Here is a 72,089-nt window from a genome sequence, read left to right as displayed (position 1 = left end):
AAGCTGAGAGCATAATCAATAGGATAATAATTTTCTAACTTAGGATCCATCCATTTTCTGAGCCTCTCCTCTCTATTCTCTTCTTGATCAAAGATCTTCCAGATTTCCTTCCACAGCATAACCACCTCACCATTATCTTTGGTTGTCATGGCTTTCTTGCCAGTAAGTAATTCTATCAGAACCACCCCAAAAGCAAATACATCTATTTTTGACATCATGGGGTTGGTAAAAGTTCTGGCCATGGAAAAATTTGCTATCTTGGCCTTGAAGTTAGAGTCAAGAAGGATATTACTGCTGGTGATGTCCCTGTGGACTATTCTTGGATAAGCATGTTCATGCATGTACTGCAGACCCATGGCAACATCCACTGCTATGCTTATCCTCTGGCACCATGTAAGCGTGGTCCTTGAGTTTGATGTCTCTGAACAAGACTTGGCGAAAAGCCAGTCATCAAGAGACCTATTTTCAGCATATTCATAAACCACAAAACAATTTCCATCATTGTCTGATGAGACACCCATTAGTTTCACCAGATTTCCATGGCTCACCTTCTGCAGAATTTTCAGCTCCTCCGTGACATCTTCCTTGAATCTTTTTATTGCTAAAACCTTCCCGTCTATGTTAGCCTTGTACACTGATTCCCCAATCTTGCACTGCTCACTGAGGTTCATGGTAGCTTCCAAGATTGCACCAGTTTCATACATGGTAGGCTTACTTACGTAGCCTGAAACTCCAGAAAGTAGTTTATCTACAGTTTCAGCTGATGAGGCACTGCTATTCAAACTCTTCATTTTCAGAAAACATACATACACCAGTAATATTGCTGAAACCACAACCAGTAGTGTGCATCCCAGACTGATACCAATTATGACTGGAAGACCAATTCTGTGTTTTCTTCCATCTGAAGGAGATTGAATAAGATCTGGCAAGCGTGTAACTGGGATCAAAACTGGAAGGTTGTTTGCGGCAGTGAAGTTTTGACCATAATTGTTTTCACTTAATATGTCCTCTGGTGAAGCACCAAACTTGTTGCTTACGAGGGAAACATTGTCACTGGGTTGCCACACGTGAGTGATCAGGTACTTTATCCCTCTGTCAAGCTGGTTCTTTGAAGGACACTTGCAGAATAAAGGAATTACAACTTGGATGCCTACTGGCAAAGTATATGGACTTAGACTGGGGTTTAAATCCATCACTACATGCCAATTTGTGAGATTCTGGTATGAAGTGGTTGAAATAAAGTAGAAGCTATCACCTGGGTTGATTTCATAGGAGATATTGGCGAAATAGCGGTTTCCAGTGCAGCCACAGGTTACTGGTATCAGTAAGACTTGGCCTGGAATCAACTTGTCTTCCTCACTCTCTATGTTGCTGGCTCTTGCAATTTTCAAAGGACTCGTGTCAAATATATTAGATACGCTGGTCACACTCAAAAAATTTGGAGACTGAGTTATGTATGTCACATAGGTTTCACACGAAGGAGGTGAATCGGAAGGGCATGAAAAGTTTGTTCCATTGGTCTGTTCTGATTGAGCTGCAATACAAGTGAAAAACAGGAGTACAACATAAATAATCTGGGCACGGAGAGAAAGAGAAACAAACAAGGCAGCCATTGATGTGAGGTTGTGATCAAATGTAAGTTGAGGTAGTCTACTGTCAGTGGCAATCGTCTCTGTTGATATGTAGAGTTCTTTGTCAATAAAAGTATCATTTGGTATAATATAAAAATATGGTCCTGTTTGTTTCATTAGCTTTAACTATATTTCCTTTTGGCTGTCCGAATCCTAGACACAGTGGACACGTCAATATTTATATTAGACAAATTGTATGAACTTCATGCGCATGATATATAAAAAATTGGCAATAGGGTACTGTAATGTCAAATCAAAGCTTTGGACGGCCAGTTAATGTTCCTACCAGTTCTATCTATGCACGATGTTAGCCAGCAAGCCGACACCAAATCACCAACTAAACTTGCTGATATCTTGGGATATGGGTAGGTTTGCTCAGACTTACCAAGACCATTATTAGCGACTGTAATTTACACATGATTCAACATAGTAATAAAAGGAATAGACTTCGAACTAACTAAAACGCTTATCAAATGTTGTTATCAGATGAAATATCAAATGATACTATCAGATGTGACTTATTAAACGAAATTATAGAGTAAGTTTAAGGAAAGAAAAGTTCGGAAGAAGTTATAAGAACTGAAAACAACATCGGATAAGGCGAAAGGATAGGAACCAACAATTTCACACCAAAGGAACAAAACTGATTCTGTGTAAGTTTAATAATGCAAAATTTACGATGAGTCATAAAGAGCTTGGAGGATCTCTAATGCAAAATTTCACACCCTTTTATAATAATTTACCATTTAATATCTACTAAATTTTGCTCAAATAATAATCTCTTATAACATCCATATTTTTATAATTTTATTTATGTTTCATCTTTTTAAAATTTAAAAATTGATTTAATTAATATAATGAAATACCACATTTTATTCTTAATCAATAAAAAAAAGATAATCATGACTAAGCAAAAGGAAAAATGTCATTAGCTGCAGTTTACACTCTTTCTTTTGGAGTAAGCATCCTCTAACAGAACAGTGATTCAAAATCATGTCAGACATTTAATTTTAAAGATAAAATCGGAGATAAACAATATAAAATAATGGGATTGTAGTTGCAGTAACGAACCTGTATATCATTGACATTCTTTATATGTTCCCCATTTATGGAACATAGCCAAGTCTTATGCAATATAGTTTATCTTGGCAACACAAGCTCTTTAAAAAAATCATCCATTTACTCTTGAAAGTAAATCACCCATTTTGTCCTCAAATTGTTACCTTCCCTTCTAAATAGTCTTAGAAGTAACAAATAGTTTAATTAAGTTTTGAATACTTATTAATTTACTCTTTAAATTGATGTATTAGAGTAAAGTCCAAGAACCCATTTGAAGGTTAGTTTTTCAACATTTAATGCATTACTTACATAATTTCTAATGCTTTTAAGTAATTTTCCTTACTCTAAGAACCATTGACGAGAGAACAATATTTCATGGACCAAAGTGATGATTCACCCAAATGCCGTCCGTATCTGTTTCTCTTAACGTTGTTCCGCCACCCTTTCTTTCACCACCCGAGTGCATCCCTTGTTTATTCATAACTGAAATTTGTAACCAAATACTTTCGTAAGAAAAATAAAAGGAATTGAAAATTGCCACAAGATAACCAATAACAATTAAAAAATGATAATTATTAGATGCCCTGCAAATTGTATAAGTCAGCAGGCGACTGAATGCAGGTTTCCACACGTTAAACAAAGAGCTTGATTGAGTGTATACAACGAACGATTTCGTAGCCATAAGAATAAAGGCCCACTTCTGAGTATCAACCCACGTCCTAGCCTACATAAGATATTTAGAAATCTAATTGTTTAATGTCACTTTAGGTCCCTATTTTTGCCCAGAATCTCAAATAGATCCCCTTCTTTTTTTGACGTCTTAATTGGATCCTTATTTTTGTAAAATTGAATTAAATAAAGGTTTTCCGTCAAATTGATCAAACGTGGTTAAAGAGGGTGTTATATGGCATGCTGACAGTGTAGTTTTTATTACGTGACATGTTGACAGTATACATGTGTAAGGGAATTTGGCATGCTGACGTGGCATGCTAACACCCTGGTGGTCGGCCACTTGGCCTGGTGGTCGGCCTGGTGCTATTGAGACTGACCGAACAGAAACCGAACGGTCTTTAACACAAGTCGTCAATGTCATCAATGTCTTGTTCAAGAACAAACCGAATGCTCTTTTGACACAAGTCGAATGGTCATCGATGTCATCAATGTCTTGTTAATGAACAAACCATCGGTCTGATGGTCGGCTACTCGGTCTAGTGGTCAGCCTGGTGGTATTGAGACTGACTGAACATAAATCAAACGATCTTTAACACAAGCCAAACGGTCATCAATGTCTTGATAAGGAACAAACCATTAGGCTGACTATCAGACTGAATGGTCAACCACCAGACCGACTGGCCGACCACCTGGCCAACCATCAGGCCGACCACCAAGGTGTCAGGCTAACCACCAGACCGAGTAGCCGACCACAAGGGTGTCAGCATGCCACGTTAGCATGCCAAATTCCTTTATACATGTATACTGTCAGTATGCCATGTAATACCTTCGTTAACGGCGTTTGATCAATTTGATGGAAAGCCTTTATTTGATTCAATTTTAAAAATAGGGACCTATTTGAGATTTGGGATGAAAATAGGGACCTAAAGTGACATTAAACCAAATCTAATAAATACAGCAACCTAAACTTTTGTAGTCAACCTCACCGTCTAAAACAACCTCCACTGTTGTTTTCAGGATTTTAAATTATAATCCCAATTCCGATTGCTGTCACCACAATCCTTGACATTGCAGAAAAATACATACTAATGCGTGACAGGAGTTGTTGTCATGGAAATAAAACAATTATGAAATTTTTTTAAAACTTGTTGGTCACCTGTAAGAGTGTGTGCTGAGATTTCATGTGCGAAGGAATTCACATCCATCGTATAGGCCGATGGATAGCTCTAGCCCCCATTTTAAGCAAAAGAATTAGAATAAATATTATAAACTCTTGTGAGATCCGCAGAGCTGACAGTCCATTCATGACCCTGCAATACAAGTGGAAGAACCGTATTTATTTCCTCACAACTCTCTTCTACTGCTGCAGCCTCTCTTCGTCTCCCCTCTTTCCAGAGACTCTTTACTAGCAACTCTTTGGTGGCAGAGTCAGGCACTAAACCAGAATTCTTCATGTCTTCAAAGAGCCTCCATGCTAGTGCAGCTCTATTTGACTTGCAATAACCTTGGATTAATACCTTAAATAAATAAGCATCTGGCTCTAGACCACTCTGTCTAATCATTGCAAAGAGCTTTTGTACTGTTTTTATGTCCCCAAGCTGTGAAAAGTAGAGCATTAGGCCTGAAAATGTCTGGATATCTGGGCAAATACCATTTAAAATCATGTCATCAAGCATATCCAAGGCATCGGAGTTTCTTCCACACTTAGTCAATGTTCTTAGAAGAGACGAATACAAAAGCATCAGGTTTACATTTGATATGGGACCGCAAAGTATTCGATCGTCATTGAAAACCTTCATAGCAGCATCAGCATTTTTTGAAATCCCATAAAAGTCAATGATCAGCCTGATGGTGTTGAATGGTAGTCTCATTCCCTCCATTCTGATCTTGGAGATGAGTGTATTAACCAAGTCAGTACGTCCATGGCGTGCAAGTAGGGTCATGATTCTTTGTACCGTGTATATGTCATGAGTAAATCCACTTTGATTAGCAACCCAGCAGAAGAAACTCCATGCAGCTTCTGGTGTTTTGAAATTTCTAAGCATCTTGCAGACCAACCTTGTTGTCCACACAAAGTTTGCACCCTCTAGTGCTGCTACCTCATCAGTATTCCAATTCCGCAAGGCACTGGCCAAAGCCCGTGGGTCCAGCCATGGTTTTAAATGAACTCCATCAACAAGATCACATTGACTAGCATCATTTATATTCTCGTCTTCAACCTCATTCTCATTCTCATCATCATCCCCGTCACCACCATCAACAGAATAACTTACACTACCGACTCTCTCATCTGGCAAAATTCCTCGCAGTAATTGCTCCTTATCTTCAAGAATTCCTTCCTCTTTCATCTTGTGCAGCAACAAACTCACCCCTCTACTAGGAAGTATTCCATCAACCTGCATTTCATCAACTAAAATTTTCACTTCATCAAACCGTTTGCTACCTACAAAACCCTCTAGCAGAACGGAGTACTGCTTCAAAGTGCGTTTGATCCTCATCAAAGGCAACAGATTAAACACCTCCAATGCTTCCGATAACTTCCGGGACTTCACAAGGTGCTCGATTATTATAGTGCAGCTCCTGCAATTCGGCAGAGACCCTTCATCAATCATCCCCTGAAAAACTCGTACAGCCTGCGAGTCCTTACCCATTTGAGCATAGAGAGCCATAACAATATTATATGATTCAGTGCAGAGATGGTTGCTCTCGAGTGTATACTGTTCCCACACTTGAAGGACAGTGTCCAGGTCCCCAGCTGCAGCATGCCACTGCATGAGATTCATGAAGCTGATCCGAACGGTGCCGAATCGGTTGGATTGGATATCATCGATGAGGGATTTGAGCGCGGAGCTTCTACCAGCCTTCGCAAGAACAGTTGCAAGTGCATGGAGCGTGTGGTGGGTGTGGGAAAAATTGGAATTTTTTTCAAGGGCATGAACAAGGGAAAGAGCGGAATCGGCAGAGGGGGAAGAACGAATGGCATGAGTGAGCACGAAAGAGTCAAAAAGACGGTGGTTTGTGAGAGAGGGAAGAGAGGAGTCGGGGTTTTTAGAGCGTAGAGTGAGTCTAATGGAGTCAATGAGTTTGGCACGTTTGAGGTAGTGAGAAACTTTTGTGGGAAACGGTTCGCGACGACGGCCATATGGACGAGCTTGCACTTGCGAGCTTAACCTGTTCAACAGGTTAACCTCGCAAAAGAACGACCTCAAGTGTATCCGCATTCAGCACTGCCAAGGTTGTTTGAGCTTACAATTCATAATCCAGGAACCGTTACTATTCTTCGTCGGGGTGACACAAATAATCAAACACTTGGTGTGCGAGGCCGAGAATGAGCCGATACACGGGGCAAACGAATTACACAAACCAGGTTCAGCGGGCTCAAATATTTCTTTCTCGATTGGTGTGCATGAAAAATCCAAACCTCTTTTACCAGGCCCAACGATAATGGGACATCCGTGCATTCTGTTTTTGCAACTGCTTCCTGCACCCCCATCAAATATGTAAAATACCAAAAGTAACTTTATGGCTTATTTAATTGGATAATGATATTTAGATAACATTTTTTTGACAACATTTGAGCATTGTGGAGTAATTTTTGACCAATCACAGATTGACACATAATCAATGTTTAAATGTTGTCAAAAAAATGTTATCTAAATATCATTATCCTATTTAATTAGATCCTTTTTCTTTTCACCTCCTTCTCCTTCCCTGTGCAGCCTTGTGTTCTCCCTTCTACCCACTACGTGGATAGTTGTATTTTCTCTTCTCCTATAAGTATGTTGTCTTTTGTTGAAATTTTTGGCATACGTTTGGAGTATTGGAGAGGTTTGCGGTCGTGTGGGAAAGCCCCTAAAATGGAAATTCTGAAATGGAATCGAAAATTCAACCTCAATTTAATTATGATCAAAATTTGATTGAGTCACCTTGGTCAAATTTAAGTCAAATTCAATGAAGATAGTTATTGTCAAATTTAATAGAATTGGTTTGATTAAATTTTAGCTTAAATTTTAGTTGAATTTAGCTAATTAGGTCTTGATCTTAAATGTGTCAAATTCAATATAGTTAACATCAATCCTTGTTTCAATCAAAATTTGATTGAATCAACTCCAATTGAAAATCGACCCGAATTAAAATTTAAGATTGATTGAATCGACGTTTATCAAATTAAATGATAATTTTAAAGACTTTCAAATAAGTAAAAAATATAAAATAAAATAGTTTTAAGTTAATTAGTAATTAATTGAACTACAACTTTAAAGATTTTTTTTAAACTAAACTATAAAATTGATGGAATTTAGATTTTAATCTAAACATTTTTAACATTTTTTATATAGTAAAGTATAGTTAATTGATAGTTGGATATAATTCAGTTATTTTTTTTCTCCGTCTTAGTAAAAATGAATGTAAAAAGTTGTACATTTTGACAGTATAGAGACGTAAGAATGTAATATATGGGTGATGCCATTATAATACAACGAAAAATTTTGTTGCTAATAAAAAAATATGAATGGATCCACTTGTATAAATTAATTTGAAATGTGTAAAAAGAACAAGTGAGAAGATGAGAAGAAAGAAAAAGACGAAGATGAGGTGACAAGAATCATAGAGGCAATGACAGAAGTAGAAATGATAGTGAAAGTGACTGAGTGAGGTGGAAAAGGAGAAAGAGTATAGACGCGACCATGAATGATGAAAAGAAAAAAAAAATTAAATGAAAGAAAAAAGAAGAAGAAAAAAATAAATCACAATATTATTTTTATTTTAAAATAATTTTTTAATATAATTTATTTTTCAAGTTATTTTTGGTATTTCCTTGTATATATATTCTAAGGATTTGTGAATTAAAGATTTCTATTAATCTTTAACGATGCGGTAAGTTTAATTTCAAACATTATATAAGAGGGATAGTTCAAGGTTTAAGACTTATACTAACCATTTTTTTCTATCACTCCTTAGGGTATGCTTTGTATTAGTTTTATATCATTGATTATGATGTTCTAATGTATTTTTTATTCAAATATATTATTTAAACGTTTGACTATATAAACTTTCAAAATGGAAACAATGTTGTTTTTAGTTATTTATCTTTTAATTTATTTTTTCTTCTTTTAAAGAAAGCATACCAATCAATTAGATGGTTGTTGGCTATATTGTCTAAACAATAAAACACGCCATTTTAATTTAATAGATTCTAAAAAAATATACTTATCATATTTATTAAAAAAATTAATATTAACACAAATTTTTATTATAACTTACGAATATTCTATGTAACGTAATAATTAATATTTATAATCTGAGATTTAAATTGAAAAAAAAAACTTAATTTCTCTGAAAATTAATATCTTACATACGTTATTGGCACTAAAAATGATTTATTAAAATAAATAAATTTTATAACATTTGGTATATATATATATATATATATATATATATATATATATATATATATATATATATATATATATATATATATATATAATTGATCTCATATACTTGTTTCTGGCTGTGTCCCTCGCACGCTTGTATTACCACGTAGTTCATTTGATTTTAGAAAAAAATTAAAAAGACCTTCATATATTACTTAGATAGAAACATTATTACAAAAGTAATATATTATACATTTCTACTTACATAAAGTTAAATATCTGATATAGAAAAAGATGCTCTGACATTTTTAGAATTAGTTAGTAAATATTTTCATATTTATTCTCCGTAAGATTGTTATTTTAGGATTAAATTTTCATTAGATATAAAAAAAATTATTTATACATTGGTAAATAAATAAATAAATAAATAGACGTTGTGTTTCATTCGTTGCTATCACAAGACAACATTTTCTTTCTTCTAGTATGCAAAAGAAAATTTCTGAAATGAAAGAAAAATATGATACATGATGTCATTTTAAAAGCAATAATAAAGTATTCCAGTATTACTACAGAACAAAATATGTTATATATGGTGCGATATTGTTAAGAAATAACTTTTTTTTTTTAAGTATTTTAGGGATTTGATTTCTTATATTTTCATATATAGAAATTATTCATTCTTCAACTAAAGGTTTAATTGATTTTTTTTTTACTTAGTTTCACTGTAATGTGTTAATTTGGTTTTATTTTTCAAAAAAGTTTCAATTTTGTACATATCTAGTATAATTTGTTTCAATTAAGTTTTTTCTATTAAACACGAGTAAACAGAGTTAATTGTTTTGTGATATGACAAAAAAGTATGATAACTTAACATTATCTTAGTATATTGTTTGTGATGTATAATTAAGGTTTACAATTGGAAAAAAAAAGTTAATCTTAATATAATTAATGTTTTCGAGAAAGAAAAATGAATTTGAACATTTGTCACAAAAGATTATTGGGGTTTCGAAGGGCATTTGGGGATTTTAATTCAAAATAAGTAAAATTCAATTCAAAATTCTACTTTTTAATGGGAGCAAATTGAATTTATTAATATTAGTTTTTACAAACTTCATTAAGATGTTCAAATGTAACAACAATATATCGACGAACGATGTCATATTTATTAACAATAATACAGCTAAAATTTAAGTATAGGTCTGAGGTTACGTTGTAAAAATTGAGAGTTTGATATTCAATTGATATCAGCTGGATATATATATATATATATATAGAGAAAGATAATTATATAAAAAGAAAAATACTAAGTAGGTTTTATTTCTATATATATATATATATATATATATATATATATATATATATATATATATATTAAAAGTAATAATTTAAAAATACCAACTGTGTACCCAATAGATAGATGGTGCAATATGGTATAAAGGGGAGGTTTTATTTTGGACAATAATACTTTAACAATTCTTTTTAATAATTTTTTTATAAAGGATACGTGTCACAATTCTATTGGTTTGTTTGAATTTATTCTAAAAAAATATTTGAAACGGACCAATCACAAACTACTACGTATGTGTTGTCAAAAATTGTCAAAAAAGACTTATTAAAGAGACCTTTTCCATTTTTATTTTCTTAGGAGTTGATAAAGACCAAGTCAGGGATGATAAAGAGAGGGAATTAAACGCAATTGGTTTTCCCTACTAATAACGACTCCGAAGTGTTCAGCCATATCCATATCCTCAGCTTTCATATTATCAGGTAGTTCCCAAGCTGAAGTGATAGAGTAAGAGAGCCAGAGGAAGGATAAGGATAATGATATTTAGACAATATTTTTTTACAATATTTGAACATTGATTACGTGTCAATCTGTGATTGGTCAAAAATTACTCCAAAATAATGTTTATGATTATTATTATTGATCGTGGAATAATTTTTGACTAATCACAGATTGACACGTAATCAATGTTCAAATGTTATAAAAAAATGTTGTCTAAATATCATTTTCAGATAATGCTTGCCAAACCAAATGCAATGCCTGGGCACATTCTCCTTCCTGCCCCAAATGGCACATACTCATAGTTGTTCCCTTTGAAATCCACGCAGTTACCTTCAAACCTCTGTGGGATAAACCTCTCAGCATCACTCCAATATTCAGGATCTCTTCCAATACTCCATGCGTTTATCATAACTCTCGTCTTTTTCGCTATTTCGTATCTACCAAGCTTTCTTACTTCACTGCATTCTCTAGGGAGCAACAAAGGAGCTGGTGGGTGTAACCTCAACGTTTCTTTCATCACCAACTTCAAATAATTAAGCTCCTCTACATCACTTTCATCAATTCTTTTCTTTTCTCTAAATGCTTCTCTTATCTCACTTTGTGCTTTCTCCATCACTCTTGGGTTTTTCACTATTTCTGCCATGATCCAGTCCAATACTGACGCTGAAGTATCAGTTCCCGCCACAAATATATCCTTTGGTCAAAACATTCAAAAATTTTCAAAAACATTCAAAATTGTATAACTTTGTCGTAATTTTGTGCGCAAAGGAAAATAAGGAGATAAACACGTACTGTCACATATATTAGATTTAGGAGACAAGTGTTCAGCGTATTTACTAACCAATATCAAAGCTTTGATTTGTGTCGTCGTCATCTTGAAGTCGGGATTCTCATTTTGTTGAATTCTGAGAAGAACATCGACAAAATCCTCATCCTCCACTTCAACGCCGTCTTCTTTTGCCTTTTTTCGTTTTTCTTCATGTTCTTTGACAACGTTATCCAATACCTCGTCAACCTGCTTCTGCAGATTCTCCAATTTTGCCCTCTTCCCAGTTATGAAATGTATGAATTTCAACGAAGGAAAGAGATCGACAAAACCAAATCCTGCCGCTTCTTCTATCACTCTTCGCATCAGAGGCACGACAAATTCTTGGTCCTTATATTTTCTACCAAAAGCTGCCCTGAAAACAAAATCACTTATCAAGGAGTAAATTTTATCAGTAAGATTGATGGTGAACCTGCTGATTTTCGAATTGAATCTATAAACTTTGCTGTCTCCTCTTCTCTGATGAAAGAGAAGGACTTGACCCTTTTGGCGCTAAGAAGCTCCAACGCATATTTTTTTTAGGACGATCATATTTTGACAACTTTTTTTATAACGGAACACGTGTCATTATTTTATTGATCTATTTGAATTTATGTTTAAAAAATATTTAAAACAGACCAATCATAAACTGCCACGTATGTGGTGTCAAAAAGTTGTTAAAAAAGTGTTGTTAAAAGAAGTTTTTCTTTTTTTATTTGTCTCGAGTAATCACCGTATGGAGCAAAAACAATATTCTTTCCTCCATAGGACAAAATGTCACCGAAAACAAATTGAGGCCTCTGCACAAAAGCAATATCATTCGTTTTCATTATTTCCTTGGCCAAGCCGGGGGAGGATGCAACCACTGTAGAAATTTCACCAAGTTGGAGGTGCATGAGAGGTCCATATTTAAGAGCAAGCTTGTAGAAAGCACGATGTGGAAGTGAACCTGCTCCTGATAGTTGATGCAGGTTGCCTATGAAAGGTAGCTTCTTTGGAACGGGGGGGAGTTTCTGAGAGTCGTTAGGTTTTAGCTTGTAATATTTTGCAAACCAATTCCATAGAAAGAAAAGGGAGATGACAATAACCAAGAAGTTGGCTTCAGCTTCCATGGCTTTATAGGTTACAGTCTGTTAAGTGTTTGTGTTGTTTGCCATGGCCTGCTTCCTATTTTATAGAATTTTCGATCCGCTTCGACAACAATTTCACTTTTTTTTTAATGGAAGAACAATAGTTTGGGCGTTGAAATTCCGTGAGTACCTGTTAGTTTTTCTACATTTTACCTAATATCTACAAAATATAAAAAATAAAAATAATAGGAAAATAATCAATTTATATTTTAACTTCGATATTTTCACATTTTCTTTCAATAGCCTGCCTCTTTTTTATAAGGAAAATAAGGAAAATGATATTTTGATACCAATTTTTTGACACCATTTTGACACTGCATACATGTCAAAATGTGATTGGACGATTTCAAATTTTAAAAAAAAAACTTTGATTTTTTTCTTCTAAATATGCCCTTCTCTCAGTTTTTTTTAATTTGAAATTATCCAACCACGTTTTGACACGTATCCAGTGTCAAAATAGTGTCAAAATATCATTTTCCTTTTTATAACTCTTGTTTAATGAGATGTGTCCACATCCCAGAAAAATCTTATTCCATAGCATTGACATGTATTTACAAGAACAAAAGTCTTTTCTTATGAGCCTTATTTTTCGCATTGCATGCATATGAAAATTTCCATTCAGTTAGGCAGGCTAACATTATTACATATATAAATTGATATATAAATTAATCGGAACTATCAGTTCATATTTCATAACTTAAATTTAAAAAAAAAAACACTAGTTTTTCTTACTTAATTAAGAAACTTTTATAATATATAACACACTACACTTACCTCAAGCTAAGTAACTCTAAAAAAACTTACAAACCACATAACATTGATCAAAGTGAGTCTTTAAAACTATTGATCAACAAAGAACTAATAAAAAAAAACACACATATGAAATAACTCTTGTGTATGGCATGTAACTAAGAATTAAAGGAAAAATGAATAGAAATTTATTTATTCTATAAAAAAAATTGATCGATAAATAATGGAAAATGTATTACTCTGATCTTCTAAATATTTCTTAATTGTCAAACAAATTATTTAAGAGTAAAAACAATCTTTAAGAGAAGGAAATGAAACTCAAAATGAGTTTTAGAGATATGAGCATTGTTTTAGATAATGAGACTAATTTATAAAATTATATTATATCACATTAAAATATTTTAACATAAAAAAGTATTTGGTCTCATTATTTTAAAATATTTATCAACTCTATACTTTATATTCTTATAATCACATTTTATTAAAAAAATAATATTAACACAAAATTTTATTATAATTTATGAATATCCTATGCAACGTAATAATTAATATTTATAATCTGAGATTTAAATTGAAAAACATCTTAATTTCTCTGAAAATTAATATCTTACATACTATTTTAGTTATTGGCTCTAACAATGATTTATTAAAATAAATAAATTTTATGGCATATATATATATATATATATATATATATATATATATATATATAATTGATCACATATACTTGTTTCTGGTTCGGTCCCTCGCATGCTTGTATTACCACGTAGTTCATTTGATTTTAGAAAAAAAAAATGAATAAAGGCCTTCATATATTACTTGGATAGAAACATTATTACAAAAGTAATATCTTATATTTTTCTATTTACATATATTTAAATATCTGATAGCAGTGACATTTTTATAATCAGTTAGTAAATATTTTCATATTTATTCTATGTAAGATTATTATTAATTTACGTTGATTAAATTTTCATTAGATTTTAAAAAATTATTTATACATTGGTAAAATGCGAAATCAACGTTGAGAAATTTGGGTTCACTTTTCGTCTGGTTCGAAAAGTCATCTTACCTACTGAGAGAAAGTCTTTTATAGAGTGGACTTGGAAAAAACATGTGGTTGTAAAATGCTGTATATCTATATACTATTTGGCGGTAATTATATATCCATTATTTTCTAACATAGTTAAATTGATGTAGATTTTGTCACTGTACAGGAATATTTTGTCATTCTTCAGGATTTAAAAAGAAAACATAAAGTTTCATTTTACTTGATTTTCTCTCTTTCAAAAATTTTATATATGAAATTTTTTCATATACTTTTTATTATATATATATATATATATATATATATATATATAATATTTGTTTTTAAATGCTACACATTGAATTTAAAGATATCCTATCATATTCACAAAATTAGACAATGTACGTATATTTAATATTTTACTAAGTATTAGAAATGAAAAAGTAGCATAGAATATTTAAAAAATAAATAAATAGATGTTGTGTTTCATTCGTTGCTACTTTTCGTCAGGAGACAACATTTTCTTTCTTCTAGTATGCAAAAGAAAATTTGTGAAATGAAAGAAAAATATGATACGTGATGTCATTTTTATAGCAATAATAAAGTATTCCAGTATTACTACAAAACAAAATATGCTATATATGGTGCGATATTGTTAACAAATAACTTAAACATTTTTTTTTAAGTATTATAGGGATTTGATTTCTTATATTTTCATATATAGAAATTATCCATTCTTTAAATAAATTTCAGTTTTTTAAATCACGTTTTGGTGAAAAAAAGTCACAAATACATAATATATATATATATATATATATATATATATATATATATATATATATATGATTGTTTATTTGCATATAAAACGTATATTAGGAGGAATTGATAAATTTTTAGTTTTATTTTGTTTGAATGTATACCTTGATTTTGGAAAGGTATTTGATGAAATTTTTTACTTTATTATTTGAGTTTATGAAAATATAGATGAATTTTACAGTTTTTAGTTTATATATTATGATCTTCATATCATATTCTACTAGTAGATTATATTGTCTTTTTTATTGACTAAACAGTCACTTTAATATCATATTGACATTAATAATTATTAGTTTAGAGGAAAACATAATTACAAAATATACTGTAATTAAATCATTACTAATTCAAAACTCAAAACTATAAATATGTATTTGAAATAAGAAGCTAAATATTGTATTTTAATTACTATAACTATCGAACACCGACTGACATTAAAATATCTATACATATTCAAATTAAGGAAAAAAAGACAAAATTTTGAATCCACATAACTCAAAAAATTCATAACATATCCTATAAACGGAAATATACATAATATTAGATAATTTTAAATTTTGAATATTTTCTAATTAATTCTATAGGAACGAAGAAAGTCCAATTATACTTATCACCAAATTTAAAATACATTGTAGCATGAAAACATAGTAAGAGAAATTGCTTTTTAAGAAGTCAAAATATATTTATTAACACGAAAAATATTGCACATATATAGTTCATTTTCTTTACATGTCCATATTTTGTATATTACTTTCTAAAAAATAGAAAACATCTTATGAAGGAAATCAATTATTCTTATCGTAAATATAAAAAAAATAATCAACTATTAATTGTAGAGATATTCAAGTAGTTACAAAAAATATATCATAACTAATAATTATAGCATATGTATAGTTCATGTTAAAATATATTCTAATAATTATAGCATATTCTAATCATTTTCTCCAAATTTTGATTCAGGAGTGTGTCTTTCCATAAACTTTCTTTTTTTTTACTTCTCCATGTAACTCAACTTCCTTTAAAGCGAAATATTAGTAGATTCTTTTAAGTTTGGATCATCAGCCCAATAAGATCGCCCATGTAAAAAATAGCTCAATATCAGAATCTACGATGTTTATGTATTCTTCGAGGGTGTTGCTCCTCCCACCATCCAAAATGTTTCTGCATTTTCTTACTATTTTCTTTTATTTCAAAAATATTCTATATTTCTTTACTATTTTTTTTATTCCAAAAATATCTTACACCTTCCCATTATCCTTAGCAATCTTTCTCTTTCTCTCTCGTGCATGAGCATTGATTTGAACTTGTGATATATATTGCAAAATATAAAATTCAGAGGAAACTTCTACCACTACCATCTTATAAACTTAAAAGTTAGATGCAAATACAAAATAATAAACATAATAATATTAATAGTAAATAATAATATATTATTATTATATACTAACTTTATAATGATGAAATAACTAAAGAAATTTCAAATCTTTTACAAATAACTTTTCTTTTATATTTTAAGTATTTAATAATATTTTTATATTATTTATCTAATAAATTAAATACTTTATTCAAATTATTTGAGTCAAACATGTCGGTAAGTTAAAACATAATATAATGTTAAAAATTATAAATATTAAATGTAAAAAAAAAACACACACACACATATATAAACATTTTTCTATAAATTTAGAACAAAATTTTACCATTTATTAAGTAATGTGAAGAAAAACAAATATATTGAACAATAAAAATAAGATTGAATCAAACTTATTTAAGAGAATATATCACAAGTTCAAATCTAAGTCATGTAAATGCTCCATTAATACATAGAGAGAAAGAGAAAAATTATTGAAAATAGTAAGAAGGTGTAGGGTATTTTTGGAATAAAAAAAATAATAGAGAAGTATAAAATATTTTTGAAATAAATAAAAATAGTGAAGAGATGAAAGAGTACTTAGACTTTGTTCACTTCGAAGTAATTTACTATTCACGGTATACTGCGAGCGAGTAATTTAGAAAAGGTTTAATACCTATTTTGGTCCCTCCTTTGGGAGGGTTTGTTCAAAGTGGTCCCTCCTTTTTTCAAAAGTTCACTTAAGTCCTATCTTTTGCAAAAAGTGTTCAAAGTGGTCCTTTTTGCTAACGGCGTTAAGTTCAGTAACGGCACATGTGCCAGGTGTCTAATGTCTGATTATGTGGCATTGTTATTTGTTTTAATAAATATATATAATTGTGACGTGTAAATTATATTAATTAGGGTAAAATAAAGAAATGAATTAGGGGTAATTAGGGTTAGAAGATTGGGGTAATTGGAATTGGATTGTGATTGGGATCGGGATAGGGATTGCGAGCCATGGAGTTTGTCGGAGCTGGAGACGGAGAAGGACAGACACAAAATTGTTCCATTATAGTCAGTACCTTTCTGAGTTTCATTCTCATCTGGTTCCACAGAATCATCGACCACTATGTTTGGGTANTGGACTAAAATATCAAGAATGATCAGCATGTTCTGCACACATTTTTTCCATACATTTATTGGCATGTATCCATTCAGACCTGGATTAACATCGAACTGAGCAGAAACCACACTGAACAGAATTTCCAGCTTCTNTGCANGTGTCTTAGCAACTTTTGTTAGGAAAGTGAGNTGCTCAACCTGTTCAAANCTCCCAGTTCCCTTCCTTCCTCTAGCAGACACAACCTCTTTAAACTTCTTGTTAACAGCGTCCCATGTGATCTCACTAGGGTTTTTCATGAACTGTCTATCTAAAAATATGTCCTTCTATCTAAGCTTTTGGTCCCAAGCAAAGTGGAGGAGCTAGAAGCGGTGGGCAGCGTGGCGGGCCTTTGAGTAGGCGGTCTGGGCGGTGTTGAAAGGTAGAGGGCGGAGCCAGGACGGCGGCGACGGAGAGCCGGTCTTGGCCATGGATACGGCGACATAGTCGGAGGAAGAGATGTGAGTCTTTAGCTCTTGCAGGTACTCTTCAAAGTTGGAAGTTGTCACCTGCTTCACCCTTCATTTCGAGGACGACGTGCAGAGAGAACGACAGAGAGGACAACGTGCAGAGAGAACGGCGTCGTTTCTGCTTCGGATTTAATCCAACCCTAATCATCAAATCCCTAAATCCTTCTTTAATTCAACCCTAATTATATTTATTTACACGTCATCATTATATATTTTTTTAAAAACAAATTCCAATGCCAAATCAGCAGATGTTAGACACCTGGCACGTCTGTCGTTACTGAACTTAACGTCGTTAGCAAAAAGGACCACTTTGAACAATTTTTGCAAAAGATAGGACTTAAGTGAACTTTTGAAAAAAGGAGGGACCACTTTGAACAAACTCTCCCAAAGGAGGGACCAAAATAGGTATTAAACCTTTAGAAAATAACGTGTTCACTTTGACAGAATTGCGGGCGATGATTTGAACGTAATTGCGAGATTACTACACTGTTCATTCACCCGCTGAAATGCGAAGATTTGGAGGGATCAATCACGCAAAGTCTAAAATGCCCTCATCATTTTAAAGAATTCTGCGTTGTCCTCAACCACTTGCATTGAGCAATTTCACTGAGTATTCGCGAGACTACGCATTCAATAGTGCAAATTCCTGACGTTCTGCGTGATTCAGCCATGGAATAGTGAAGATGAAGAAAGGAGGTGATTGAATCAAAGAAAATGCAAAAGAAGAAGAAGAAGAAGAAGAAGACGACCTCTGAAAGAAGATGGATGTAGCTGTATCCGGTTACAGCACCAACGTATCCGGATACGCTTCTATGACAAACATCAACACCCAGTTGTATCCGGTTACAGCCGAGCGTATCCGGATACACTTCTATGACAAACATCAAACTCAGCAATATTCACGACGGTGGAGTTGCAGTGATGGACCACGGTGGACGATGCAGCGTTGGAAGGCGTCAGTTGGAACCCTGAAGGTGGACGACGCAATGACGATGAGATCTCCGTCATGGTGGACGATGCAAGGAGGACGAAGTTGTGCGTGACGATGGAGGGAGGTCTCCGTGGTGGTAGAGGATGCAGCGAGCATCACATGGAGGTTGATGGTGGTGAATGGACAGTAGCTCTATGACCGTGATAGCAGTGCACGAAGGAAATCTGTTTCATATTTTCTTCAGTGTGTAATATCTTTGATCTATTTCCTTCTAGCTTATTATGTCCACTTTGAAAAGAGGAGACACTATGTGGGAAAGGTTGGTGAAGGAGGAGACACTGATCTGTATTTCGAATGGAGTGATGCTTACTTGAAAATTGTAATACTGCATTTTTATGTTGCAACAACGGTGGGAGGTGATGAAGGAAGCACATGCAGAGCTACATTCAATGGGTTCTCCTTCACACTGTTGTTGTTTGTTTATGTTGTGCTTAGTTAAGATGATTAATTTTGTCTTCACAAAACCTTGCTTGGATTGGAGTTTATAATTAATTTCCTTGTTCATCAATTCCAATTACAGTTTTCTTTCTCTCTTGAAATTCTCTTGTCATTGTTTTTAAGATTGTTATAATTTATTGAATTAGTCACAATTTATTTAATAACTTCTTTTAATATCTTTTTTTTTTTTTTTTCAGAATACAAAGTTACTAATTAAATCTTAAATAATATGATATTGTTTCAATAATTATAAATGAAAATCTTCATGACAATGTAATACGTATAAGCACATACCTTATAGTTAGCTTTTCCTATAATGTCAAAAGGTACAATGAAATACATAAAAAAAAGTAAAAAAAAAGTAAATCTCAATGATAGAATATTAAAATAATTTTTAATTTACATAAAAATTAATCTAACTATAGTGTAACTTCTCTTTGATAGAATAGAAAAATATTACAATTAAAAATAAATTCATTTTACTAAAATAAAAATTTGGTTAAATATATTTTTTGGTCCTCATATTTGTACCCAAATCTCAAGTAGGTCCTCGTGTTTTTTTTTGTTCCAATTGAATTCAAATACTTGTTAATTTGAAGCAATAAAATCCTCTCCGTTAAATTTGAAATAATGCTGTTTAACAGTGCTGACCTGTAATTTTTTGGAGTTGACGTGACAAATGTGTATTAAATTAAATGGTTGTATTAAATTAGATGGATCTTCTATTGTACAATTAGTCATTCCATGTGTGTAAAACTTTTATATTTATCCTTACCAAACGATCCTCTGGTAACCGACTGCCAGAAAGATTTCTCAGCTGGATCTCGCCGGCGAAGCCAACAACGACGTCGTCCCACGTTTGTTGCCATGCCGCTCTTGATTGGCAAGCTCTCTATCGTTGCCGCCACAACGCTTGTTGTCAAAATCCTCACCGCGTTTTTCACCGTTTCGGACACTTGGAGGCTCCCTGCATCAAGGGAAGTTGTTCCTGTGATTGCCGTGTCGCCATTCCCATAGGCCTCAAGGGTGTCTTGTATCTACCAACACAAGAATGAAAAGGGCTTCAAACCCAAGCCCAAACCCTCTTCACTCCAAGCTCAGAAACCCCTTTAGGGGTTCTCCCAATCTCCCTTCATTCCATACTCACACACTTGCTGAGACTCAAAGTATCCTTCGAAGAACACAAAGACCCTAAGCTTTGTCTCTCCCACAAGGACGCGCCACAACTCGTACCAGAACCGACCACCGCGAAACCACCTTCTTCAGTCTGGTTGTCGCCGGCGACAACACTAGCAGGAGTTGCGCTCATTCACGGCAGTCCAAGATGCACTCGCTATCACAACCGAGGCCACCGTCTCGACTAGAACTGGACACTTTGTCACCGCCATTTGATCCGGGTCACAGTTTCTCCACCGCCGTCACCAGGCTCGCCGCTGCCAACCACTTTGATGGCATTCGCCTTTTCCTCGACGACTTCAAATCCTGGTTCGCTCTCCGTAACGAAGGGTTTCTCTCTCATGCCTCCTTCACAATACCAAGCCGAGAAGAAACGTGCCCAACCACTCTGACTTAGACACTCATCCTTGTCTCTTCTCGCGGACCAAATCTAGGTCCAAGGGGTTCCTCGTCGTCGGCAAGGGCACACCTTACTCCCTCTTCTGTTCAGTTTCTGTGCTCTAAACGCACTCAAGCGCTAAACCAGTGTATGCTAGGGGCTCTCGTAACTCACAATAACGAAACAAATATTAAGGTATTAATTTGACTTTTGTTTGCCGTAAGTGAGGGGTGGATGAAACACACTGTGGTGTTCTCTGTGTGAGATTTTCGATTCGATTTCATTGGTGATTGGGGGTAAACATGGGATTGGTGGCTACGAGATATTGGTTCGGTTTGGTGATGGTATAAGTTAGAGTTGATGATGGTGACCCGATGGATGCTAACAAGTGAAAGAACTTGAGCCTTAGTGAAGGTTACTGGAATTGGAATTGGATTGGTGAAGCCTATTTAATTTTGTGTTTTGTGTTGTTTCTTTTCCAGGTGCAAATTGAAGAAGCTAGGGTGTTGTGATGTTGAGGGTTCATATTGGGTTGACTTGGTTTATTCTGTTTTTTGTTCTTTTTATCGGGGAACCAGGAACAGGGGCAACAAGGAGGATGAAGATGATGATATCATTAAAATCATTTATGGAGAATCACAGAGTGAATAATGGAGCGTGATGGTGACATTGGGTATGGGTGGAGATCATTTAACAAAAGGCAAAATGCAGTGGGTTAAAGAGGCAATGCTTACGCCTTGGAGGAAAGGAACATTCACACCATCATATTGGCCTTGTTTAGCAGAACGACTCTGCAGTTAGTTGTTGTTGGCAACGAAATTGTTGCTACGATGGAGTGATCATTAGATGGACTCCAGGCAAGGAATATGATGATGGCAAGTTTGACCATAAACAACTCAGATTAATCAAATTGTTGGGAGATGAAGATAACCACCAAATCTGTCTGAAACAATTTGACAAACACCTCACAAGGACTCTCTTACAAGTTGAAGAAGCGTTTCGAATTGTGAGAAGAGCGAAAATCCTGGTTTTTTCCCCTTAGTGAGCGAAGAAGATGAAGTGCAAGTGGCGGTGATGGGGCGCGTGATAAAGGTTCTTCGGAATGGGAAAAGAGCCATTGGGGTGAAGAAATGATGAAGAACTCTCTGATTTCCAAATCCCTTATTCCCTTTTTTAATTTTGCCATGTCATCTTTTAATTTAAATAAAAATCTCATATAATTAAATCAGTATAAATATGTTATTAATGCCCGATCCACGTCATCACAGGTCTCAACAGTGTTAGTAGAAATTTAACGGAGAGGACTTTATTGTCTCAAATTAATAAATATTTGGATTCAATTAGGGAAAAAAACATGAGGACTCAGTTGAGAATTAGACACAAATATGAGGACCAATACATATATTTAACCTAAAAAATTTGTACAATATTAAAATTAATTTTAATAATTAATATTAATTTTTTAACTCTTTATAAATTTTTTTACAATCAAATATAACATTAACAAATATTATTTTATATTATATTAATAACTAGGGACATTTTGATAATCTTCAATTTCTACCTATTAAACATATTTTTTTTTATCTTTCACATCAATCAAATCCTACACTAATTCTCACAAATTTTACCTCTAAATCCACTCTCAATTACCTCCAAATCCACTTAAATAAACATAACAAAAAATCACCCTCAAATCCACTCAATCATTCTCCTTCAAATCATCTCCTCCAATCACCCCCCAAGTGAACACACCCTTAGAGTGGTAGAGGGAGCAACACCCATTCTTCAATAATAATAACATATATTTGAAAATGTTGTACTTCTCTCTCAATAATATCATATTAATATCATATGTTAACATGTTTGATGATGTAAATATAATTATATGGAGATATTTTATTTTGAGAAAACTAAAAATGTTCAGACTATAAACGTAAAAGATTAGTAAAATAAATTACGTGATTGTGATAATTACAAATATATACCCTAACAATTGTAATGTATTATTGTTTCTAATATAATTTTATATAATGATTTTATGCTTAATTTAATCTTAAAAAAACTGATTTGTTAGATTAAATTTATATTTTCCAATAAATTCATGTTAGAATCACTATTAACTAGATAAAGTTAAATTTATATTCCACTTACATATTATTATAAGTTAGTGATATATTTAAAGTAGAATATCCAATTAAGAATGTTTTTATCGAAAATTAGATGTTTGTACTATATTTTTTAATGAATCTGATTTACTTGATGCGGGTTCACTAATAATTCACTTTAATTTTCACTGAACTAACAAATTTGATTATTTTCATTTAATTTTAAGCGTTCTAGTGTTTGTGTATTTACTCTTAGAGCAAAATTCACAAATAACTCACTTATATTGTTGATCAAAGTCATACAAATATTTAAATCACTATATTCTTGCTTGTTATTAACTTCAATCAACAATTCATACATTTATTTTAAAGAATCATATTTTTTCTTACTTTTATCAATGATGGTGGAATAAAAATAAAAGAAAAGGGAGAGAAAGATAGATAAATAATAGAATGATGGTGAAGGGTTTGTATTATAAAGTGAGTTTAGGTCTAACTGAACTCTATAAAACTGGTTTGTAAGATGAGGTTTGCACCTCGCACCTCACTTATATATATATATATATATATATATATATATATATATATATATATATATATATATATATATATATTAGAATTTAGCTTTATCTCTAGTCGATGTGAGACTTCCAACATACCCCTGAAGTATAGACATCTCGTGCGTGATAGTAGAAATTGGGTGTTCCAATAGCGGCCCGACAACGGGTGGAAACAGAAACAGAAATGCCCACTTAGAACTCGCTAGGATAGACTCTAATCACGGCTTTGATACCATATTATAAAGTGAGTTTAGGCCTAACTCAACCTCACAAAACCGGCTTGTAAGGTTAGGTTTGCACCTCACTTATATATTAGAATTTAGTCTTATCTCTAGTCGATGTGAGACTTCCAACAGTTTGTAAGAATATAAATTGTAATAAAGCAAATTACCACAAATAAATTAAGAAATGGTAAAGGAAATCAGTGAAAGCAGTAATCCATAATATTGTTACATTCAACATTGAACTTGTCATTTCTTATTGTTTGTGGCATTCTCATAATATTTAAAATTCTATCCACGATTCGTCACTCTTTAGTTACATTTGATATATTTATTATATTTCTCCCTTTTTTAATAGTTTCTTGACATAATAAAATACAAAAAATACATAAATTGGAATAACTAAAATTGTCTACATCAATCATTGTTGCCTCTAAGTTTTGCAATAGTTATTGCATATAACCTTCCCTTCGAATTGGTTTTGGATCTTTGTTTCGATTACTATCCTTGTGATGCTATCTTTGCTTCGACTTACCTTCATTCGATATCTTTTAGGTTTAAATCCTTTTTTGGTTCCTAAGTTAAGTTCTGATGTTCAGTTTAGTCCCCGCTTTTCAAAATGTCAACCTTTAGTCCCTATGAAAAATGTATCAAATCAGTTCTATCCGTTAACAAATCACAAGTTTTTCATTAAGTGATTTATTGTTTATAACACTTTCCGTTAACAAATCACAAAATATTAGATACCTAGGTATGAAAACTTGTGATTTATTGTTCATTAAGTGTTGTCATGAGGACTAATTTAATACATTTTTCATATCATAGGAACTAAAGGTTGACATTTTTAAAAGTAGAGATTAAACTGAACATTAGAACTTAACTTAGGGAGAAAAAAGAGTTTAAACGTATCTTTTATCATAATCAAACTTCTTTTGATGTTTCACTCTATATCCAATTTGTCTTGACATATCCTTTTTTTCATTTTATATGATAATGTGTGTATTGATTTCTTCAATTTGATTATTTCCTCGATGTCTTCAACAACATTACAATAATTAAGAATTAGCAAATGCTAGTTTGACTATCTCACATCATTTTATTTTCAAAATAAAAATTCATCCTCATCTTCATTTCCATATTTAATAGATATAAAATTTTTATCTCATGATCATCTCGTTTACTGTATCTACATGTTCCTTCATTATTTCAAATTGATACACATATTTTCTCCAATTTCAAATATTTAGAAAGAAATTATCTCTCATATCAAATAGATGTTACCAAATAGATCAAATAGTTATATAAAAGTAAAAGTAATGAAATTTGTGCCTTGAAAATAGATTAGGATAAAAAAAAACTAACATAAGTTTTTAATTAGTTAATAAATTAAAAATGTTTTACAAATTTAAAACAAAATGAATATAAATGAAGACAAAAATTGAAATGATATGTGAATATATAATCCTTACCCTATTCAATTTAAAAAATTAGATGAAAATGTTTTCTTATCAAAATATATACACAAGATGATTCGCACAATAACGAAACAAAAATTCATTTATCATTCCTTTTTTCCGCTGGTTTTTCCCTTTTCTCTAACTCTCCAAGAAAAACAATAATCTCATCTTGGAACATTTTAATTGATATAATAATATATAAAGTCAAATACGAATACATTTATCTTGTTTGAACATCGCAATCAATCTAATTCAAAGTTTATTACTAACAATATTTTTAACGCAAATTTCAAAGATTGCTATAATTAAAGAAAGTGATAGATAACTTTAAAGTGGTTTCGTCAAGTTCCGAAGGCTAAACTTGTATAGGTAGCAAACTAGAATTCTATTCACATTGACAGAACTTTCTTACAGAAATTTAGAAAATTTTCTTAAACTGCCACACTTTCAATATAAAATAGCTTCGCTTTCCTGTGTTTCACGCATTCATATTGACGACTTCCTTGATTTGAAAACCCCTTTACTTGTTTGATACAATTAATGCAATCTATATATACTTGGCCTTCAGGATTTCTTTTTTGTAGTTCTAGGGATGCTAAATTTATCCATATATAACAAATCTATTTATTCAAAAAATATAATCAAATCTTGGTCAACTTGTTTTTCTTGTAATGTTGTATAACTACAATTCTGTGGAAGATCAATGGAATTAGCTTGCTTCTTAAACATAGGCAGGATTACATTCAAGATATGTGGTTAATTTTCATTATGGCTAATCATTAATTTCAAAACAAAATTTGGAAATGAAATAGACACAGGAATGCAACTGAATGAGTAAAAAAACATTTAGTCAAAGAAAATATCAAATTACACGTTGACAACACATGAAACCTTTCCGAACACACTACAAAAATTTTGAAAGTTAGTCATCTTTATTAAATTGTATATATCTTCGAGGATTCGATATACGTATTCCTATGTTTAATCTTTTGGAAATATTAGTATAATTAAAAAGAATAAGTTTTTATCCTATTTCTCACTTTACTTTTACAATGGTTTTTAAAGTTACCTTTTACAACTAAATGAGTGAATGTAGCTCCTTTGTTTTAAAATGTAAATAAACAACTCCTACAAAAGTTTTCATCTTTTTATAAAAAGTTTTCATTATGTTTATATTATTTTTAAAAACATTAGTATTCACAATATCTGAAAACTATTCATTGCACTTGATCAATGTTGTATCTTACAAAGAATAACCAATGAAAACACAATTATTTTCTATTTTTTAATTAAAAAAGTTGTAAAATACTCCCACACTTTAATATTTTATGGTTCTCTTTTTCTTTATATTCAGGATGCGTTCTATGACAATATTTATAAAGAAGATTAAGAATACGATAAAAAAAATATAAAGTTTTAGTACATATATATCTTTCTACGATATAAAAAAAAAAACTTGTAAACATAACATTCACACTGTAAAATTAAGTTTATTGTTTTTTCAGAGTTTCACAAAAGCATTCATTCTTAAATATATATATATATATATATATATAATATTCTTTACATCATAACTTAAGGTTTTTTTTTTTTCTTTCTAAATGATTTTCTACCTCTTTCAAATAATTCATGTTTATAATTTAGTAAATACATATAACAATATTTAGAGAAGTGATCAATGAAAATAATAAAATGTATTTTTTTACCATGCATTAACTCATATTACTATTCTATATATCACCAAGAATCAACTCAATAAATTTTATTTTTCATGTATAGACTTCTTAATATCATTTAATAACGGAACAATGTTTATAAAGTAAAAGAGATTATGTATAAACAACTTTTCACAACATTTATCATAATTTTCTATACTACATCACCTATATATATCATTGTTATATTTGTCTCTTTACCTATATAGGTGTTAAATAGTGTATTTTTTCCAAAGCATAAATGAAAGTTTTGATACATGGACATGAAGAAGCATGCACTCAAGGATCATAAACAATGGGGATCAAACACAATTCGTTTTTCCTACCAATGGCCATTCCAAAGCGTTCAACCGTGTCTATACTCTCAGGTGTCATGCCATTTGGAAGTTCCCAGTTGAAATGATAAAGTAATCGAGCCAGTGGAAGCATGATACCTGCTAAACCAAACGAGATTCCAGGGCATATTCTCCTTCCTGCTCCAAATGGCAGATACTCGAAGTTATTCCCTTTGAAATCGATACTACTTCCTTCAAACCTTTCTGGGACAAACATCTCTGCATCATTCCAGTATTTCGGATCCCTGCAAATTGCCCATACGTTTATCATCACTTTAGTTTTCACAGGTATTTCATACCCATCGATCATGGTTCGTTCAGAGCATTCTCTAGGGATCAACAATGGAGTTGGTGGGTGTAGCCTCAATGTCTCTTTGACCACCAACTTCAAATAACTAAGTTGCTCTAGATCCCTTTCATGGATCATTTCCTTCTCTCTTAAGGCTTCTCTCAACTCAGCTTGTGCTTTCTTCATCACTCTTGGACTTCGCATCATTTCTGTCATTGCCCACTCTATTGTTGATGCAGAAGTATCAACGCCACCAGCAAATACGTCCTAGTCAAACAATATACATATAATTTTTGGTAAGATGATAAGGGAACTTACACTTATGTCATAAAATTGTATTGCTTTCGTGAGAAGAAACAAATACTACGATAGATAGAGTCATTAAAAATGATGTTATAAAAGACTAAGACAAAGTAATTTTAGAAGTTTTGACTGTTTTATACCCGTCAACTTTTTGGTGCTGAGATTTTATTGTATCCTTCTCTTCTTTCTCCATTACGTTTGTTGTTGCGTTTATCTTTTGCTGTGTCTTTTCCTTTTGAATATTATATATATCTATAGCTACCTCACCATTTTAGTTGGTTAAATAAGTTGACCAAAAGGACTCAATTAATCCAATTCTTCAAGTATAATCAAAATTAATATATGACTAACCATTTAATTTCCCACTCCTTTTGCAAATATCAGACATGCTAAATTTGTAAAACAAACCGAAGGCTATCATGGGAATACTGAAAAGAAATCAAACCCCACCTGATCGACTAGGTTCAAACTTGTTTACTGCAAACAATAAACAAATAGAGCACATGCATATGAGCAATTTAAAAGACAAGTGTTCGGCGGCATTTACTAACCAATATCAAAGCTTTGACGTTCCTAGTGGTGATTTTGATATCGAGAGCAGCGTCGGCTTGTTGGAATCCGAGAAGAACATCAACAAGATCTTCGTCCTTTATTTGAGCTCTCCCTTCTTCCGCTCTTCTTTGCTTTTCTTGATGCTCTTTGACAATATTTTCCAAGACCCTGTCAACCTGATTCAGCAGCTTCTCCAATTTGGCCTTCTTCCCAGTTATGAAATGTATGGATTTCATAGAAGGGAACAAATCAGCAAGGTCAAATCCTCCAACCGATCCTATTACTTTCTTAATCAAAAGTAGAAATTCATCCTGGTCCTTTGATTTGTTACCAAATGCTGCCCTGGAAACAGTAGTGCTTACCAACGAGAAAATTCTGCCAGTAAGATTGATTGGTGAACCTGCTGATCTTCGAATCGAGTCTATAAGTTTTTCCGTCTCATCTTCTCTAATAAAAGAGAAAGACTGAACTCTCTTGGTACTTAGAAGTTCTGAGACAAATATTTTCCTCATTTGTCTCCAGTAATCACCATATGGAGCGAAAACAACATCTATGCCCCCGTAGGACAAAATTTGTCCAGAAATAAACTGAGGCCTTTGCACAAAAGCGACATCATGTGTTTTGGTTATTTCCTTGGCCATCTCCGGGGAGGATGCAACCACTGCAGAAATCTCACCAAGTTGAAGGTGCATGAGAGGTCCATATTTATGGGAAAGATTTTGGAGAGCACGGTGTGGAAGTGAACCTGCTACTGCTAGTTGATGAAGGTTTCCTATGATTGGTAGCCTCTTTGGGCCTGGGGGTAGTTTGAGAGAGACATGAGATTTATTCTTGTAATGTTTTGCAAACCAATTCAATAGAAAGATTAGGGAGAAGGCAATAACAAAGATGCAGGTTTGAGTTTCCATGGCTTTGTAGAGTCACCTCTCAAGTGTTTATATTGTTTCCCTCTAGCGCTACCTGTTCCTATTTATAGAATCTTCAATCCCCTAGGACAACAATCCACCTTTTTGTTTAATCTAAAATCCATGACTTTACGACTTATCCTTTCTTGAATTTTTCTTATTCTACATGTTTATCTATTTAATGCATTCAAAATATAAAGTGCGTTAAATGTTTACTTTTAATATTCTTCGATATATTTATAATTTTATTATAGACTATATTTTTCAATGACAATTTGATTTAAATTTAATACAACTAATTTTAACTATTAATTTTAACTATTGATGTTCAAAATAAATATAAATATATATATATATATATATATATATATATATATATATATATATATATATATATATATATATATATTCTTATGTTTGATCTGGTTTGTTATTAATTATGTGATGATTAAATTAGTAGTATTAAGGTCATTAAATGTTATGCCCAAAATTATTTTTATTATAAGTATTTAAAGTTGGCAACTTTAATTAGTTTTATTTAGAACCTTTTAACATTTAGGTCGAATTAAACATCTTTCATAAGAGTTGTGAGTTATTTTTGTTAGATAATTATCAACACATATTTATATTTAGGGATAACAAAATAGGTTGACTTGATTCATTTAAATTTTGAATTAGTTTGGTATGTCAAAAGTAGGTCAGGTTGGACGGATCCGTTACTTAAAAACATGTTGAGTTGACGGGTTGTCGAGCTAAAATAGGTTGATAAGACTGCCAAACTACGTTTAAATAATTTATCACTTATTTAAATATAACATCTCTACCTCCATTTGAATTTTTCAAAACATGTTCATACATAATTTAGGTTTTTCTGAGTGATGTCAGGTTATACGGTGGCTTGTTGGGTTGGTCGGGCTAGCCTGAGTATTGTCGCGGGTGAAAGTGAGTTCCTTACATTTAGGTTTTTTAATTATGTCGGGTTGGCTAGCCTAAGTGTTGTTATCGATGAGGGCAAGTTCTGCACATTTAGATTTTTTTTATGATGTCTAGTTGCTTGAGGACAAGCAAGGTTTTAAGTGTGGGAGAGTGATAACGGTTGATTTAACGTGTTTGCGTGTGTATATTTTGTGAACAAATCAACTCCTTCATAGCTTTTACCTTGTTTTACCCTCACGTTTAGTGTGTATTCTAGTTTTCTTGTGTTTTATTTAGTATATGTTTGTTTTTACCTCTAATATCCATGTTTGAGTGTGTGAAATAAATGAATAGGAAGCAATTCTAGTGGAGGAAAACAAGCAAGAACTCAAGGGAACATGTTTTGGGACAATAAAAGATCAATTTGAAGCAAATACCCATGTTGGACGCCTTTGGAAGCGCACAAGAGCCTAAATAACAAGTTTTTGTGTTAAGACTGTAAAACCAACGACAACTGCAGCGGTCGCAGCATAGCAAGTGATAGATATCATTCTCTCCCAAGGGACTTGTGCAACACATGACAATTCTTCCTTTTATAACTCAATTAAACATCAAAGTGCACAAAAACAACACAAGAAACTCTTTTTGGTATTTTATCAAACAGTTGGTGTGCAAGGAATTTAACATAGTGTATTTATAATTTGTCAAGACTAGAATTCATCCATTTCATTCTCAGGCATTCACAAACATCTCAATTCCATCCAATAAGTATTCAATTTCAATTCTAGGTTCAATCATATTTCTCAATGCATCAAGAACCAAAATTCATGTCATGGGTGATCAAGTCACAATAAGCATTAAGCATAGAAATCAAATACTAACATGAATTGGAAAAGCATATATCATTAACATCACAAAATACATAAGAATTCCATGTTTTACAACTAATCTCAACAAATAGGAAAAGTCCTCCATGGTGGAGAACTTATTCTACAAAATTGAAGAGATAGGGAAGAAATTGGAACCAAAGAGAAGATGCAAAGCCTTTCCCAAGGTTCTTGGCAGCTGCTCCATGCTCCATTTCTGCCTCCCCTTCGCATCTCCATCTCCAATTTGTGACTCATCTTCTTCCTCAACCCAAAAGGGGCAAAATCACCATTGATGAAGCTTGAAGACCCAAGGAGGAGTGGGAGAGCTTCCCAACACCCCAAATAGCCTCCAAAGGCCTCCCCCAATCTCTCTAGGTGAAGAATGAAGTGTAGGAGGAGAAGAATGCCCCAAAAATCGCGAGACCCATGTTTAAATAACCCATTTTGACACATCAACGGAAAGTCAGTCCCAATCTCTCTAGGTAACTCACATGAACAAAATCTTAAAAGAAACTTTTACAAATTTTGTAATAATATATTTCAATTTTTATTATCTCATGAATTTACTATTGACAATAAAATTAAAATAAACTAAGTAAACATAATATTAAAATTCAAATAAAATTAATATTATCAAAATTAAATCTTTGAAGAACAAGAAAACATAAAAACAAATTATTGTCTAAACTAAAGAAAACTATAACAATTAATCAATCTTAAATGCAAACAAGAAAATTGACTTAGAAATTCAAACACAAAGTGAAAGAATAATAAAATAAAATAAAATGTATTTTATTATAAAATAAATAAAATAAAATGTATGACAATTACATAAATATTAAGTAATTAGATAAATAAAAAGGTAAATTATATCATTACAAATAAATGTATTTTTTAATAAAATGAAAATTAGAGTTAGAGAAAATAAAAGATATTTTATAAGGTTGACAAAGTATAGGTTTAGATGTTTTAACAATCAAAATTTATTATATTACAAAAAATAAACAATAGATAAAAATATATAAAAATAAAATGTATATCTTAAACAATATATATTGAATATAAATTAATATTTTCTTAAATCCTTCTTAATGTATACATATTTGTGTTTTGCTCCTTGCAATGTTGAATTCAGTCTTCTTTTTGGATGAAATAAAAAATGGCATATTTATCTCCTGAGAGAAGAGGGAAAGGTAACATTTCTCAGTCAATTCATATATTTGATCTTTGATGGTGATTCAGTTGGTTGCTGTAGAAAATCATGGAAGATTCAATTGGGATTTCACTATCAATGGAGACCAGTGAGTTTTTCCTTGGACTTAAATATGTAATGAAATGTCTAAAGTCGAAACAACAAGACGATAAATCCTTGTTCAGGAGCTGCATAATTTTCAACAAAGAAAACTAGTGTAGTGTCTTGCTTGATACATCAATCATCCAATCATATATGTGACTTGTGTGACTTTTAAATAAATTGATAAGTATTAGATAGTGTTTTTACCTGACACTAAATATTTTTATTGGAATATGGAGCACGATGGTGGTAAGATATGAATCAAAAAATCTTAACATATGTTCATAAGGATTGAAATTTTTTTTTTTTAAAAAAAATCACTTAAAAAGAATAATAAGTATAAATTTGTATAGTCTTATTTTCTATTTTCTGTTGAAATATTATATATGTATATTTATAGAGTTTCTGAATCATATGTCTTTTTATGATTTAAATAAATAATATCATTTCTTAGATATATGATATTAAAATATGTTAATGAATATTAAAAAATATAATAAACGAAATTGAGTGATAGTGCTTATTAGACCGTATTGCTTATCACATTTCAGTCAAGTATGTATAAACAATATGACACAATTATTTTTATTTTAAAAAAGTGGAAATTTAAAAATCATTCATAACTCAATTATAATTTGACTTATTTAATTTTCGTTATGTAATAATTGATGTAATTTGAAACCAGAAGTTACAAGAATTAATATAAATTTTAGGAATGGGAAGGATGCCTCTCTGCCGCTGTTTCCAAAACTCTACGAAGATTAATATCTTCGTTAAACGTTAACAAAAAAAAAATATTTAAATTTTATATTCATAATTTTTTAAAATTATAATGATAAACAAGAATTTTAAAGTTAGAAAGTGTGCTTAGTAATTCACTTCTGTAGTTTATAAAGTATTTTGATATTTCTCATATCTAACATTAACAGCAACAAAATTATAAACATAAATTTAAACTTAACTCGTCATACAAGTTAAAAAATGTATTTCGCATTTTATATTTACTAAAAGTTGTCAAACATATATCCAAACATTCTTGAAAAGAAAATGTACTTCATATTTAGTATTTATAAAAAATGGAAGACATGAAATTTAAACATAACCTATACAGCATTTACCAAATTAGAAAACGTGTTTCGTATTTTGTCGTTCCGTTAATATAGGTCATGACGATGTCATTCTAGCATGACATTGGAAGTAAGCAAGTACGTTTATTTAAAAAAATAAAAATAAAGACGACGAAAAAGAATATTCACTAAAAAATGTATATTATATAAATTTCTAGTCTATGGTTTTTAATAAATATCAAACATGAGGTACACTTCCAAATTTAAATTTATATTTGTCTGAAATATGCGACTAGAAACATTAGATTATTCTAATATTTTTTTTCTTCCTTTCATTTATCAGATTGTACGAAATCCTACCTCGCACTAATACGAAGTCGTAAAAAGATAACGGTTTGAATGTCTTCAAATTGATAATTTTCACACCATAAACAGACGATGGCAGTTCTTAGGCCAATTGAGTTTATACTTTGTTATTTTCACTTTCATCATGTTTGAATATTCACATAAAGAATAAAATTATCTTTTACTGTATAAATAGAAGCAAATTTTATTTTATTCTAATTTTATAAAATTGAGTTAAAATTAAATTTTATTATTTTAACAGAATATTAGAGTCATAAAGTTTTATCATTATTAGATTATTTTAAATGATTATGTCTACTACGCGATAACGTTGGCGTTTCCACATGACAGTTCTAATTTTCGCAGATGTTGTGTTGTATATGTATAATAGGAATCAGCATTGCATGTCGTCTTTAGAGTCTATAATAGGAATCACGAATGAGTTTCACACTTATTGTTCTATCAAATCATCGTCGGCTGTGACGATACCATTCTAGAAGCATAATGCAATTTGCAAAGTATGTTGCTTCTTTCTATCAAAAAGTGTATGTTGATTTTAGATATAAGAAGAACTTTCTAATCTCACGATATTTAAATTATATTTTAATTAATTGTCATAGATTCATACGGTTGAAATGTAATGTTTTATTTATTTATTTTCACGTGAATTCAATTCCAGAATTAGGATTTTGGGCAATGAGTTACCTCTTATAAATAAATCAATTGTAGGAGATTCAACATACATAAATTTTTACACTAATAAGATATTGTTAGTTCTGGATCAAGTTTTCACATGTTTATTTTTGGTATCATTTTAAAAGACCTCTTATTAATAGAGATTTTTTATATGTGTATAGACTCATGTTTATCTCTTATTTTACTTAATATAAAACTTTGTTTGTATCCTAACAGTTATGTATGAACTTGTGTGAATTAACTTACTTGTTTAAGAATTAGAATTTTGCAAAAATGAACATATGAAGTTGTATAATCAAACAACTAAATATTATTTTTCAAAAATTTTATTAACGAATTTGTTGGTTCTAAGTAGAACTGTCAAAATGGTCCACAACCCGTCAACCTAGTCCACCACGGCAGGCAGAGTTGGGTTTGAAAAAATTGTATTTTTTTTTATGCGGGTCATATTTCAACCCGGCTCATTTAAACCCAGCTCATGCGGGTTGAACCCATAGTGAGCCGGGTTGGCCCACCAACCCACCTATCTAATTTTATTTTTAATTTTATTAAAAAATATTTATTATTTTTTTTGCTTGAAAAAATTATTTAAGTTCTCTATTTTAAAAATCAATAAAAAAATCATGTTGGGAGTGAAATTTGGAAGTAAAATTTGTTTAGATTTAAATTATATAAAGTTTATAATTTTTTTATTTAAAAAAATTATGATTAAGTGGGCCAATAAGCCAACTCGTTTAACCATCAATCCGTAGTGGGTCGGGCCAGATTCAGATTTTTCTGGCTTGCTAATAATTAAGCCGGGTTAGATTGACTCACACTAAGTGATTAACCCGTGGTAGATCGGATCACATCGGGCCGTATAGCCCGTTTTGACAGCTAAGTAACAACTCTCAATCATTCTAACTAAATATTTAAGAGTATCTAAATTTCATATGTTGTAAACTTAGTACATACATACTTCAATTTGAGAAGAAAAATCAGAATGTAATGTATTTTTTTTTCTTGGATAGAAAGCCAACTTCAAAGTTAAAGTAAGTGTCTTACCTCTTATTTTATAAATACATCGAAGTCTGTAAGTCGAATACAATGTATGTTTCTCTTCTCAATTATCTAAGTCATTCAGACCAAGTTCTTACTCAAATTTTCAAGGTTTCATAAAATAACTAATCTCAGTATTTTAATTTGTTTTTCTTATTTTTTTTCAGAGCTCCATTGGTTGTTGAAGAATCCATAGTCAGTACTGATGAAGTCCACTTATTATGTTTGGTTGTTCTTTCTGGACCAAACTCGAATATGTCCAAACAATTCGACTTTTATTTTTATTCTTTTGCATTCCAAACGAGCCCGTGGCTTTCGTCACGGACTATAGCATCACATATATATATATACCTTGCATGTTAATATTTTAAAAAAGGACTTGTTCAAATTCTAATGAAATGCTTTTGCATTAATTTTTTTGAAAACACGTCGAGAGAAAAGGATGATAAAATAATTTATGAAGTAAAACTGATTTATTAAGAAATTAAAAATAAAAAATTCAAAACTTTCAGAATTTTGAATTAACTAGCTTAAGTTATTTTTATAGATCATTCAACGAAAATTTTACTCGTTCAATACCGTTTTTATTTGTTAACAATTATTTTGTAGAATTATATATGTTAAAAATAGAGCTAGTTACCTTAAAGATATATAATGTTAATTTGTTTGAACCTAATATTGTTGCTTGGTAAGGTGAATGATGCTATTCAAATCTATACACGAGTCTACGAAAATAACTGATTTTTCATTTTTTAAATTTATCAGAAAAAAAATTGAAATTATTTTCATAAAGTTTTATGATTAAGGTATTAGAAATAAATACTTAATACATTGATTTATTTATCCAAGATGGCCTTAACCCTAGTTGACTCTTTAAAAGGCATTGGATTCTGGAAACGAGATTATTCAACCTAAATATGATCCATCTAATTAAAATAAACCATTTATAATTTGACAGCAGAAGGACTGTGCTAAAAAATGAGGTGTGAGAACGTCACCTAACGTAATGACCACGTCATCAAGTTTTTATTCCAATGGTTCATTTACCAAGTCCAGTCAATTATAATGTTCTACCCTTTATTCACTCAAATAACTAAAAACATAAGGAATATATGATTGTTGCACCCTGAAATAAATATGCATGAAAGACTTGGTCAATCTTTATCGTTAAAACATTCAAGTACTATGTCAATCTCGATTATACATATGATTAAATGAATTATATTAGACATGAATTTTGACGAGTAATAGCTCCAAATATAACTATAAAAGTCAATCACAGATGCTGCTAATACATCAATCACTCAAATAAAAAACTTACCCTAAAGAAATTGAACTCACATAAAAAGAAACATTGTTACCACATTCAACTAAAACTTAAAATGTATGGATATCATCAAATATTGACATTGATAAAAATTGTGCATTCAATACTGTTTTTTACTTTTTTTAAAAAAAAATACAATTTTACTTTTTTATAATTATTTTATCTTTGTACTATATATTAAATAAATGTAAGAGTATATCACACTATTCTTATTTTATCAAATAATTACAACTACCCAAGATACGAAACAAACCTATATAAGTCTAAAGTAATTTTAAGGATATCGATATATTTCCAAATTATAACTTATCCAATAATCGAAAATAATACATCGAAAACCATATATGTGAGTTCTGTGTTGCTTGACGCATTCAAAAGTTTTGGATTTCAATTAAAGTATTGTCATATCTTTATTTATCGGAAAACAAATAGATTTCTTATGCATTCAATTTTATAATTATGATTTTATAAAATAAGTTAGTTATTTGTTTGGTGAGATAATATCATTAAAATTAATTAGTGAAGTATTATTTACTTTAAAGTCTAAAATTCTTTCATGATTTGGAAAATATATTTAATCTAACCTTAATCTTAAAGACCAAGTTTCCTTAAAGACTAAAAGAATTCTCGTCGCTAAATACAATACTTTGAATTTCGTGATTCATTTTAACAATAATATACTAACTGCCGTAAAATCTATATATATATATATATATATATATATATATATATATATATATATATATATATAATATATATATTATATAAAGATCAACAAGCAATTATAACAATTAGTGAAGTTTGAATAATATGGTAGCACAGACGACAAAAGGAAATCTAATTAGTTCAACTGTGCGTAGGAATTACTGCAAATTTTTTAGTATCTGAATTCAACATTTTGCTGATAAGTAACAAAAAAAAAATATATATAGGTGTCGGTCTGTATATGCTGATAGTTATTTATATCCTCAATTCCTTTCGTGTTATTTAATCACGTTATATTTTGTGTTGAACCGCGTTGTCATTTGCGTGATGATGTAAACATTAATTATAAAACATAAATATTGTATATTATTAAATGTCAAAACGACATTTATATTTTACTGTAAATTTTGTCCATTTAAATAAACAATATAGATATAAGAATCGTCAAAATGGGTCACAACCCGCCAGTTAACCCGGCTCACCACAGTTTTAGACTGGGTTGGGTTTAAAAAAATTGAATTTTTTTATGCGGTTAGATTTCAATCCGGTTCATTTAAACCAGACTCATGCAGGTTGAACTCGTGCTGGGCTAGGTTGGCCCATCAATCCACCTACCTAATTTTATTTTTTTAATTTATTATTTTATTTATGGAACTCTAAAAAATAAAATATTCTCTTAACTCAATATGTATACAAAGGAGTAGGTTTTTTTTTATGTTTTTTGTGTTTGTTTTTATGGATTATATTGTACTTTTTATTATTATTTTGAATTGTCTTCAGTTTAACATCATTTTCTGGGAGTGAAATTTGTTTAAATTCGAATATAGAAAGTTTGTAAATTTTTTTTATTTTAAAAAAATTGTAATTAAATGGGCTAGTGAGCCAACCCGTTTACCCACCAACCCAAACCGGGTTCAGATTTTTCTGACTCGCTAATAAATAAGTCGGATTGAGTTGGCTCATTAAGTGACCAACCCGTGATGGGTCGGGCCGGGTCGAGCTGGATTACCCGTTTTGAAAGCTCTAGATATAATTAGAATTTTTTTTATGACAATAAATAATTTTCTCACTTGCTTATCTGCACTTAGAAAAAAAAAAGTAAAAACAAAAGAAAACAAAAGAAAACAAAAATCAATCTATCAGCTACCAAATTTTGCAGCAGTTAAAGTCGTCACGTGGGATTTTAATTACAGATTCCTTAGGTTTCATATCGTCCCGTGCATTAATGTTATTTTTTCTTAATGACTTAATTAAGATTGTTTACTAATTGAGAAACATTATGATATACTTCTATAACATTAAATTACGAAAATTACAAACATTCAAAAATATTCTAAAAATAATAATATTTAATAAAGCAAGAGGTTTTGTAAAGCATACTCTTTGAATGTACATGTTCGTCTTTTGAATTAGATTATATTTCTATATTTATATATTTTTAATTAAGAAGTTGAAATGTTGCATAATGCATATAATAATTAAAGATCATAAATAATATATATTACTAAAATAAGTTTAATAATTTCACGTTTTTAAATTTACCAAATATAAATAGTTAAAATTATCGTAAATATATACATATAACCACTAAGTCAAATTGAATTTCTTTGAAATTCAATGAAGATGACATGAATTTAATTATCAATCGATGTCTGAAAATGTTCATTGTAATCAATGGTTTTATGAGGATCCTTGACTAACTGTAGCAATAGATGTTCAACTCTCTGTCACATTCCACTATTCAACCATTCTTCTTTTTCTTTCTTCCAGGATTAATTTTCAATCCATAGCCATCAGACAATTTCTTCGACTTTATCAAAAACAGACCATTCCTACAAGTTAATAATGCTGCCCAATTTAAATCAAGTAGTCTTTCAAAATTTTAAAATAGTATTTGATTTTTTCAATTTTAAGAAACTAAAAAAGTTCTTCTCAAATTTGAAGGACTTTCAAAGTCAAAATTGAAAACTAGCTTTCTTTCAAAACGTAAAAATAGTCAAAATTGATATTTTGTCTTAAAAATAAAGTCTTTTCCTTACATATTCTAGAATCAAAATTTGACTACATATTAAAAAGTTAGTTATTTTGTGATGATCTAATGTTGATTTATCTTGTGATGTTTATCCAATGTTCGAAAAATTATTAAATTCATTTATTTATGTAGAGACGATTAGAATTTTTCATACCATGAATAGAGATGACTTTATCTTAGCCAACATTTTGATGATGTAAATGCTGAAATCCAGATCAATTTGATTACGTATTAAATGCATCATTGATAAGCTGAATAGTGCATTAACATTTCAACTTCAATATTACATTAATTTTCTGAATGCATTGAAGATAAAAATTCTTCATTTTCATTCAACTAATTTATGTTATACACCACTTTAATAATTAAATTAAAAAAAATATTAAAGTTTATTTTAAAGAATTTGTTCATTCTCTAAAATATAGTATGTATACAGAAGAGAAGAGGTGTATCTGTTACATAGTTTTTTCGGTACTATTTGACAGTTTCTTTCTGCCCCTCTATATATTTTTTCTTCACCTCCGTCTAAAGTTACAATTTTTCTTTTTTTAATTGTGGAATATATAATTCGGAAATTAGTTTTTTTCCTTTAAAAAATATAGACAACATACTTTTGGAATCAAAAATAATTTTTGGATTATGCAAGTCAAATAATTTTCAAATTATATAACTGAGAAACTAAATGATTTTCAGATCGTGCTATTTAAAAGATAATTATTTTTTATGTTTAAATTTTGTAATTCATAAGTTTTTATTGTATAACCTTAAAACCATTTTTATCTTTCAAATTATATAATCTAAAAAGACAGTCAAAAATATTTTATATGAAAGTGCAAGAAGAAAACATAGAAGTGGAGGAATAAACTAGCGTATAATTGGAATCAATAAATTAATTTAGACGTTATATGGTCAGACTATGTAAACAGAATGTGAAACCAGCTTATAAAACATGTGAAATCAATTTACACCAAAAGAATAACAAATTTCTCTTGTAATATGATTAACGTGGCAATTTTTAGTATAACAAATAATTAAATTTTAGCATTTATTTAAAAAAAATAATGTAAGAAGAGTGGTGTCTAATAGTTTAGTTTGGATTCATCTTTGATCTTGTTTTGGTTGTCTTTCTTTTGGAGTGAAACTATAAAGTTGTCATTTAGTTAATATCTTTATTTAAATTAATTTTAAAATGATAAAATATATTTAATTATTATTTAAATTTAAAATATTAAGATTGATATGTTATAAATATTTAATATTATATTATATTATACATATATATATATATATATATATATATATATATTAATAAAATAAAATAGCAAGCTATTTCATGCACTTTTTTTTATAGGAAGGCAAGATGTAATAAAAGGAAAAATCTTACTCGCTTTCTTTTTACTTACTAAACAAAGGATAGGAATAAAATTATATCTTTCAAGACTTTTTTGTATTTGCTTTGAGATTTTAAAATTAAAAAAAAAACACTTAATTTTTTTATTACAAATTCCTTATGAAGTACACACACATTTATATTGTATTATTATGTATTATAAATAAACAATTATTTTAATATTATCAAAAGCTTTATATAAAATATATAGGACCTTATCATTGTTGAAAAATATAATATTGTGTCACGTTACTTTTGTAGATTACCTTTTTCAACAATTTTATGCTGCCTACTTTTATTTAGCATTGACAACAGAGTTCTATTACCTTCTTTCATTATTATTATTCATATAATACCATTATGATTTTGGGTACTTTTCAGATGTCTATATACCTTACGAAATACATCAACAATGAAAAGACAAATTCTGAAACTTTAGTTTCTGAAAAGTAATTATAATGCTCTAAACTTCTGTGCTAATCCAAAAATATTTTCAGAATTTAATTTTTAAAATGTAAAGTTATATTTCCAAACAAAGATTTGAAAATTCGTGTCAATATCCACAATAAAGTTCCAAGAATAATTTCTCAAAACAAATATATATTTGACAAATTTGCATGCAACAGTGAAATAATCAAATTCTCTGCTTTCATTGCTTCAGCTCTTCTAAATTCCTAAGTAGTATTTAGTTTTACATATAGAAGATGAGGTGCCACATTTGGCACGAGATTAAGGAACTTAAACGTAAGAGGAGCAATTTTATTCCTTAGTGTTAAACTATATGATCTTGAAATCTTTGAACTATATGGTTTATATGACGAAGCCGCAATAATGATGAATATATATAGGTGAGAAAATTATATCTTGTTTAAAATTTTCAGTATGGAAAACTTCCTGTCATATGGATATGATCAAGGGTGCTTTTGAGCCCATACTTGAGCATTGCTTTGTTACCCGATCTGAATCCATCTCCATAAGCTGAGGAGGTATCTGATTCAATCTGGTGTTTAAAAAACTCACCAAGTTTCTTCTCAAAGTCGGAACGTTTACCCTTCTTTGATGATGCAGAAGAGGAGGAAGGTGATGATGAAGATGAAGATGAAGACGAGGATGATGATGCACCGCCATTCCCAGATCCCGAATACAGCTCTGAATCTAACCACATATGAGCCAACACTTGGCAGATTCCCTCTTCAACTTCTGGACTGAGGTTAGGATAGCCTGTCAAAAAACCAGAAACTTTGTCCAACTTGGCATCATGAGAAAAAAAAAATATAAACTTCCTGCTCCATGTTAAAGGCTGAATACCTTTAAGCCTAAGCCATGCATGCATCATCTCGTGAGCTAGGATTGATCCTGTTAACAACCTATAAATATAAAATTCTTGAATTATATCTGGGGAATGTCATATACAAATGCTGTGTAGATTCTGAAAGCACATTGCATGTGAAGGATACCTAGGAAGGCCATACAAAACTAGAATGGCTGTCACTTCACAGCGACGGATCAGCTTGAAGGGTTCAGTTATCATGTCCGTGACTCGGTAGCCGGCTCCGATCCTCGGCCTCCTTGAAATCTAGTATTATATGAAATATATTACAGTAATAAAATCAGTATTTGATAAACAGATCTTCTTCAATGGAAGAATTAGATGTGTGAAGACTCAATTTGCAAGCAAAAAATCCTACAGTGGTGACAGTTTGCTCTTCTGACAAACAGAGTCCTCTGGTTTCGGGTAAGTGGTGATGACCCTACATTCAATAGAGAGAAACACATGAAGGACGGATAGTAATAACATTCCATGAATGAAATTGAAAGTTAAACACATGAGGACTTGCATTCTTTTCTCCCTCCATGGCCTCATTCAGAGCTTGTCTCTCAACCAAGAGCATAGGAATTTGCTGCTCCAATTTCATATTTAGACCTTCATAAAATTCTTGTATTTCAAGGTAGAGAGGTTGGCATTCATGAGTATCCATAATTGATGAGTCTAGACACTCTAAACATAGCTTTCGACCATCATCAAGCAAAAGATATTTTGCATCCCTTGGCTGCACTGATTGAAAAGACAAAAAAGACAGAACGGTGGCGAGGGAGGAAAGGAACGGATCCATCAGTTATCTCCTAATTGTTAATAGTAGGATGAAATGTTTTCGGAGCTAGTATTACTGACCTCCATTCTTTCACAGCTACAGCAACGAGGTGTGCCATCAAGCTCATGAGATGGGCAGTATTTTTGCAGCCAGAAAGGATGAGCTCTATACTCAATGAGGCCAGATGAATTAGTTGGGATCTGCAAAGAAAGAACCAATCATTTTAGTTCACTCAGCAATATACATATTACTTAGAAAAAATAACTCAAAAGCCAAGACTTAGGGTCTGTTTGATTCTCTTCTCACTCTTTTCTATCATCACACAAGGAAAAATGTTTGATGTAGATTAGAAAATTAAGGTTTGGTTTTAAATTTCTTTGATGATCTCAATTAACTATACAGGATGATGAGATCGATCTTGTAGATCAAGTATGACGGTAAATTACTATGATTATCAGTTACATTTGTTAGCTCAAGTAGCTGATCCAAGAATTCCTGTAAAGTTCAAAGCTCCCCTTAGATTAACTTTCCCACTAGAAATCATGAATGAAGAAAATAATAAAGTAAAATAACATTTGAAACATTGAATAGAAGTTTCTAAAGTTCATCATAATTGAGAGAAAATTTGAAATAGAACAAGCACACACAATTGACAAATAGATAGCTCTTAGTGCAAAACAACTGTCAAGATACTTACAAAGTTCTTGCAAACATCACATCTGGGGTGATGCTTCTCCCTATAGCATGATTTATGGTAAGGGCGATTGCTAGACATGGAAAACTGTAAAGGAACAATTAAGCATAATCAAATGGAGATTGACCAAAAATGATATTTGAAGACCTTCGTTTAGGAAGCTAAGAATAGTTTTCAACTTTTTTATTGAAAAAGAAAAAGGAGGTTTCAACTAATTGTTTTGCTAAGCAAGCTGCAAAAGCAAAAGGACACTCTAGCCTCTAACCTCATAATCAGTTATTGGCAGACGACAGGCGTGGCAGCAGAAGCATTCTGGATGCCAAACACCTCCCATGCAACTTAAAAATCTTCCATGCCCAATCTCAGTCTTGCACCCAGCACAGATTCTGAAAGCAGATTTACAAAAACCTATTAAATCTCTATATAGATCCATAATATTGAAATAGAGGAGAGAATTTCAATTTTATTAGGTGACGAATAAACTCCAAGATATTCCACCGGAAGTGCTAACGAATCACCATAAACAAGACTAAGCTAATAACATTATAGAATATGTTCATTTTAATCACACCATTTTCTAACATTTTCATCTAATTAGAAGGTACTTAATAACACTCAGGAAAACTAACAGACACCAAGGTATCATTCATAAAATACCCATCCAGTGCTTATCCCAGTTCAATGATTCAGATGAGAATCTTTTAAAATAAGATTGATAACTCTGAATGAAGTCCATATCAGTTAATTGTATAACCAAACACTCAAACCAGCAAAACTTAAAATAGAAGTTTCAAAACATATTCTGCTTGGAATGTTAGAAAATTCAGCAATTTCCATAAACGTAAAAGGAAGAATTCGTTATACAGATAAAAGATGAAATTATACACACAATTACCTGTATCCAGGGGGAAAGAGGTGAGGATAAGATAGAAATGAAGATTCATTGTCTGATCGAGGAGGAGAACCAATGGTCAAACTTTCTTGAATTGCCCGAGCAAGTTGCTCGTCTTCCTCAAGTTGAGCTTTAGCAAGATGTTCAGCTTCATCTTGTTGAATTTTAGCCAGACGTTCATCCTCATCTTGTTGTAGTTTAGCAAGATGCTCATGTTCTTGTTGAATTTTAGCCACACGTTCATCTTCGTCTTGTTGAAGTTTAGCAAGACGTTCATGTTCTTGTTGAATTTTAGCAAGACGTTCATCCTCTTCTTGTTGAATTTTAGCAAGATATTCATCTTCTTGCTGAATTTTAGCAAGATATTCATCTTCCTCATCGTCAATATTACAGAGTTTATCATCTTCAGACTGAGAGTCATCCTCTAGGATATTATGGGACAAAAGCGATTAGACGTTTTGGTTATGGTTTGGTGTGTAAATAATAATTGATTAACGCATTCATTATCTAAACACATAAACCATACGGAACAACAGAATTTCTTCAGTTCACTCTTTTTTGCACTTTTTTTTATAAGCTATTCAATGGACTCTTAACTATAAGAAATATAATTTGAGAACTTTTGAGTAGAAATTTAAGTAAAACACCAGAATCAGAATATCGTCACAATATTATATACATTATATTTATATTTAAAAAAAAAAATCAAGAACCTAATTCTATTAACTTATTAACATGATTCTTATAATTCACCTTTGATTAGGACGTAAATGAAAGAATCAACAGATAGCATCATAGCCTTTGATCAATAGAGTAGAATTTACTTAAACAATATTGAAGACTCTGAAATAGGCATAAACATGCAGGAAATAATACAACAGGTATTTAAGAACTTGTAATAAACCAATGAGCATTTTGGTCAGATTCAGATAAGTTTAGGTACCTCATGCAGTGTGTAGAATCATCATAGTATTAAATTTGAGCCAAAGTAGTCAAACTAATCAGAAAATTAACTAAAACTACCGACATGCAAGAGCATAAATCTTACCAACAACTTTTTTCCCTTTAAGATGATCCTCCTCTGACAGAGAGAGTGCAATTGCACGGTCAATGTCTTCTTTCTCTATATCTGTTAAATCATCCTGCATTCGGTTTGCAATTATGACAAATTCATATTATCAGCTTAAGGCTAGGAGGAACTAGTACAGAGTTAGGCCTTGTTAAAGTGAAAAAAAAAAAAAAAAAAAAAAAAAAAAAAAAAAAAAAAAAAAACTAGCTCAATGGCATGAAAAGTTATAACTTATGACAGTGATTTTAACTCTTAATGGAAGGAAAGCTTTGATTACCATTGAACTACGATGGGTATCCCAAATTCTGTCTTCTCCATATTTTCCTTGGTATTGTCCACGTGAAATATGATCACAACCTTTAAGCAACTTTCTAAACCAACCCATTTCATGCAAAATTATTCACCTTCAGGTTGGCAAACCATTTGTCAAAAAATATGTCCATCGAGTACGCACAAAAATATATTCCACAATTTATATATAGAAGGAAGGTCGACAGACTATTAAGCTTCTTTTGAAAAAGTAAATGTTATGCCTTGATTCCAAACTTCAAAATTCAGAAGCATGATCATCCCTCTTGAAGCTTTTAACCAGCATTGGCTATAATATATAACGCAAAAAGTATGTTATGGCACTAAGGTAAATAGCAATGAGAGAAACAGTCAGATAACTAGAGATTGGGAAGACATACATATGTAGGAAATGTATCAAGTTCGAGACCAGAGTTTGAGAAGAGAAAATCTCAATCTTGGATAGTTAAGATTAGATATAACCGAAACAACATTGATTTTTTTTTCGGTGTGTGTGGCTGCAGGAGTGAATCTTGACCGTATAACTGAAATGGATAATTAAAATTTAGTTTGATTACTATAGTTACAAAAAATTTCCTTTCTAGTTCCTATAAGCATCTCCTTGTAATCCATACATATACCCTTTTTAATTCCAGGTGGTCTTCTAGGGAGTAAAATAGATTAAAATGCTACAGATAGAGACTAAAAGAGATTAAAAATATTAATAGAGACTAAAGAAGATGCTTTCATGTATAATTAAACTAAATTAAAATTAGAACAATCTCCATCACCTATATGTCATTGTGTGACAATTTATTCGCCCCCTCGCACCTCTCGCTCCCATTATGTTGTGTGTTTTGCAGGGAAAGTAAAAGTTAACGAGAACGACAGAAAGACTATCACACAACTGATATATATACATATATGGATTTATCAGGAAAAGAAAAAGAAAAAAAACTTGCAATATGTGTAAGCTCAGAAGATATGAAAAGCAAATTTCAATATCTAATCTTTCGTGTAAAACCCCAACTATAAGATATGAATACAGCCTCATTTACGCACACCAGTATCGTCAAATCTCAAACTAAGCAAACATGAACATCTTCGAATTTCCAGTTACACGTACCTGTTTACCGAAATCTCTTCACTTCCGCAATACCCAATATAAGGTTTGATGAATAATTCAAACCCAAGACAAATTACTTCAGAAAAATTAAAAAAACTGCACCACACCCACGATTAAAGATAGCGAAAGCAAGAAAGAAAAAGGAAAAATAGTGAGTTAGCAGAATGAAGTGAGAAGTGAACTGAGCAGGAAGAGATTAAGAATCTTTGGTAATAACGGATTCTGATGAATCATAATTTAATAAGTAATGAAAAAACAAGCACAAAGGGATTAGAGTAAAGTAGTGTATATACCCTGGAACCAAAAGAAAGAAAGAAAAAAAAGGGGGGTACTTAGATTCTACGCAAAAAAGGATAAGAAAAAAGGTAAATAGGAAAAGAGGAATCTTTTTAAGGTAATATTATAATTAATAAGGTTTCTTAAAAGACGAGTTTGGGTTGAAGATGGAGAAAATCGGAGAAGAGAGGAGAGGCAGCTGAATTTCAATGTCTACTAAAGCATGTGGGTCCTCTTCCTTTGTCAGTTACCCAGTAAGTAAAGTTGAACCTTTTCTTGTTCAGTGAAAGAAGGAGAAGAATGAAGTGGAATATTGTATTTGAAAATGGATAGAAAATAGAACTGTGTGATGAACTTTTTTTCTTGGTTTTGTTTCTTATTCATAATAATGTAAGAGAAATGAAAAAAAAAAAACAATTTATCATGAATCATATAAACAATGATGCAATTATTGATTTCATGTTTCCTCATATCAATTTTATTACGTTTGCTTCTGCTTTAATTTCATGTTTTCTTACAAATTTTTTCTTTCTCACAGTTACATTTCTTCCGTTTCTTTCGTACAAAATTAATTATTTTGTATTGTTGTGACGATTATTTCTCACAGTTATCACATATTCAATACAAATTAAATATAACTTGGAGAGAATTCTGGTAAAATCAAAGTTTGTGTGAATTTTTCGAAAAATAAAACACACGTGATAACGATTTTTATTTTTATTTTTTAAAATATTTTCATAAATGGATATCTAAATATCATTGTAATTCTCGACGTAGATGTGGAAATAAGATTATCTTCATTATGTATGTTGGCTAAAGAATGTTACAGGCTATTATATCATTTATGAATAAGATTTAGGTAAATTCTTATATATGTGTGAATTGAATTAACATTGAATATGTGTATATTTTTTATTTGTGAGATTGGATTAATATTAATATTATAATTTTAATAAGATATTAAATATACTAAATTTTGGTCTAATTTGAGCAAAATAGATAGTTTGATATTTGTATAATTTGTCTAACAAATTATATTTTGCTCGACTAATTTCAATTAGATAAAAGATTATTTTTAAAATTAACACAACAATAAGCAATTGTTTAATAAATCTTAAAATCAACACGACAAATGACAATTCGTTTAATAAATCTTATATTTTCATCGGTTGAGTTGAGTTTCTTGCAAACAGCAACCTAAAAGCAATTTTTTTATTTTTTATTTTTTGTTAAAATTTGTCCAATGAATTTTTCTGATTAAAAGGACAGGTTAAAAGTGAATGAAAGAAGAGCAATATGAATAGTTAGTTGTGATGGTTAAGGAAAATAATAAAATTATGAAGTGCTATGTCGTAATGAAAGTTAGATGATAAATGGTTTAGTGAAAATTTTATATTATATTTGATGATTTTTATATGGTGTCATTTATTGAAGTATATGGGTTGTTTCTAGTTATTTGAAGTATATTCATTGTTTTAATACGTTTTTATGCATTGTGAAAGTAAAGTGATACATATATGATTTCAAACTCATGAAAGTTAGTTCAAAGGTGAAATTTTGTGATGTGGTTTCAAGTACTTTTAGTATGGATGTAAGGAGTTCAGTTTTGAGAGTTATCCTGACACTCTAATGGTTATTCATTTTCACATAGAGGAAATTGACACATATGGTGAGAGTAACAATAGGTCTTAGTCTTAGGTGCTTCTAGTATGATTCAAGGCATGGAACATACTCTTGTGAGTGTGGTTGGGTGAAATCCATTGACAATGACTTTGCAAAGTAATAGAAGCTACCACAAGTGCACAACCCGTCATAACTCGTCACGTATTCTAAGTCCGGACAGGTTAGTCAAACTATGGTCATGCATAAAGTGTTTAGTTTGTTGGCGTGATATGTGTATCATATATATAATGTTTAAATGTTTATATGTGTTGTCTTGTCTTTGTATATGTTTCTCGATAATCACCTTAATGGGTATGAGTTTAAAGATAATATATTTTCAGTTATGTCAACGGGAGAGTAAGAAAGAAACATCAATATAGATAGTTTCTAGACTTCAAGTGTAGATATTTCTTTTATAAAAGATGTCTAGTTTTTTTTTATAAGTTTTATTTTTGTAGCTGTTACTTCAATGATTTTATATTACTAAATTTAGAGGATGTTACATTTACCCTGATTTTTTTTTTCAAGTATTTGATGAACTTTTAAATCTGTTAACATTTTAGTATAAAAGGACAAAAATGTCTTTAAGAGACCGTTAAAAGTTTATCCACTGTCTCCAATGCCTACCAAATTCTGGCAAAAATACCTACTAACTACTTGTAGGTAAATAATTATAAAAATATTTTATTTAAATAATATTAAGTGATCAATTTATATAGTTATTAAAATTGTTTTAGAAATACACGAAATTAATAAATATATATGTAGAAATAAGGACTGGTCTAGCAAGTGGGCCAGACATGTACAAGAGCCCAAAAATCTAATGCTGAACCAAAACCAAATTAAAAAACGAAAACACATCTAATCTAAAAGTGAATTTCTTATTATTAATTTCAAAGGGAAATTAAACTCAAATCTAATGGTAAATACAAGTACATATTTTACCTTATTTATGTTTTGGGTTAGAAAATAAAAAGTGAACGAAAAGAAAGGTCAATAGTATAAAGAGATATTTTTTTGAATTAAATAAAAAAATTGAGAATTATTTAATTGAGAATTTATATAATTTTCAGAGAATAATTATATTTTATTCGGTGCATCAATCAATCATATAATTAAATTTTATTATTATTTTCATATTTAATTAGGATGTAATTTTTATTTTATTCTGATTTCACTGAAGAATGATATATTTACACTTGTGTATGTAACTGTCTTCAATGATCCAAATATTGATTAAATATCTTTGTTTAAAAGAAAAATCAATAACATATGAGAAAAAGTTGGCATCTCAATGACATTATTACCATTAAAACGTTAATTTATCATTAGTATTATTAATTTTTTTCACAAATTAATCCATGAAAACAATGATAGCTTTTTATATTTATTCCTAAAATGTCATTTAATGTAGTCCCATCTATGTTCCTATTGAATAAGCAAAGATAAAGATAATTGCAGATGGAAGGGCAATGAATTTGAGGACCCCTCCCTAGTTTTTAGGTAAGTCACCATCACAACGTGTCTCACTGCTCACCACACCATGCCTTTTCAACTACCTCATTTTTTTTTTAAAAAAAGTCTTTTAACAATTCTTTTTTGATAATTTTTTAACAACGCATACGTAGCCGTTTATGATTGGTCCGTTTCAAATATTTTTTTGAAGATAAATTCAAACATACTAATAAAATGATGACACGTGTCCTGTTGTAAAAAAGTTGTTAAAAAAAAGTTATCAAAAATATCATTGTCCTTTTCTTTTATATGCACAAATCTAACCAACAAAATATATTTCAATATACTTTAATTTTTTTTTTAATTTTAGTTTTCAGTTTAAAACAATTGGAAAACAATATTTAAAATGTGTTTAAAACATTTCCAAAATTATACAATTTCTTAAAACACGTTAAGCAAAAATTACTTAATCAGAGTTTCTTAGAGTAGAAAATTCGTAGTACTTATTAGGCCGAAATGTAAACACCGGGCTACGTAGCCCATTTTACAGTTACAACTTTGGGTTAGTAAGCCTCAGAAACCCAATAACTAATCATCCTCTTTTGTCTACAACATTTTTCAATAATTTACAACAATACTAAATAAGAATATATTGCTTTAAAGAAACATTTTTTTTTAATATTTTTTGTTTCATAATAACAATACACATATTTCATTTTTTTTTAAGAAACTGACATCCTGTTATAATACAAGCCAGAAACATAAATATAATTTTTTTTCTCAACTATAGTTTTCATCAAAATTTTCAAGAAAATAATGTTAATCTTTATATGGCATGGGTTGGACGTAGTCGTTTACACTTTATTTTGTCAAGAAGATGAATGAAAATTATAAAATGTATAATTTAAATTGAAAAGAAATAAAAGTGAAAGAATGGAATATACCATCCGACATTTCAACTTCCCAGACGTTTTTTCTTCAACACTTTTTTTTTCTTATAAATCTCATTGTATTTTTAAATATCATCTTTCTATAAGTTAAATTCCAAATTAACTTGGCAATCGATAAAGGTTAGAAACTAATTCCAAAGGTATTAATACATTTCAAAAATCTATTCTTTAAACTCGTTATAAAGCCTTAACGCATTAAATAAATTATTGTTAAAAAATAGTCTGATAAAAAAATACATAAGATTTTATTTTATTTTTATGTGTGTTGTTGGTAAACATATTTCCTTTTTTCTTTTTTTTTTCTTTTTCTTACGAGAAATAAAGTTGCTTAGGAGGAGAATATGAGTTTGAAAAAGGTAGTTTATGATATGATATAAAAGCAAATAGTATAATTTTGGTTTTCTTTACTTAGAACAACACTAAAAATGCTTATAAAAAAACTCAGTTTTCTTAATTTACATCGTTATAATTAGTTATGTACTAAGTTCTCAACTAATTTTTATCAATTAGTCTTCCTTTCTGCTAGAAATTAATTATCGTGCATGGTTTTTGTTACTAATTAATGCTATTAGTTTTAATTTTAAATTTTATTAAGTTAATTGGGATTGAAAGTCTCGTATTTAATAAAAAACTTATTAAGATTACTCTTATATAAATAGAAAATTTATAAATTTATTATATTAAAGCTTTGAGTTAAAAGTGATGTATAAATATTTTATAAGAACTTTTTCACATCTCAAAAGTATTGAAATTTTTGATATTTTTTCTAAAAAAAATGTTATAGCAATATCGATGATTTATCTTAGTGACAATTCAAACTAGTATCCTATAAAGTAGGTGAACAATATTTTCTTTGGTGAGTTTTGATATTTTCATGATTGAAATAATAAATAAATAAAATTTAAAATGATTTTCCTTTTTTTATCTTTTTTTTTCACTAAAATGAATATTAGTTTTGTTAGGGTTAAATATATTTTTAGTTCTTTAACTTTTAGTGAAAATTAGAATTAGTCACTCTTCAAAACTGCCTAATTTAGTCCTCAAACTTTAAAAATGTATTAATTTAGTTCTTTTAACTAAATTTTGTTAGGTTTATTTGATGTTTCAAGCATGTTTCATAATAGTATTTGGGTTGTTTACACTATTTGACACATATTTGTTTCAATGTCAACTGACAAACACGTTTGAAACATCAAATAAAGTTAACAAAATTTAGTTAAAAGGATTAAATTCATATATCTCTAAAGTTGGGAGACTAAATTATGTCAAAGTTTTGAAAAAAAGACTAATTCCAATTTTCACTAAAAGTTAAGGAAACAAAAACATATTTAACCATTGTTTTTTCACCCATCCATTCACTCAAATCAAGCTAAATCTAGGAAACGAACGCGCAACATATATCTATCTTTAACAACATTCACAATATCATCTAAGTAAACAAACTAATTTACATAATGAGTGAAACCTTTCCATGTTCACTTTTCTCATTCATTACTTTTCTTGTTTTCAAGTTAAACCTTCTCTATCCCATACTATAAACTAACTAACTTCTGGTCAAAGAATTTGAAGAATAATATTTGAAACAATACAAACAAAAATCAATTTAAAGAAGACACTCATTCAAAATTGCAATTTCAATTGTCGATTCTCTCATGATGAACAACCTCGTCATATTTTCTTCTAGGTTTATTCATTTGATACACTGTTGTTATAGATTACTATTCACTCTAAAAAACACGTCTTACCACACAATTACAGACTTAGTGTGAAGCAACAACTGTTAGCTTTTCTTCAGCTCAAGAACAGCAAAAAAAAAAATAAATATACATACATACATATATATATATATATATATATATATATATATATATATATATATATATATATATATATATATATATATATATATATGGTGGTTCAAATTGCCTTATTAAATACATTGGATATGTTTGTCCTATGAATATTTATGCAAAATTTTCAAAAGCGTTTTAAAAATGAACTTTTGGCATTTTCTTCTTGTCTTGGTTATCCCACGCAAGACAATTACATGTGCAGCTTCGTATATACATTGATTTAAGTGGCCCCTCAAAGATAAAACCAGTTGATTAATTGCTGATTATTACTTCCATGAAACACCCAATTTTCTTTCCAATTGGTTTGTTTCAACTAGCTAGGATACAAAACAAATACGATAACTATTTAGTAAACAATCACCAAAACTAGAAAATAGAGATTTTCATTTATTGGCCTTCGTCTGAAATTTATTATCAAGCTGTTAATGTTACTCAGTTTTATATTGTTTACCAATTAATTGTGTTTGTTTACTAATATATACGATAACTTAATAAGAAATAATAAGTACGGTAATATCTATTACTTCTCAATTTTTTTTGTAAATTTTTAAATGGCAAAAATTAAATATTTATATATTGTAAAGGGATTGAGTTTGTATTTTAATTTATTAATATTTTTACCTTTAAAAAAATATTTTTATTTTAAATGTTAAATTTGATTTTTATCCTATAAATTTTTTCTTTGATTTTCATCTGCCAAAATATAAAATTACTTCCTTCTATTGACAAGGCTTATTAATTACTAAGTTTTGAGGGTGATTATGGATGTAGGTTTTTAAAAATATTAAATTCATAAAATAATTTTGATGTAACCAAAAAATATTTTTAATATATGTGTATATATATTATGATAATTTTTTACGTGAAACTTAATAATCATGTGTGAATACTTATCAGAATAAAGGTGCTATCAATTTTCCTTTAATAGCACAGGCAGTTAGAGTATAGCCATGTGCTAATTTCCATGTGAAAATAAGGTGAGGTTGATACCCTAAATTCTTGAAAACTGGTATTCCACAAAACCATTTTTTGGTATTTCCATATTCTTAATTTAATTAAAAATCTTAGGGTAATGAAATTCTGGAGGTTCTCTAATATTTCAAGGTATAAAAGGTGTTTACAAAAATAATTATAGACAGTTTTTCAATAATGTAATCAGAATCAAACTGACATCATTGAACTAATTAATTAGATGGTTCACCATAAAGCTTGGAAACCCATTCAAACATATGGCTATCTTAGAAATGGAGTTTTGGAAATAAGACATCACTTAATTTAGATGAAGTTTTTATTAAGTATCATATAAAAATCTTATAGTTGCAATCAATCAAGCAAAGAGAAATATGTGTCTGTATTGAAAATATATTATCAATGTTTACAGAAACACGGTGTTTATAAAATTGTGTACACTTTTATATTAACTTGTCCAGCATCACTATATACGACTTCTTTCTCGTCTACCAGAATATTTTAAAGACTAAATTGGTGAAAAATTCAGAGATGACCAAACATATTTAATATACGAAGATATTAAGGTAGAAGAAATTGCATGAATTTTATACTATTTGTAAATATTTATATGTGAATTAATTAAAGTCATTGACGTGTACAGAGAAGCTTACCTCCAGATTCGAATATAGCTAAGCATACATACATATAGCATAATACATAGGAACCATAAAATATCTATGGGGGCTTGTAGTTAACGTTAATTAAGCAAACATAATTTGATAAGATGAGAAAATAGGTTTCCCACTAAAAAATAATAATTGTGTCAGAAGTTTCTTATCAATTAAAAATAAGATCAAATTATAATATATAAATAAAATATAAACTTTATTTAATAAATTAATTTTGCAAAATTAAATTAAATTTAAAAATTTACTTTCTAATAAATTGGATTAAAATATTTAATTGTGTTTGTTTGTATGTATGTTTCCTTGATACAGAAGTAGGGTTTTAGATAAGGGAAGCTGGGAAAGTGATAATTGTTATATTTAAAATGTAACTAGCAACTAACTAGGTATGGTTAGATTGGGCTGAATTGAGAGAGGAAAACCAAACAAACACTTTGCGTTTGTTTCTCCAACTGCAATTTAAACCAGAAGAACAATTGACAGCTCAACTTCTGTTTCTCCACTGTTCTTAGCCATAGTCTTTTGTGATGTGTCACGTGATTCTCACACTCTCCTCACACGTACGCTCCCTGGTCCCTTTGCTTCGCCAGGGACCATTTCATCATTGCGACAACCTAATTATGTCTTATATCCTCCACTCACGTGCCAAAGTCGGCTACGCACGTGTCTTTAATTTATGGATGCTACTATTGGTTAAACATTTATTTTCTCCCCTCTCTCCTACTTTTTCAAGTTTTATTACTTTTGTATGCTTATAAACATTTTTAAAGTTCACGTTCTGAGTTGCAAGTGCCGCACTGCTTTTGGAAAGTTAGAAGGAACAACAGCCACCCCTTTCCTTTAATCTTTAAAGTCCATGACAGTTAGAAGTGAGGTTTAAGTTTGATTAAAGCTCACAAAATTGATTTGTAAGATAAAATTTACATTCATCTATATATTATAAATTAATTTTATTTCTAATCAATATAAAATTTTAACCGTCACAAAATATTGCCTCGCCCCCATAATTTTCCCTTTTGGCATCGCTGTGATTTGGATTCAAAACCTCACCATCAAAACGCTTTTTATCTGCACCACAAACGTTATCTCAGCTATAAAATTTTCAAACAGCAACGCTTTTTATAATATTGTTTAAGATGGAGGGATAGACAGTAGTGTACCGATGAATTGACATAGATACAAACATCATGCAATGTTCCAAGGGCTGTTGTCATTTCCATGTTCACTTATTTAAATATTGCTCTAACTAGCTGCTTGTACGTGGGACCCAAAGAGGATGTTTGCTCAATTTCAAGCACATTCTGATAGCTAGAGCTGTCTTTAATTTTCACAGCACTAGTTTGATGATCGTTTTGTTTATGGATGACGATGGGGATAGCAACACGAATAAGAGCATCCTGCACAGTGCTCACGTCGATGTTACTATAATGTCATCATTATTGACCAAGTTTCATGCTATATTTAGATTTTCCCAATTAATGGGTAATCAACCAAAGTTCATTTTCTAATTCTGTATTACCAAATTTTGTTTTATCCCACAAATTTTGTAATATAATACAAGATCAATTTGTTAATGATTTAGATATACATTATTTATGACAAACATTTTGTGAAACATGTTGTATCCGTAAATTTAAAAAAATTACCATACATAGTGTTAGAAGTAGATTCTAGGCCTAACTCAACCCCACACTGTCCATCGCTAGGATAGGCTCTAACCATAGCTCCGATACCATGTTAGAAAGCCTAACTCAACCCCACAAAACCGGCTTGTAAGGTGAGGTCTGCACTCCACTTATATATATTATAAATTGGCTTTATTTCTAGTCGATGTGGGACTTCCAACACATTGCTCTAAGTATACTTATGCATATATGTATAGCACAAAGTATATTTTATACTATATGTTAGCAACTAACTACCTCTTTGTAATGTTTTATTTGTTTGTATTCATATTGTTGAGTAATTGAAACGGGAAAGGACGACCTTCTTATTTATTGCTGTTGATGAATTCTTTGGAATGAAAGAAAGACGTGAAATGTACTATCACTCATGACTAAATAAGACGAAAGAGGAAAAAAATGACCGACAAAATTTTATGTTTTTGTTTTGTTTTGAAACATAACTATAAATGATATATTAAAGAATTCTTTTTAACTTTCAGTTTATATTTCATTAAATAAAAATAAAAGTTAACATATTAATTTATTATCTTCAGATGAGATATCATGATATATTTTTAATTATCTCATGGTTTATTAGTATCCGATTTTTTATGTGTTTTTTTTATAAAAAACTAATCATAGTATTACATTCGTTAATAATTTGTTTGGTGATCAATTTGGAAGAGTATGTAAGTGAAAAATCTTAAATTTGTAAACTTTTGTATTAAAAGTTTGATAAACAAACAGATAAAAAAAATCTTGTTAGAAATTTAAGGATGAATTTAAATTTTACATTAATTAAAAATGAATTAAAAAAATCCTTACATTTTATTGTCATAATAATAACAATATTCGTTATTTAAATAAGCAAACTCCAATTTTAATTATTTCATATTATTTTATATATTTTTTAATTTATCATATTAATAAATCATTCACGAACTTTTTTTCATTTTTTATTATTTTTTCTTTTATTTAAACAGTCATATATTTTTTTCTGCTTTTCCTTTCATCTCTACTTTTCATTCACTCAACTCAAACACAAACTAAGGCCACTCAAAAGTAGGTAAGTTACCCATGCAAAAGAGGAAAATTCGTCTAAAGCATCAACACGTGGTGCATTATTCTTGATATTTATGATTGTAATGTAAAAGTTAGCTGTGTTAATCAGAATATGTTTTAGATTTTTTTTTCTACTAAATTCTTTTAAAAAAGTATAAAATTAATTTGTGTACCCTTTAAAATTAAAGAAAAAACGGAAAACTAAACAATTTTTATAAATTAGCATTTATAACTTAATTTTAGTTGATAAAAATATTGATTTTAATTTATTATAAATGGAATTTATGAAAACTATCATTAAATCCAGGTTACGATTTGTAGGTGGGGTTTTCTTTTTCGAGCTTCTTTTTGGAAAAAAAAAAAAATCTACGAAAAACATGTTTGATAAGTTCATTAGCATATGTTAATGAATAATGCTAAATCAGATAATTATTTCCAAAAGCTAGTTTATAGTTTTATTAGCAGGGAATGCCGCAAAAGGTTATCTGTCAGAATTTTTGCAGCCTTGATTTTACATGAGATTGTGATATATAATTATTGATTAATATATAAGGTAGTGGTCATAATCCCATGTTAATTACGTGTGCAGTTGTAGCACCGTAGTACGTTAAGATCATGTCGCTAATTTGCTTGGCAACATTTATCATACCCTGATAATGATATTATTTTAATTAATTTATCTATCACTTTGATTAATTTAAAATAATTTCACGTTTCTATACTAGATGCTACATGTCTTTCATGAAAGATAAATCTACTCCAATTGAGTAAGCTATAGTAAATAATTAATGTAATTATTTATCTAAATATATTTCAAATGTAATTTTCGCATTAATGAAATTTCTACATTAGTACATTTAATACTACTGATATATATTTTTAAGCTAAAAACGAATTTTTAAATAGTATTTTTAATTATAATAGTAATTAAAACAAAGCCAATTACTGACTAATTTATTATTAACACGTGCATTTTATTGCTGGACAATCCCAAATATAATTTTTCATCCCAAAACTTCAAAGGAAATCACTCAACTATTATTTGGAGCCATGCTTAATTTAACAGAAAGAAGGTTTTCCATTTAAAAAAAAAAAAAGTAAATTGAAAGGGAATGATAAGCATAGATAAGTGAAATTATGTTTGTAAATGGAAAGCATAAAGTAGTTGGGGGTGTTTCATATATCACTACTACGTACCTACACATACATGTTCCACCTTTCTTGTAGTTAAACAAAAGATGCGACACAGTTTTCCTTCAAATTCTGTCTTCACATAAATTTACAGTTTAGCTGCAGCTCATCTCCATGCATGTTTTGCTACAATACTAGTCAACATCACCAAGATAACAAGTCTTGTGGTTAGGGTTGCAGGAAAATGTGATAGGAAACTGAAAATCTCGAATTTCGAGAAAGAAGAAAAACATTGAAATGCATGCATTTAACCAAAAATGACAGTGATGAAGTTGTGTGAAGTTTAAGACTTAACTAGCTACCTATACTTAGTGTGGTACCTGTCGGGCCACTGCTCCTTTATTGCAATCCGATGCTGTGTTTCTCTTGGCCTTTTTTTCTTCTTTCTAGATCCTATATCTTCTTCATATTCCAACTTTAGTTATACATGCTTAATCACTATTCATAGATATAAAATTACTATCCACGTTCTATTTAATGCAAAATGTAATTAATATTACTGTGTTCACCTTTACATGTTACTGTGCAGTTTAATTTTGTACTATCTCTCTGCGTGCATGCTCGTCACAAAGATGTGTCATTATTTGTTGAAAAGAAAAATGTTGTGTATAGCTGGCAACTTGCAAGTGTAGATGGTGACTTTACGGGACCATCCATAGCCTCCTCGGATCTGCAACCCCAACATAACTATCTTTTAGTTTATTTCTTGAACTCACCCCAAGTGTGATCATTTTTAGCTAAAACCTACTATTTTATTAAACTAATAAAATAAAGGACAATGATATTTTGACACACTTTTTGACAACTTTTTTTACAATGAGACACGTGTCATCATTTTATTGGTCTATTTGAACTTATGTTTAAAAAATATTTAAAACGGACCAATCACAAGCTGACATGTATGCATTGTCAAAAAGTTGTTAAAAAAGTGTTGTTAAAAGAAGTTTTTCCTAAAATAAATAACAAATACTTTATTTATTCTTTATTTAAACATTTACTTAATCATATTTATCTCTTCGCACTTTCATTTTGTTTCATCCTTTCGACCAAATTAAGCTCAATAATTTATATATGATTTAAAATTAAAATAGTTTCAAGTGGGCATTTCTTTGATAAGATAAATGACGAGAGTGGTTATTCTTTTTCTTTCTTTTTTCTTTCTTTCATAGGTGGGGCTTTTATATGAACATCAAAAGACGTGTGTAAAATATCGCATAACGTTTTCAAAAGTCAAACTTGTGATTGTACACACTCTAATATGCATGCTTGCCAAAAATGATATACGAGAGTGTCATATGCTATGTTACTATAAATTAGACATATAAAATTAAAGTGAAAGGTTCACTTTTGAACCCTAAATGGTACATTATATCGTTATCTTTTCGCTGATAATTAAAATGGGTACATGCTTAGCTATGTATTATTCACACATCATTACAATTAGTTGTTTAACAGGAAATCAAACCGTCACTGTAATGCTTTTCAGTGTTAATATACTACTTTATACATCATAACCATATTGCTTCAAAGTTTACAAAATTTGTAAATCAAACAGCTAAATCATGATTCACCGGTATTAATAACACAATATCGTTAACTAATGATTATATAAACATTAAAAAAAATACAACTTTAATAAGATTTAAGACACAGAAATAATCTATTTTATAGTTTTTAACATTCAAAATATAAAAAGCATATCATAATATTTAATTTTAATGTTTCACCATACATAATAGTTTTTATAAAATAAATAATTTTTCAGACAAAATGGTAAGCTTTTTTCTTTTTACTTTTAAGGGAAAACATTTAGATAAATTCAAACACTTTTTGTTGATATATGGATTGTAAGCCTAAATTACACCTTAAGAGTGGATTTAACTAAGGTTGATACAAGTTTATATATTATAAATATATTTTGTTTCTAGTTGATATAAGACTTCTAATACACTTTTCTTATGTTAACACATATTCATATAGAGTATCATGATAAACATTAATGAGCAATCTAATTACTATAAAAAAAAATAACATATTATCCACAAATATAATCCATCAATTATTGCAAAAATTCGTCAGTAATTTGAATTTATCGGTAATAAAAAATTTGTTGGCAAAATGATCCTTATAAATTTTTTTCATGGATCGCAAAATCCATTAATAATTATTGATGACCATAAATTCGTTGGTAATTATTGATGATAAAAAATTTGTCATTAAATATCCATTAACAAAAATCTGTCGATAATTATTGACAGATTCTGTATGATAAAATTTTTTAGTCAAAATCGTGTTTATATCTTCTTCTTCCTCTTCTTCCTTTTGTGCTTCTCCTTATTCCTTCTCTTCTCCTCGTGACTCCACAATTATTATCATCGTCATATGAACTGTTGTGTCAATTGCTTTTCAACCTTGTAATGAGATTGACACTTATATCTTATCATTAATCAATGTGAGACTTTCAACCGTTTTTAAAATAGTTTTATTTATCAATTTTGAATTCACTTGTTTCTAGATAAAAAAAATGATTTTTATAATTTTATTGTAGTGCATGCTAAATTAATTAATTCATTCTCTCTTAATTTGTCTTTATGAAAACTAATACGATTATAACATAAGATATCATACCAGACATTTTACATTTCCTTTATCAAGCATCAAAAGATTTCCTCCGGTCGCAAACTTGGTTTTGATATATAGTTTACATGCTTATCCTTTGGATGGCAATATATATTGTTCAGTTATCATTTTTATACATATGCTACTAAGAATAGTCATCCAACACTGGCTAGTTTAATATTTTAATGCATTGGTTAGACAATTAACCATAAAAAAATTAAATGGTATTTAAAATGTATTTGAAAATTATGACATGGACATGCAAATAACATTATTTATTACAAAATTTCCTGTTATTTATGCTTTGAGTAGTTTCAATAATGGATTAAAAAAAAAAGCTTTTATGCAGATACTTTATAACTAATAATTTTATACTGTCTATCAAAACCATAACCTAATATTAACAATGTTCCTTTTGTATAAAAAGTTATTAATTGTAGACATATTTGTTTCAATGAGGTTTTCTATATTTGATAATAACTCTAGAAGACTTGCAGGACAGAAAAATAATGATGAGATAAAATGATTACACTTAAAAAGAATGATATTTAAACTAAGTATAATATAGAAATATGAAATATATTTAAACCTTAATCATAAGTAAAAGAAGGTGAAACATGAAAAACACCTGTAAAAAAATAAGGATACACGAAAAGGGAAAATGAACATGGTCATTGTGACAGTGGCAAACCTTAAAGCGGTTATGAGTACTTTTCAGACCCTATTTATCCCACACAAACCTAAGTTGTCTGTTTTGCCCATTCACTCGCACGTGCCATCCATCCACTTCGTCTAGCACTCTTATTTCTAAAATCTCTTATATTTTTCTTGTCTTCCTTCGCCAGGACTATTTTGTGAAGAATAATAATATTTTTACAACATTTTTTATAATATTTTAATATTGTTATTGATACAAAATTATTTTACAATCAATAATAATAGTAAACATTAATATAAATCAATCACAGAATAACATGTAAATAATGTTAAAATATTATAAAAGAATATTTTTAAAATATCACTATCTATTTGTGAGTTTGCAACGCTTAAAATGACCAACATGACCTTACCAACTAAGGGGGCTCATCCCCATCGGCAATGATTATGTAGGGCACTACGGTCATTCCAACATATAAAAAAAAGATGGTGGTAGTTTGGATCGTTGAGATGACTTTCTACTCACCTTATCTTTATTTTATTCCGTAGTTTGCGTTTGTTTCCAAAGGACGTATTCGGATGACAATAAAAGCCAATACTTGTGATGACATTGCGTTAATTTCATTAACACCCTATATAAAACTAAGCTACCATCACAATAAATAATTAAAAAATTAATCATGATCCTCTCGTTAAAAATATGATAATTTTTATTCAACATATACCATTAATACGTTTCTAAGCTTCTGTACAAACATGTTAGAGTTTGCGTATTTTTCCTTTTCAGAAGCATCCATTCATATTTTGGAAGAGAACACAAATCGTTAGTCTCTTAAATAACAATCCTTAAATCCAAGGCTTATTGTTCCTATTTTTTGAGTATACAAGATAGGGTTATTATGGTCATTGGAGTGGATGAATATTTCTTGTGTGTGCAATTGTTTACCAAAATATATAAATATGAAAAATGGTGTGAAATAGAAGAATAAGGAGATTAAAAAAAAAAAAGTATATATAAAAGGACATTATTGGTGGGGAAAAAAAACTAAAGGAAGAGGTGAAGACCAAAGAAGGGTGAGAGCGACAGCTTTCCTTTCCTCTCTCTTCTTCACTCTCTCGTTCTTTCTTTCTCTCTCTCTCTCTCTCTCTCTCTGTTTATCTGAGACAAGTATGATATCAGTCCCCCAAACCTTCCATCTTTAATTTTATATCGTTGTGAAGCCCGCACTTTCTTTTTAGAGAATTGATTTCAGAGACCTCTTACTTCCCATAGAAACAAAAGAGAGAGACCACAACATACAGAGAGAGAAATTGAGTGACTGTGTTTGTATGTGAGAGAGAAAGAAGGAACTCTAGAAGCTATCAAAACCACCGAGGATGTCTGAGTGCTTTACATCTTTTCATATCCTGCAACTCTGAGAGGTACACATATGTCTGCATATACACACGCCATTAGATATACCAGCAAAGCTGAAAATGATAGAGATGAGAATTTACCTCTCTCTTTCTCTTTTTCAATTGTCTGTGAATAGTATTTCTTGATGTGCTGGATTTCTTTAATTATTCTTCTTATTACTGATCAATAATTCAACCATTGGACAGAAGTAACCAGGATAAAGCTACTGAGGAGGGTTTAGTTATTTTTGTTGGTACTTGCTGGCCAGAGAAAAGAGATAAAGATGATGGTTTTAGCATGGGAATAAGAACACCGTTACATTCATCGAGGAGACTATTACTGCACACCATTGGTTTTCTTTTCGATCTTGGATTAATTGTTGCAATTCTATGTCCCAAGATTTTCAATCAGGAATCTTCAGCTTCCCGAATGGGTTGGAGAGAGGAAGGGTGAGTCCACAGCAGCAGATCCGGAGGGACAAAGTAAGGTTGCAAGGAGGGTTCGAGGCAGCGCCATTGGTTGGGATAGAAGAAGAGGAACCGGTGTACGAGACTGCCGGGATGTTGTCCGAGATGTTCAATTTTCCGCCTTCGGCTGCGGCGGAATTGATGGAGCAGCAGCCTGTGACGGCCACGTTTAGGGCGGCGAGGCAAACCGGAGAGTGGTACGGAAACAGACAGCAACAAGGGGTGAATATGATGATGGGTGGATTGGGGGATTCGAAGAACCAAAACGGTGTGAATAACAACCAGCATCAAGCACAACACCAGATTTCAAGCATTAATGCTGACTCAGCAGCTGCCATGCAGCTTTTTCTGATGAACCCTCAAACGAGGTCGCCTTCCCCTCCTCAAAGCCACGCCACTCCTTCTTCAACACTCCACATGTTGCTTCCCAATCCTTCTTCCAATTCCCTCCAAGGTTTCACCGGTTCGGCGGTGGGAGGGTCTTTTGGGCAATTCACATGGGTTCCTGAGAGTGCTCATCAGCAAGGAGGCGTGATGGAAGGGCAAGGTCTTTCGCTATCGTTGTCTTCTTCTCTGGAAGCAGCGAAAGCCGAGGAATTGAGGATGGGGGACAGTGGTTTTCTATATTACAATCATCAACAAGGGGGTGGTGTGGGAGCTGGTGCTTCTTCTTCTTCTTCAACAGTTCAATTTCCGTACAAGAACAACAGTCATCACCAAGCATTGCATTTGCAAGGGGTGATAGGACACGACAACAACCAGCAGGGACATGTTGGGTTCGGCTCATCCTCGTTAGGTGTAGTTAATGTTCTGAGAAACACAAAGTATGTGAAGGCTGCACAAGAGTTGCTTGAAGAGTTTTGCAGTGTTGGGAGGGGTCAGTTTAAGAAGAACAAGTTGAATAGGCAAAATTCAAACCCTAATTCAAATCCCGATGGAGGTGGTGGTGGTGGTGGTTCTTCGCCTTCGTCAAAAGATGCCGGTATTCCTCCTCCTCCTTTGTCAGCCGGTGATAGGATTGAGCATCAGAGAAGGAAGGTCAAACTTCTATCAATGCTGGACGAGGCATGTATTGTAATCTCTCTCTTTCTTTCTGTTCTCCTCTCGCCTTCTCTCCCCATCAAGAGTCAAGGTCCCCCAATATCTTTTCCTTCTAAATTATTTCCTTAATTTAATCCTTTAATTAATACTGCATTATTTGTCTTCCAAATTAACAAGAGGATTATAAAGGACACGCTTCTCCTCTCCGGCCGGTATCTTTAATTAATTTCTACCTTTTTAAAAAAGAAACTAGAAAAAAGGGAAAAGGCCGGCTGGTATAATAGGGTTCCATTTCATAGGATCAGTTGGTAGGTAAGTGTTCCTTATTTTAATTAATACAAAATTGGTTTTTTTTTTAATCCTTGGATTTGATTGGTGGGATGACTTTATGTTATTTTATTTGGGTTTCTTGGTTTGGTGCAAACCATGAGACTAACTATTAGGAGAATACGTCCATCAAGAAGCGACGTCCCTTCTCATTAGTAAGATAGACTCCAACACAAGAAAGAAAGCACTCACTCACCATATCTATTACGTACCATGTCAATCCACCACACCTATCATGGAAATATTGCAATCAAACCCGTTTTTTTATCATATCTAAGTTCATCCTTTACTATTTTTTTTTTTATTTTATTTATGTGCACAGGACTATCAGTTGAAGAAGGTTACTTCCAGAAAGAAACCAATGAGATTATTCTTCCTACTCGTTAACAATCAATGAATACTTCAATGCATCCCTATTATTCCTTGGCTGGGATTTTGTTTTTTGTTTTCCTCTTTCTCCCACACAATGAACCAAATTAAATACTTAGTTGGAAAATTTCTTTCTCCTGTCTAATCCATTCATTTAACAATCATAAACTTATCAATATATTTAATTTGCCCAGTGGTCTTTCACTATTTGCATGGGTTAGTGCCCTTTTTTTTCTAACTAATAACTATCCACATTTATTTCACATGAGTTGCTTTCCCTTATTAATGCTAAAGTCGGTTCATCTAGCTTTTCACAAACCGCACAATGAATGAGTAAATGAGAGCATGCATGAACACATCTTCTAGCCTTTACTTTCTTATTTTTTAGTTTTGTTATTTTTGTCTTCAACATTTGATCTGTTATCTCATTCATTACTATGCAACGTTGTGAATATTTAGACGTGGTAAATTTTTGTTTTTTCAGGTGGACAGGAGATACAACCATTACTGCGAGCAGATGCAAATGGTGGTGAACTCATTTGACCTGATGATGGGTTTCGGTGCGGCGGTTCCATACACAGCGCTGGCGCAGAAAGCAATGTCTCGGCATTTCCGGTGTCTGAAGGACGCAATAACATCACAGCTGAAGCAAAGTTGCGAGCTACTGGGAGAGAAAGAAGGGGCGGGGACCTCAGGTTTGACCAAGGGTGAGACCCCAAGGCTTAAGGTTCTTGAGCAAAGCCTAAGACAGCAGAGAGCCTTCCATCAGATGGGGATGATGGAACAAGAAGCTTGGAGACCCCAGAGAGGCTTGCCTGAACGATCTGTCAACATTTTGAGAGCTTGGCTTTTCGAACATTTTCTCCATCCGTAAGTTTTCCTCTCTTTTCTCTCTCCCTTTTCATTACTTATTATAACACGAGGATCATATTTGCCTATTACTTTTACTTACTTCTTCGCCCATGTGCTTGTACAATCTTCACCTACAGATTGTTTTGGTACAACTAAGCAAATGAGCAACTAAAGTTATATTTTTAGCAATTTATAAAATGAAAGTAACATTTGTTCCAGCACTGTGTTGAATATGGAATAGTACTATTTTTCCAGTATAAGTAATCTATAATAACGGTTTTTGACTTGAGAGTTAAAGATAAGACCCTATACAGAAAATGATGTGATTATTAAGAAGAAGAAAAAGCAGGAGGGTTTGTGTTTATTTGAAAAGATAATAAAGAGACAAAGAAAGGGAGGGGATGTGGCAGAAGGAAAGAGAGAATCTAAAAGCCATTATTTATGTGCCCAACGATCGTTTAGATGAACAGTAATGCAGTAATATTGCAGCGTCCTTGGATGTTGTCTTGGCAGCAAAAAGGTCGAAAGATGCATACAGCACATCGCTGCTTTAACTACGATGAATTTATCAGTATCTTTTTTTTTGTTTTTTTTTTTTCTGATATTGTTGAATACCTAATTAGATTAGAGATTAAGTGGAAGGGTGGGGGAGGGGATAAAGTAGAGACAGTGATCAGTGTGTCCAGTAATCTGCTTTACTTCTGGCATGGCAGCTAGGACATAGATCTTTCTTTCTTTCTCTTAGATTCTCACGCCCACGAAGGGAAAGAAAGAAAGGTTTCAAACTCAGCTAGGTGTACAGAAAGCTCCGTGTCCTTTTACACAGTTAAGGCAGGGACTCTGATGTCATTTTCTCGTCTCTTTCTCAGGTATCCAAGCGATGCAGATAAGCATCTGTTGGCACGACAGACTGGACTATCGCGAAATCAGGTTCCTTCATTTCTTTCTTAACTTTAATCTCTACACTATTTAATATTTCATAAGATGCAAAGTTACCACATTAACAAGACTAAGTAAAAAAGAAAAAAAAAAAACAGAAGAAGAGAACGATGAATGGGAAAAAAAAAAGAGGGACCAGCACTGAGTTCAGATGCAACTTACGTGTTTTTGAGTTTTGTTTCTCTGGTTTTTTTTTCTGTCTCTCTCTCGGAAATGCTGGTTTTATTTTGTTTAATGTCACCTTTTCTCTTTTTGTTCTCATGTCGAAAACTTCGTTTTCTTCTCTGAAGACATACTTATCTTTTTGTCTAGTTTTAATTTAGTATTGGAATCTTTTACACACTAGACATAATTAATTCTGAAATGAAATGAGCAGAAGTAAGTACAGAAGCAATGAGAGTTATAAATAAATTTGTTGTCTTCAATTCATCTCACTCTCTTCCAATTACTCCTTTCTCTCTCATGTGAAACTGCTCCTCCTCCCAACTACACGTTATAGGAACCATAAATATGAGGGAATAAATGTGTATTTTTCAGATGTTAATGTCTCTCCTAATGCCATCTTTCGAGTTCATGCAGCTTCGTCCCCCAATACCTCTCTCTCTCTTTAAACATTATATTTTTTATATATAAAAGTACATGCACTATTGTACATAAACACATTTATTTTCACTACTATATAAATCTATTCTAAATTTTGTGTGTTTGACATTATCATTTATGTCACGTAAATTTTGCACTCTCAGCTGCATTTGCAATATTTGCTTTTTTTATTCCCTATTTTTTATCCTAACTCATACAATTTTATAATTATCTTTAATGTTATTAATCAATTCAAATTGAAGTTTTGAAGTTTTGCCTCAATAATCTATATTGATCTATAATGAAACTTAAAGGAACTATGTTTTGTCATTGAATATTATTGTTTTTCATGATTTTTTTTTATCATTTTGTTTTTCTTTTCATGAAATCCATAATTCAATAGTCTTGTTTATGTCATATACAAAATATAATGTGTGAAAACTTGTAATTAACCTTTGTTCGCGGTTTATGAAAAATGAGGGGTTGAGAGAAACTTGATAGAGGAAATGATATTTTTATTGAAAGAATAAATTTATTCATTTATTTAATCATCATTTTATTACAAGAATATCAGGTGTTTAAACATACTTACTTCTATTCTTGTTTAGCTTGAACTTTTTATCAGTGAAGCAAGAATATTAATTGATTTTTCTTCTATATTGTGTTTTTATTTCATCTTCTCCTAAGTTAGATCTGTAGCAAACCAAGATGAAGAGAGCTGGAGAGAAAGAAAAAGAAAAAACTGTTAATTACCTGTGCCTATCTTCCAACTACACCCCATATGCACCTATACCCTATAGTGGTCAGTGAAATGGGGAGAATTAGACTCATACAACTAAAAACACTGTCCCTTCTTAGAAGAAACTGGTGATGAATAGTTTCATCTGTTGTGTAACTAATCACATATATTTTTTAAATCTGTCATCATTGATGTCCTTTGTGTTACACCACCACAGAGAAGATACCTCGAAGTCTAATCACACTTTAGCACAAAAAGACAAACAACAATGAGCCAGCAGAAAGGAAGCTCTTGTGTGTCCTTTTTCTTTTTGTACTCATAATAGTATCAATTAAATAATCGAACTGAAATTATATACTCCTAGGGTCAAAACATAGGGTGAAGGATTTTAGCTATTCTTATGAATTGCCGAATCTAAATCTCAAGGCATTCATGCACTTTAGTTTTTGATGATATATTAAAGCATAGCTTTGATACTAGAGTTTTAGTTTGTTCGTGGTGGGTTTAGTCATATTGAGAATTTTGTGAATGGAGAGCTTGATGTGTTTATATATATACGTAGATTGATGGGTTGAACGTGTTTTTTTCAGGTATCAAACTGGTTCATTAATGCCAGGGTTCGGTTGTGGAAACCCATGGTGGAAGAGATGTACCAACAAGAACTTAAAGAAGCAGAGAGTACAGAAGAGAGAGAAAATAACCAAAGCAACAACAGCAATATCAGTGGGAACCAAGCACAAACTCCAAGCACACCAGGAGCAGCTACGACGTCAACAGCAACAACAGCTGCACCACCAACAATCACAACAACAAAACCAACAGGAAAAAAATCCGATATCAATGCCACCGAAAGCGACTCATCACTTGTTGCAATGAATAGACAGGGCTTCTCGGAAAACCAAGGAAAGCAGTCCACCACCACCTCCACCACTGTCATGGCCTCCGTCAGCGCCACCACCTCTGAGATTGCACCACCCGGGTCACAGTGCTTCGACTCAGATCTGCCCCCACAGAGATTAATGGCCACTGATGACACGTGTCGCTTGGTCACAGCAGATTTTGGGACCGCGTCTGCAAGTGCTGACATTGGATCCACACTCATTAGATTTGGGACCACAGTTGGTGACGTGTCACTCACCCTAGGGCTTCGCCATGCCGGGAACATGCCGGAGAAAACTCCTTTCTCTGTTAGAGACTTTGGAGCCATTTAAACTTCGATATAGTACTACTTCACATAATAATAATATTATAATAATATAAAAATAATATATAGGAAGATGCTTTATCACATTATATTATATATATATCATCAAAAGAAAACATTTTTCCACTTTTATATTTTCTCAGTTATTCCTCCATCGGTCTTATTTGCATTGTGGGAGAAGGACAGAAAAGAAAAAGATAATACTATATGAGAAAGGTAGTCTCAACTCAAGTTAGCTATTAATTAGGTGTAATCTTAATATATGGTATCTATTGTATAACTGTACAGCATATTGTTTTGCATGATTTTTTCCCCGTATATGTACTTCATTATTTAAGGTTTGTAGCTTAGTTTGACTGCACTTGATCTAGTTAATCATGGGAATAATAACTGTTTCTTTTTGTTTTTCACTTTAAGATCATGAAATGTCAAACCTATCAGTTTTTATTGTACAATTGTTGATTTTACTTTTATTCCTTCGACAAAAACAAGGCTGTCTTTCATACATCAAAAGGTAAGAGTCGAATGAGCAATCACTCATAACTGTTTGAAGTTATGATTTATTTTTTTCTCTTTTAAAAAGTATTGTGTTAGTGGAGAAGTCATACGGATGATAAATAAATAAACTAGATAATATAAATATTTATTGTAATTTAATTTTTTATTTTAGCATGATGAGTATGAAAATAATATATATGTTTTAGTCTTATCTACGTTCTAATATATAATATATAAAGTAGATATATTTTTGTCTTGTCTACATTCGATTCTATTTTAGATTATCAAAATACTTTTAGTTTAATGTGTAATCTAATAAATTTGTATTATTTTTTTTACTTTGATCTTTTAGTTATATAAGGAAATCTTTCTTTTTTTTTTTAATTTTTTAATATTTTTTATAAATTTTTATATTTGACATAAAAATTGGTATCTTTCAAATATTAAATATTTCATAATATTATGTTTTTTTAATTATAATTTTTCAAAAAATTATTTAATTTATATTTGGAACAGTGTAAATATACTTGTTTCCTGATATAAATCGAAATGTTATAAAAATTCTTATATGAAAAAAAAAAACTACTTAAGGGATGAACGTAAAGGTTGAAATTTTACTTAAAAATTTAGGATGAAATAATCAAATCCAGGTGTTGTTATCCTTATTAAGTGACGTTGAATGTTAGTGTTTAATTTAGACAAAAGTGGTTCCTAAAATGAGAACTTAGGTGTTCCTAACAAAGTTGTATAAAATGAGCAGAATTTTAGACATAGATGAATCTTACGGAAGTTGTACATAGGAAGTATGAGTTTGGTTTTTTGTTTTTCCTTAAATTGAAGTCGGGCATCAGTTACATAATTTCTTTGTTTTTGGTATATAAGTGATGCATATATAGCAGTGACAAGAGACAGCTCTGTAGAGTATTGAGAGGAAGGTGAGTGGTGATATTTATAATAGAGCGGAATGGATTACACAATTTCCACTTATATGTACCTCTCTAATTATTGTAATGAATCTTATACTACATTATTGATCTAATGCAGGACATGTTACCTCAATCATGGAAGTCAGAAAAACATACATATATTGTGTATGAGCCTTAAATTCACACTGGGACCACACCTCATCTACCAATGCAAGTTATCCACTCTTTCAAATTGAAAACTCTCCATTACCCACCAAACTCTTCTTTTCCCGCTAAGCAAAAAATCACTCTTTTAGATCTTCAATACTTCAATATCAGGGCTACACAACATTTTCCATCAACTCTTTACAACACAACAAAAACTCAAATTCTTACAATAATACAAAAACTTGTAGTTGAAATCGACTCCAGATAAGATCAATTCATAATATATAAGTGAGTGCAAAC

General features: G+C 30.8%; 5 protein-coding genes and 1 pseudogene across 10 annotated transcripts in view; 1 reads left to right on the top strand and 5 right to left on the bottom strand.

The window, feature by feature from the left end:
- Positions 1-2,346, bottom strand: part of LOC106777834 (serine/threonine receptor-like kinase NFP) — a 2,986-nt gene extending 640 nt beyond the window's left edge. Inside the window, exon 1 of the mRNA XM_014665627.2 lies at positions 1-2,346. This exon is cut by the window's left edge and continues 640 nt beyond it. Coding sequence (XP_014521113.1) covers positions 1-1,748 — 1,748 coding nt within the window. The 5' untranslated portion in view covers positions 1,749-2,346.
- A 458-nt stretch (positions 2,347-2,804) lies between these two features.
- LOC106777833 (pentatricopeptide repeat-containing protein At5g66631) lies at positions 2,805-6,814 on the bottom strand. Its single transcript, XM_022787364.1, has 2 exons — positions 4,519-6,814; positions 2,805-3,173 (listed from the first exon to the last, which is right to left on the bottom strand). Exon 1 carries the CDS (start codon positions 6,581-6,583, stop codon positions 4,601-4,603), a length of 1,983 nt encoding a protein of 660 aa, XP_022643085.1. The 5' UTR covers positions 6,584-6,814; the 3' UTR covers positions 2,805-3,173; positions 4,519-4,600.
- A 3,583-nt stretch (positions 6,815-10,397) lies between these two features.
- On the bottom strand, positions 10,398-12,437 carry LOC106776640 (annotated as a pseudogene).
- Positions 12,438-27,310: 14,873 nt separating this feature from the next.
- Positions 27,311-29,451, bottom strand: LOC106777268 (cytochrome P450 71D8). Its single transcript, XM_014664835.2, has 2 exons — positions 28,531-29,451; positions 27,311-27,943 (listed from the first exon to the last, which is right to left on the bottom strand). The coding sequence occupies exons 1-2, from the start codon at positions 29,437-29,439 to the stop codon at positions 27,332-27,334; spliced, it is 1,521 nt and encodes a 506-aa protein (XP_014520321.1). The 5' UTR covers positions 29,440-29,451; the 3' UTR covers positions 27,311-27,331.
- A 12,291-nt stretch (positions 29,452-41,742) lies between these two features.
- LOC106777867 (protein DA1-related 1) lies at positions 41,743-47,852 on the bottom strand. 6 transcript variants are annotated; one of them, XM_014665673.2, is made up of 14 exons: positions 46,942-47,851; positions 46,552-46,695; positions 46,396-46,460; positions 46,140-46,266; positions 45,842-45,935; positions 44,797-45,217; positions 44,167-44,287; positions 43,905-43,988; positions 43,288-43,407; positions 42,953-43,165; positions 42,803-42,865; positions 42,572-42,690; positions 42,423-42,481; positions 41,743-42,335 (listed from the first exon to the last, which is right to left on the bottom strand). In XM_014665673.2, exons 4-14 carry the CDS (start codon positions 46,245-46,247, stop codon positions 41,992-41,994), a joined length of 1,746 nt encoding a protein of 581 aa, XP_014521159.1. In that variant the 5' UTR covers positions 46,248-46,266; positions 46,396-46,460; positions 46,552-46,695; positions 46,942-47,851; the 3' UTR covers positions 41,743-41,991. The 6 variants fall into 6 exon arrangements, with proteins under 6 accessions (XP_014521159.1, XP_014521160.1, XP_014521162.1 ...); XM_014665674.2 differs by having other exon boundaries at positions 47,277-47,851; XM_014665676.2 differs by having other exon boundaries at positions 46,362-46,460; positions 46,552-47,852.
- A 15,425-nt stretch (positions 47,853-63,277) lies between these two features.
- LOC106777696 (BEL1-like homeodomain protein 4) lies at positions 63,278-70,628 on the top strand. Its single transcript, XM_014665406.2, has 5 exons — positions 63,278-63,724; positions 63,905-65,230; positions 66,387-66,772; positions 67,624-67,684; positions 69,605-70,628. The coding sequence occupies exons 2-5, from the start codon at positions 64,088-64,090 to the stop codon at positions 70,223-70,225; spliced, it is 2,211 nt and encodes a 736-aa protein (XP_014520892.1). The 5' UTR covers positions 63,278-63,724; positions 63,905-64,087; the 3' UTR covers positions 70,226-70,628.
- Positions 70,629-72,089: the final 1,461 nt, after the last annotated feature.

Source organism: Vigna radiata, chromosome 11 (assembly GCF_000741045.1).
Source record: "Vigna radiata var. radiata cultivar VC1973A chromosome 11, Vradiata_ver6, whole genome shotgun sequence".
Classification (NCBI taxonomy): domain Eukaryota; kingdom Viridiplantae; phylum Streptophyta; class Magnoliopsida; order Fabales; family Fabaceae; genus Vigna; species Vigna radiata.
The sequence above is the reverse complement of the archived record's forward strand: the minus strand, read 5'-3'. Positions and strand labels throughout refer to the sequence as shown.

Coding starts and splice junctions, on each gene's coding strand:
- LOC106777833 (XM_022787364.1), bottom strand. CDS start 6,583: ATGCGGATACACTTGAGGTCGTTCTTTTGCGAGGTTAACCTGTTGAAC.
- LOC106777268 (XM_014664835.2), bottom strand. CDS start 29,439: ATGGAAACTCAAACCTGCATCTTTGTTATTGCCTTCTCCCTAATCTTT. Junction 27,944..28,530: donor ACGTCAAAGCTTTGATATTG/GTTAGTAAATGC, acceptor TTGTTTGACTAG/GACGTATTTGCTGGTGGCGT.
- LOC106777867 (XM_014665676.2), bottom strand. CDS start 46,247: ATGGGTTGGTTTAGAAAGTTGCTTAAAGGTTGTGATCATATTTCACGT. Junction 44,288..44,796: donor CTCTTTCCCCCTGGATACAG/GTAATTGTGTGT, acceptor ATCTGCTTTCAG/AATCTGTGCTGGGTGCAAGA. Junction 43,166..43,287: donor GTAGCTGTGAAAGAATGGAG/GTCAGTAATACT, acceptor CAATCAGTGCAG/CCAAGGGATGCAAAATATCT.
- LOC106777696 (XM_014665406.2), top strand. CDS start 64,088: ATGTCCCAAGATTTTCAATCAGGAATCTTCAGCTTCCCGAATGGGTTG. Junction 65,231..66,386: donor TTCTATCAATGCTGGACGAG/GCATGTATTGTA, acceptor TTGTTTTTTCAG/GTGGACAGGAGATACAACCA. Junction 67,685..69,604: donor CTGGACTATCGCGAAATCAG/GTTCCTTCATTT, acceptor TGTTTTTTTCAG/GTATCAAACTGGTTCATTAA.